The sequence below is a fragment of the Miscanthus floridulus genome, chromosome 15 (genome assembly GCF_019320115.1).
Source record: "Miscanthus floridulus cultivar M001 chromosome 15, ASM1932011v1, whole genome shotgun sequence".
Lineage (NCBI taxonomy): Eukaryota > Viridiplantae > Streptophyta > Magnoliopsida > Poales > Poaceae > Miscanthus > Miscanthus floridulus.
In genome coordinates, this window is record NC_089594.1 from 1,528,698 (window position 1) to 1,600,473 (window position 71,776).

The 71,776-nt window shown below is 46.6% G+C and overlaps 3 protein-coding genes, 1 long non-coding RNA gene and 1 pseudogene across 6 annotated transcripts; 1 reads left to right on the forward strand and 4 right to left on the reverse strand.

The window, feature by feature from the left end:
- The first annotated feature begins 13,033 nt into the window (after nt 1-13,033).
- Nucleotides 13,034-13,478, forward strand: LOC136509446 (uncharacterized mitochondrial protein AtMg00810-like). The gene is made up of 2 exons (XM_066504245.1): nt 13,034-13,238; nt 13,288-13,478. Exons 1-2 carry the CDS (start codon nt 13,034-13,036, stop codon nt 13,476-13,478), a joined length of 396 nt encoding a protein of 131 aa, XP_066360342.1.
- A 9,346-nt stretch (nt 13,479-22,824) lies between these two features.
- On the reverse strand, nt 22,825-25,258 carry LOC136509447 (uncharacterized; annotated as a pseudogene).
- Nucleotides 25,259-28,297: 3,039 nt separating this feature from the next.
- Nucleotides 28,298-32,425, reverse strand: LOC136508596 (uncharacterized). Of its 3 annotated transcripts, none has more exons than XR_010772041.1 (8): nt 32,109-32,425; nt 30,348-32,049; nt 30,067-30,259; nt 29,777-29,977; nt 29,505-29,678; nt 29,030-29,416; nt 28,694-28,942; nt 28,298-28,613 (listed from the first exon to the last, which is right to left on the reverse strand). It is a non-coding gene; the product is annotated as an uncharacterized lncRNA (long non-coding RNA). The 3 variants fall into 3 exon arrangements; XR_010772040.1 differs by having other exon boundaries at nt 30,348-31,753; nt 31,967-32,425; XR_010772039.1 differs by having other exon boundaries at nt 30,348-32,425.
- A 15,192-nt stretch (nt 32,426-47,617) lies between these two features.
- LOC136509448 (uncharacterized) lies at nt 47,618-50,565 on the reverse strand. The gene is made up of 3 exons (XM_066504246.1): nt 50,560-50,565; nt 48,731-49,333; nt 47,618-48,235 (listed from the first exon to the last, which is right to left on the reverse strand). Exons 1-3 carry the CDS (start codon nt 50,563-50,565, stop codon nt 47,975-47,977), a joined length of 870 nt encoding a protein of 289 aa, XP_066360343.1. The 3' UTR covers nt 47,618-47,974.
- LOC136508320 (E3 SUMO-protein ligase SIZ2-like) lies at nt 50,366-59,779 on the reverse strand. Its single transcript, XM_066502973.1, has 16 exons — nt 59,552-59,779; nt 59,085-59,165; nt 58,789-58,837; nt 58,653-58,716; nt 58,386-58,539; nt 57,917-58,056; nt 57,529-57,597; nt 56,117-56,204; nt 55,723-55,798; nt 54,970-55,043; nt 54,710-54,817; nt 53,888-54,049; nt 52,397-52,501; nt 52,211-52,291; nt 51,048-52,113; nt 50,366-50,785 (listed from the first exon to the last, which is right to left on the reverse strand). Exons 1-16 carry the CDS (start codon nt 59,588-59,590, stop codon nt 50,655-50,657), a joined length of 2,487 nt encoding a protein of 828 aa, XP_066359070.1. The 5' UTR covers nt 59,591-59,779; the 3' UTR covers nt 50,366-50,654.
- Between the last annotated feature and the right edge of the window lie 11,997 nt (nt 59,780-71,776).

The following is a 71,776-nucleotide window of genomic DNA, read 5'->3' on the forward strand; positions in this document are numbered from 1 at the left end:
ATATGCTGATGTGGATCAGCTAGCATGTCTGACAAGTAAACTTATTGCATACATGTTTTAGATGTCAGATCATTACACACTATTGGTTTCTAACAATATAAGTGAGGAGGACAGGAGGAGGAGAAGAAAGAGAGAGAGAGAGAGAGTCGTCGTTGCATTGGTAGTTTCAATTATGGCCTTGATTGCAAAGAGGTATCATCGAAGAAGACCTAGACACCTAGCAAATGCCAATGAGGTTTTAGAGAGAAGGGTTCAGGAGAGAAAACAGATGTTAAGAAATAGCACTTATGGGTGGTCTCTTGAACCAATAAGTCGACACTTCAATGAAGTGCTTCAAGGTGTTCCCTCTTTAAGAAATGTGGAGTCAACATCACAAAGAGCAACATTGAGTCCCGGAGCAAGACATTCGACAAGCACTACAATATTGTCAATGGCATGCTATCTACAAGTGGTTTTGGCTGGGATTGGGACAAGAACAGGCTTTCAATTGATAGTGAAGCTTCATGGGAATCCTATATTTAGGTATGCCAAATTCTTCTCTTTAGAATCTGTCTTTTTTGAACTGTCGCATACTTAATTTAGAATCTGTCATTTGGACTTCACATATGCATTGCTAGTGTGAACTAACTATGCCCTGTAGCATACTTAGTTTTGAACTGCAGCACTACCTGTTAGATAATCTACTGCTACCTTGTGTGAACACACAGCAGGGGAAGGCGGCGCCGAAAAGGCTCCCTGTTGTGGTACTGTAGCCGTTGCAGGGGCAGACGTCGAACGGCTCACCTGCCGCACTGTAGCCACAACAGGGGCAGGCGCCAGAGTCAGCCCTGCTATCACATCTAGTCACTGTAGCAGCATGGCAGCTGTACTATGACTAAATGGATAGAGTTGTATATATAGTTTGCCACTGCAACTCAGTAAAGAGAGCGAATTTAGTTTTGCCATCTCCTATACAGAGCTCCGGCCAATGCCGGTGTCTCTACTGTGTGTGTATACTCTGTTCTCCCTCTCTTCTTCTACCTCTAGCCATAGTGTGTGGTCGAACAACGCTTCTCGTGGTCGGCAAGACTAGTGAGTGGTCGACTCACCTGAGCCGGTGATCCTATGGGCCAACAAGTGGTATTGGAACCGTACAAGCGCTGTCGCCGGACTAACCGCTGGCGATGATGGACGATTTGCAGTTGGGTGACAGTAGTGGCACTACTGTGGCTGCCCAGCCACGACAGGAGGTCGTTGTTCGCACGGTGCGGGTGGTCAGCGGCACCAGTTGGCCGACGCTGACTCGCATCAACTATGGCGAGTGGTCGGTGACCATGAATTTCAAGCTCAGAGCCCGACATCTCTGGAATGTTGTTGACAAGGGCATCGAAAATAAAGAATACGACATGTCAGCGCTGGAAGCTATCCTCGCTGTTGTACCGGTGGAGTACAGGGAGCTGTTGGAGGCGAAAAGCTCTGCTAAGGAGGCGTGGGAGGCCATTGCGGCGATGCGCGTCGGTTCCGACCATGCAAAGAAGGCAACGGCCCAGCTTCTGAAGCAGGAGTACGCCAACCTCAAGTTCAAGGATGGTGAATCGGTGGAAGACGTCTCCCTTCGCCTGCAGACGCTCATCAACAAGCTGAAGAGCCGTGGAGACACCATCGACGAAGAGGAGGTGGTCTCCATGTACCTTCACTCCGTGCCGGCGAAGTACATCCAGATCGCTCTCTCCATAGAGACGATGCTGGACTTGTCCACCCTCACCATTGAGGATGTGACAGACCGTCTACGGGTGGTGGACGAGCGCCTGGAGCAGGCAACAGCAACGAAGGACAGCGGTAAGCTACTACTGACAGAGGAGGAGTGGGCTGCCCGGAGGAACTCCGGGGTAGCCTCCTCCAGCCATGGTGGCAATGGCAAGCGTCGCGGCAAGGCTTCTTCGGAGAAGAAGAAGCAGGTCGACCCCAACGCCTGCCGGTGCTGCGGGAAGACGAGCCATTGGGCAAGAGAGTGCCCAAATCGCAAGCAGGAGAAGAAGGCTGAGGCTCATCTGGCGCAAGCTGATCATGAGGATGAGGCCACTATCCTGATGGCAACGTTCTGTGCACTGCACGACGTTGTGGCCGAGGAGAAGAGAGAGGTGACGGCGGTGGGAGGGTCTGGGAAGGTCCTGAAGGCTGTCAACCTCGGCGAACCGTGTGCCCAAGTCCACCTCGGACGTGTGGGCGGCAAGCAGGAGCAGCAGTGGTATCTGGACTCTGGTGCAAACAACCACATGACGGGCTTCAAGGCAGTCTTCTCCGAGCTCGACGATGATGTTACCGGTACGGTGAAGTTTGGTGACGGCTCAAGGGTGGCTATCCTTGGGCATGGCACCATCTTCTTCAGGTGCCAGAACAGCGAGCACCGTGCGCTAATGGATGTATATTACATCCCGCAGCTGCGTTCAAGCATCATCAACATTGGCCAGCTGGATGAGCACGGTAGCGAGATACTGATCAAGGACGGCATCCTTAGGATCAGGGACCAGGAACAGCGACTTCTTGCCAAGGTAAAGAGGTCCCAGAACTGGTTGTACCTGCTCAACTTGAAGGTGGAGCAGCCGGTGTGCCTAGAGGCAAGTCACACCGAGGAGCCATGACTGTGGCATGCCCGGTTCGGATATCTCAGCTTCGATGCGCTTGGTCGGCTGGAGAAGATGGTCTGAGAGCTACCGCACATCGAGCACGTAGGCGAGCTGTGTGACAGCTGCCTTGCTGGGAAGCAGATGAGGCTATCGTTCCCAAAGGTGGCCAAGCATCGCGCGGCGGACGCTCTCGAGCTCGTCCACGATGACCTCTATGGGCCAATCATGCCAACCACGAATGGCGGTCAGCGGTACTTCCTCCTGGTGGATGATTGCAGTCGCTACATGTGGCTGCAACTCCTGACAAGCAAGGATGAAGCGACGGTGGTGATCAAGAAGTTCAAGACGCGCGCGGAGGTGGAAAGCAGCAAGAAGCTGCGCGTGCTGAGAACTGATAGCGGCGGCGAATTCACTTTGGTGGAGTTCGTTGCGTACTGCGTGGATCAGGGTGTGGTGCGACACCACACCACGCCATACTCGCCACAGCAGAATGGCGTGGTGGAGCGGCGGAACCAGATGGTGGTCGGCATGGCTCGATCTATGATGAAGGCCAATGGCATGCCGACAAGGTTCTGGGGTGAGGCGGTGACCACGGTCGTGTTCATCCTCAACCGTGCGCCCACTAAGGTGTGGCAGAACCGCCCAAAATAACCCACTTATGGGGGCGCTCGTCTTCCACCAGACACTAATCACCTCGTGAGCAAGCTACATCAGGCGGTATCCGTCGGGCACAGCCCAAGGGAGAGCCCGAAAGATCCACATTTTCCCCAATGATCCAATAATGAGAACGAGTTACAATACTTATCCATTTCATACATCAGAGGTTCTTAAAAATTACATTATTATATTACCAAATATCAGAGTGCGGAATAATAAACAGCAGAATGAAGATAAACATCGAGACAAACAACTATCGATAGTAATGCAAGGATTCCATCTATGCCCACCAGAAGAATCCTTCACACAATGTTACTCCTCATGCATTACTTGCAACAGGAGTAAATAAACCCTGAGTACACAATATACTCGCAATACTTATCCGACTAGTGGGAATAATTTCCTGACTCTAAGGAATATGCAAAGCTTTATGGTTTGTTGGTTTCCTTTTTGCAGAAAACAATACTAATAGTGAGTCCTTGTTTATGTTATTATTAACAGCCATATTAATTTATTATCTAGCCATTCTATGTAAGCACATGTTCTACTTTCAAGCAAGAGTTAAGCAATCAGTTCCATTTCATCACCTTCCATCTTTCAGTTCTTACTACGATGCTAGAGTTAACACAAGTCATATCGACTTGACGGCGATTCGTGAACCAATGTGCCCAGCTGGGTGCCCCCGAAAACACACGCCCCGCTTGTACCCCAGGCACAAGCAGGAACAACCCATCACCCTCCTATCCTAGGTGTCCAGGTCCCCATCCAAACTTGGACTCCAAGGCCCCACTCCTGAGTCCCAGACTCAATGCGGTGCAAGGACCTCCACCATCTCCGCCTCTAATCAGTCGGTCCAAAAAGAGCCGGATCCACGACAAGAGAGCAACAAGTCTTCCCTACTCCCATACCCAAGTATGTGCTCGGGACAATAGATCTGTGACTTGCCTAGCGTCCATTGCAACGACCGGTCCTTAACCGACAAAGATAGGGAAAAAGTGTAACCGAGCTATGCCCTGTTGGCCGTAGGACACAACCCCTTACACCCACCAGTACCCAAACCATATCCCTGCCCGATCACCATTTTCTTTTCCACCATTTTATCATGAGTGATCATAATTATCACCTATTGTGAGTAACGGCAGGTTACTCACGCTACCGAAATTCTGAGCATAGTAGCTACTCAACCTATACTAGTAGGACTCATAGGTAGATATATCTATGCATATAGTTTCCATAAAATACCTATAATATAAATGCACATCATATATATATTCAGTGATCATTAAAAATAGGGGTTATGCACTGGGGCTTGCCTTGGGCAGGCGATGGGTCAGCAAAGTCAGCACCAAAAGGCTCCGGGGCTCCCTCCTGCACGAGGATCTCCTCCTCGTACTCCTCAATGATCTCTTCGTAATCCTATTCGTCCACGGGCATGAACTCTACCAACTCATGATCTACATGCATGATGATGCAACACTTAATATTATGGCAACAGCAGCTCTTAAAATAAACTATATCTTATCAAGTTACTAAGCTAGTCGTACCAACTAAGGTACTAAGTTGCCTACTGTTACCACTAACAAGTACGAAGCATGACATACATTATCATAGCAACTAAAGGTATTCTTACTCCTAATATCGATTTATTCTATATATGATAAAACAAGGCTAATAGCTACTCTGTTTATCAACCTACTCTAGGGCTATAAAATTTATAGCAAGTATATAATAACATAATGAGTCTATTGTAAAAATTTCATAGATATATCTATCACAATTTATACAAATATTAATCTACATAATACTAAGCTCTCTAGTTTGGATTTATGAACCCATCACTATCACAGCTAACTGTAATCTAACTACACTAACAGATAGATGGCATTTTTGTGAACCTAACAAACTTGGTTTTACTATTTTTGGACATCTACAAGATTTACTACCATTTATCAAAGTTCAGCTCAAAACTAAATTGAATAAGCATTTTTTAATGCACTGGAAAATAGAAAACCAAACTTCAGACCGCGGCCCACTAACCGCGGCGCGACCCACAACCGCGCGACGCTCGCACCACCAGCGCGGCCCACGTAGAGGCGCGGCCTAGCCGAGCGATGCCGGCCCACGATGGGAAGGCCCGCGCGCGATGGCCGTTTTGCGCGAATGCCCCTGACCTACCGATGAACCACACTGAGGTCCATGGTACTATTTCTACAGACAGTCATCTTACGAATATAACCCTCCCCTTTTCCTTCTTTACCACGGCCAAGTCCCCCGGCACCCACACGCGCACTGGCGCCGCGGCGCTAGCACCGGGCGGCTACGCCGGCCACACCAGACCCTCACAGCCCTATCTAAGGAGCCGATGTGCACCTCGACATCAACTCAAAGCGATAGGAAGCGAGACGGTGAACGGAGACGCTGTCCCGAGCTCCCTCCACGGCGGTGGACTCCTCCCTGCGACGGCGGGCGCGTTCCCGTGAGCCAAGGCACAAACAATGTGAACAAGCTCACGAATGGGTAACAATGACTCAACCCGAACCTACCGATCATGGTGGCTTGACCGGAGACTGACCGAGCGAGCCTGGCCACACGCACACGGGCTAAGCCTCGCGACGACGGTGATGGCGTGACTTTGGCGATAGCGCTAAGCAGGCAGTAGCAGGGCGGAATAGGGTGTGGACGGGATAGAGCGGAGTGGGGTGAAGGTATAGTGCCAATGAATTGGATGGAGGTGGACTGGGTTAGGGGAATTAGATAGGCGCTGTCGTGGAGTCTTAAAGTGACCGACGACGAAGGAACTTCAAATTTGGGCTCGACACCGGGTGGCAGCTGCAGTGGAAATGTTCGGCGCGTAGCTAGGTCTCTACTCCATCCTCGGGCGCACGTAATCTCACAGATTTGGCCGACGCTGCGAGCTTGCCTCGGCGCGGCCCGGCTATAGAGGAACAGGGAAGGTAGGCAAAGTGGCTCGGCGCTGTCGTGATGGGATTGGCTGTCAACTCAAAGCACAAGCGCGCACGGGCGATGGGAAATAGCGAGGTATGCACAAGACGCTTGGCCGCAATGCCATAACCCGCAAGACGACGGTGGCCCAGTACTACGTCGTAGTGGATGGCGTCAGCCAGGGGAGGCAATAGCGCAGGGTTGATGAGCCGAAGTGATGGCAAGAGCAGGCGGCAATCCCACACGTGGCAAGGCGACGTGCGGGTAGAGCCAAGCGTGGCCACGCACGCACGGCACCGTCGGGCGAGCTCAAGGCGGCAGAGCGGCTAGTGCGTGGCACGGTGGTGCGGGTCCGTGCGGCTATGTGCGTGCGTGGCGTGCTAGGGCGCAGCAATGACGGCGCGGCCTATAGTGCGGGGCCAGCGACAGGGCCAGCCATAGCGGTGCGGGTGAGGGTGGCTAGAGGCAGGCACGGGCAGCGGTGCATGCGGCGCGTGCGTGTGTGTGCGTGGTGTGCTAGGCGCAGCAACGACGACGTGGCCTACAACGCGAGGCCAGCGGCAGGGCCAGCCACAGCGGTGCGGGTGACGGTGGCCAGAGGCTAGCCCGGGCAGCGGTGCGTGCGACACATGCGTGTGTGTGCGTGGCGTGCCAAGCATAGCAACGACAGCATGGCCTACGGCGCGGGGCCGGCGGCAGGGCTGGCCAGCGCGGTGGCGCGCGTGTGGCGCACACATTGGGCAGCAGACGCGGCGACGACGAGTGCCGACGCGGTGATCGCGCCCAGACACTGCAATTGGCCAGGAAAGTGACTTGCACGCTTTTTAAAGCTACCCAAACACCCAACTCGACGATCCAGTAGCTACACCACCTATTTTACGCTCTAGTTGGTCTATCAGGCTACTAAAAGGAACCCTAAAACCATGCCACCTCTTAACCTAATCCTCCTATAAAAATTATCGAACTTGGCTTCGTCGACCCATTTTCTGACTTATGAAAATTGACTAAGTTTCAAACGGTTTCGCGTCGAATTCCATTTCTAAGCTATTAAGTAAGCTATCTAGCGAATCCCGTTCTCGACCGCATGTATTTCATCGTCACCTACAAAGTTCATGCTACAACTTTACTAAAGTTTTGCATATGCGTCCCATAGCATTTTCATTCAATAAAAATTCATTTAGAACCCTAAGTAATACAACGTGACATGAAATGTAACATGCGTTTCGTGTTTCAAATGATCGTTTCAAGTTCCGTATATTGCTTTATATCCTATATTACACACATTCACACACAAGTATGATGCACATGTAGTGTTTTAGCAAAAAGCTGTACAGTGTAACACCGAGGGTGTTACATAAGGCCCTGAAGGGCGTGACGCCGTTTGAAGCTTGGTATGGGCGCACCTCTGCCGTCAGCTCTTTGTTGCTTGCAGTGATCCCCTCGATCTGGTCGAAGCATTTCTTCTGGTACCTTGCGGTCTTCATTAAGTCCTATGAGCAAAAAACTAAGTAAGAAAGTTTGACTACACAGCAAGATCAGGTGATGACTCAAAACATACCTAGACCTCCATCACCAGTCGTTTCGCCGCTCGTTCAACCTTCTTGGTCTCTTCGACCTCTAGGATTTCCTCATGAACAACCCATTGGTCGTTTCGCCAGCGCGACACATATACATGTTGTCGCCTGTCCTGTGGATGGCCTAGGACCTCTTCTACTTCATTCTCTTTGGCTTCTTCTTCAGGTACCGGTGCTGGTCTGGGGTTGGCAGCTTCTGCGATAACTATGGCCTTCCCACGGGCTGCAGCATCGACAAGCATGTTTTGTGCTCTCGACTCCAGCTGCTGCTCCTCGGTCTGACCTGTTATCCCTGGTGCTGAGGTGTCACCCTCCGTAGGGTTGGTGCTCGGAGCACTTATGCTTGGCTTGGCTCTACCCTCGACCACCTGCTCGTGGATTGTTGTCTGGCCGCTTATCTACTGAGGCTCCGATGGACTTTCTGCTATGGGTTCCTCAATGGCCGGCTGCTGGGCAGTCTTCTCTAACAATGACGGCGGAGCCACGCCGCTCCCTGCTAGTTGGTCCGGATTTTTGGTGGATGCCGACCTAACATGTCCGAGATAAGTTCAGAAGGCAACCGTAATCAATATAAATTGTAAGCTTACATCAAGGCCACAAATACTTACATGTTGGAAGCACGGAATGATGTGGCGAAGGCACGTCTCCTTGGCCGTGTTTGCTCCACGTGCTCTGTGGGTGGCACCTAGTCTCCCTCTAAGACCAGCACCGACGCTGGGGCTTGGTGCTCGACCCCTCCGCCGCTTGTCCTCGGTGCTGCAGTGCTATGCGATGTGAGTCTCACCAGCACGGAGGAGCCACCTTGCTCCGACGACTCCAGTTGCCTCCTCCTCTTTCGAGGAACGAGTCGAAAGATGTCTACATCCTCTGTGTCGTCATCCGACAAAGTCAAGATCGCCTGACGACGCTTGTTGGTCGTCGGCTGCTTACCAGCAGCACTGGTCGTTGCCTCCTCTCCAACTCCAAGCACGGCCCAGTCCATGTCCTCGCCCCCGATGCTGGTCTGGGTGGTCGGGTCAGCAACTTGCAGCCAATCTACACCGGGGGGTGGTGACACAAACACTATCGCTCTATCCCGACCATTAACCTGGGAAACAAATAGGCGATCACACAGTGAGTTTCTACTACAATATGAGACTACGGGTACAAGGCAAGATGAGTTACCTTTGGGGGAGGTTCGGCGAGCTTGAAAGCGTGCTCGATGGCGCTCAATCTAACATAATTTGGATCAGCTAAGTTGAATAGCTCTCCAATTCTGGCTCTAACTTTGATCTTGTCAAGCGCTTCCTGCCTCGTCCTCGTTGGATCTGTGCTACCTTGGTACTCGTAGCCAGGATGTACCCTCCTCTGGTAGGGCTGGATCCTTCGGCTGATGAAGTTCCCGACCACACTCGGACCGTCTAGTTTCTTCCATGGGATCATCCCAAGTAGTTCTGGGATCTGTTCTAGGTGCTCGGGCTTCTCCGACCAGCTGGTTTTCTTCTCCGAAATAAACCCCACGTCGCACAGTGTGATCGTGTTCGGCTCTTCGCGGATGTAGAACCATTTCTTGTACTAGTCATCAAGCGACGTGTTCCAAGGGCAGTGCAGGTACTGGGCCTTCATCCCATCACGAAGGTTAAGGTACACACCTCCAGCTATCTTCGAGCCGCCGCTTCCTTTCTTCCGCAGACAGAAAAGATGGCGAAAGAAGTTGAAATGGGGCTAGAAGCCACCATACGCTTCGCAAAGATGAATGAAGGTGGAGATAAGAAGAATCGAGTTGGGATGCAGATTGCAAATCCCAATCTCGTAATACAGACAGAGCCCCTGAAGAAAAGGGTGCACTGGAACCCCAAAACCCCGTTTGAAGAAATCTTCGAAAACCACAATCTCACCTGGTTGTGGATCGGGGTACCCCTCGCCCTCTGGCACGTGCCATTCTGCGAGTTCCTTGTTGTGGAGTACTCCCATGATGACGAGGTCTTCGATGGTCTGCTCGTTGCTTCTCGACTTCCACCACTCCTTCGCCATGACTCCGGCTTTCTTCTAGGCGTCACTTTTCGCCATGAATCCGGCCTTGCTGATGAAATCGGATACGGTGGAGGAGTGATTGGTGATGATTTTGGAGGTATTAGGGTTGGCAAGAGGAAGAAGAAGGCTGCGGCAGCGAATGGTAATGGGGTTCGGTAAAAAGTAACTTCCCAATTCTATACTATATTTAACCAAGAGTTCTGCCGTTTCGTCTGCCCGAGATTCTTGGGAGACGTGCGCACGCGCCACAGATGGTTGTTTTCACAACCTCGAGATCTATGCCAATATATGCGCCTCTTCGTTATCAGTGTATGCGCCTCTTCATTACTAGTGTGAGAGGTCCCACACTGACACACCTCCTTACAGGTGTCAAGTGACTGTTTGCTTGAAAGGACAAGAAGGTAGTATGACGTGTTATACCCGTCTACTTTTTTGACTAGACGTGTCAGATTGGACTGGACAGAGTAAGAAGATAAATAAATACACCAAATAATAGTACAAGTGGCATTTGGTTCTTCGCCGCACGTCTCGTGCTCAGGGATGATCCAGACCACTACCGTGCTCGGGGACTGCCTAGGCCACTACCGTGCTCGGGGATGGAACAGACCACTACCATGCTCGGGGACTGCCTAGACCACTACCGTGCTCGGGGACTATCCAGACCACTACCATGCTTAGGGACTGTCCAGACCACTGCCGTGCTCGGGGACTGCTTTGACTACAACCGAGCTCGGGGATTGTTTCGACCACTGCTCGGAGACCGCTCTCCTCGGCTACATGTGATTTGTGCTTACATACAGTCGAGAGGCATTTATTTGGACCTTGCTACAAGGCTTATACTTCGCCTTCCAGCAAGCTCGGGGACTGCATCGGTACGATGCACCTGCCGGTGCATCTCGTATTGGTTGTACGACGATTGGATTCTTAACTTCAGTGGAAATTCTTTTTAGACCCTGGCACCACGTGCTTACGTCACCTACTACCAGGCTCGGGGACTAAGTGGGCACACTTCACCTTGCGGTGAATGTGTTTATCTTATCGACCCCTACGCTTTGACTGATTGCCAAAATTACTATTGTCCAAGGGTCACTTACATTTCTTATTAGAAATACAAGTGGGCACACTTGATAAGGAAAGAGATCTTTTTCTTTTTTCTTTAAGAGCACCATGCATTCTTCGGACAACCGGAATCTTCGGCTATAATCGTGATCTACTACTCTCTGTTCTGACCAGAATGCTGGCACATTCGGTTGGTCAATGTTTCAATCAGTTGGAGATGACATGAAGACGGATCGCGTTAGTTGAAGGAGATCAAACGGCGTGTCGCAGCATAATACATGGTGCTCAGGGACTAGCTGTGGGGGTATTAACCCCTATACCCTTACGGCCAGGCTTGGGCTGACCCGGATCAGGGGGTTTGGTCCACTAGAAGACGACGCGTGGCCCGGCTAACCTGTTTGGAATCCCGCGCAAGGAATCAAGGCAGATTTAGAGATCAAGCAAGATCCTAGTTGGTTAGAATAGGAATCCTTATCCGGCCACCTATGGCAATTGTAACTGGCTAGGATTAGTTTCCAGATCTGTAACCCTGCCCCCCGGACTATATAAGGCGGGCAGGGGACCCCTCTAAAAAACATCTCTCATTGATATACAGCAATACAATCAGACGCAGGACGTGGATATTACGCCTTCACGACGGTCGAACCTGGATAAAACCTCATGTCTATCTTGCGTCACCGTCTTGTTTGTGACTTGCGCATCTGTCTGCCGACAATCTACTACCTTGGGTATACCCCTAGGTAGACTGCCGACCATATTTCATCGACATAAGCCGAGCGTGTCCTTCCTCCGGACATTCGGCTGCATCGGCCACGTTAGGAAGACAAAGCTGATCCTCACCAAGCTAGAGGACCGGAGCACACCAATGGTGTTCCTAGGCTATGCGGAGGGTACCAAGGCGTATCGATTCTATGACCCATGCAGAGGCAAGGTGCTTGTCTCACGTGACATCATGTTCGACGAGAAGACAGCCTAGGACTAGAACAGTCCAAGCATAGGGGAAGCTGGCGGCTTCACCAGCACCTTCGTCGTCGAGCACTCGGTCATCCACGGTGGTAGAGACGCTAGGGAAGAGGTGCCGAGCACTCTAGTGATAGAGCCGGGCACTCCTGGGAGGTGCCGGACACTCTAGGAGTAGAGCTGGGAGGTCCTGCAGTGGCATCGACCACTCCAGGATGGGTGCTGAGCACTCCCGTAGCGGAGCCAAGGGGTCTTGCAGTGGGGCCGACAACTACAAGACTGGGGCTGAGCACTCCTGCAGTGGTATTGACCACTCTAGGAGTGATGACGAGCGGTCCAGGAGTAGTGCCGAGCACTGCATCCGGGGTGCCGAGCACTCCGGCGAAACAGGGAACTTCATTAACACCAATTGAGTTCGCTTCACCTCCAAGTGACATCACTGAGTTCGTAGATGCCTTCCACAAAGGTGAGGAGGTGCGGTTCCGCAGGCTAGACGACATCGTCGGCGGCACAGGGCCCTCAGGCCTAGCGGGTAGGCTACTCAATGACCCAAAGCTACTGCTCGTCAGTGCAAAGGAACCACCCACGTTTGCGCTGGCCGAGCGCGATGCACACTGGAGACAGGCGATGTTGGAGGAGATGAAGGCGATCGAGGAAAACGAGACTTGGTAGCTCATCGATCCACCTCCAGGATGCCGTCCGATCAGCCTGAAGTGGGTGTACAAAGTTAAGCGGGACGAGCACGGTGCCATTGTCAAGCACAAGGCATGTCTCATCGCCCGAGGCTTTATCCAGCGTGAAGTCATCGACTTTGAGGAAGTCTTTGCACCAGTAGCGCGCATAGAGTCTGTCCGTTTGCTACTAGCTTTGGCAGCAGCAAAGGACTGGCACGTCCATCACCTGGACGTAAAATCAGCCTTTCTCAATGGCGAGCTGGCGGAGACGGTCTTCATCAGACAACCTCCGGGTTTCACCGTCAGGGGAGCAAAGCACAAGGTGCTCCGACTGCGCAAGGCACTCTACGGGCTATGGCAGACCCCACAAGCGTGGAACGCCAAGCTTGACGCCACACTGGACAAGCTTGGGTTCACGAGGTGTGCAACCGAGCACGCGCTCTACACGCGACAACAGGGGATGGGGGAGCTCATCGTCGGCATGTATGTGGATGACCTGATCATCACCGACGCGCGTGTGTAGGACATTGACAGCTTCAAGCGCGAGATGGCGGCTCATTTTCGAATGAGAGATCTCGGTGCGCTTTCCAACTACCTCGGCATCGAGGTGAGACAAGGGAAGGAGGCACTCACGCTCGGTCAGAACGTGTATGCCTTGAAGCTGTTGGAGAGGAGCAGCATGGCTGAGTGCAAGCTGTGCATCTCCGATGGAGGAGCGACTGAAGCTGACGAAGGCCAGTACCGCGACGAAGGTAGATGCAACACTCTATCGGAGTATCGTCGATGGTCTGCGCTACCTAGTTCACACGAGGCCGGACATTGCGTTCGTCGTGGGCTATGTCAGTCGCTTCATGGAGGACCCCAAAGAGGATCACTGGGCTGCAGTGAAGCAGCTACTGCGCTACATCAAGAGGACGGTGGATCAGGAGATCGTCTTTCCCAAGACCGGCGGAAATAGACTACAGCTCACTGTGTTCAGCGATGCAGAATGACAGGGGATATCGACGGGCGGCGGAGCACCTCTGGCGTGCTCGTCTTCCTCGGGTCGGCTCCAATCTCATGGCTGTCGCTGAAACAGAAGGTGGTGGTGCTATCTATGTGCGAGGCAGCGTACGTAGCGGCGTGCCAAGTTGTGTGGCTACGCCGGCTGCTGGACGAGCTGACCGGTGTGGAAGCTCACCCACCAGCACTGATGGTGGACAACCAGCCCGCCATCGCCCCCGTGAAGAATCTGGTTCTCCATGACCGGAGCAAGCACATCGATGTGAAGTTCTACTTCCTCAGGGACTGTGTCGATGGAGGGCAGATCGTCATTGAGTTCGTCGAAACTGGTCGGCCACTCGCGGACGTCCTCACCAAGCCGCTCGGACGTCTTCGGTTCACGGAGCCGAAGGAGATGATCGACATGGAGGGGGTTCAAGGGTTAGCAGTAGGATTAAGGGAAGAATTGTTAGATAATCTACTGCTACCTTGTGTGAACACACGGCAGGGAAAGGCGGCGCCGAAAAGGCTCCATGCTGTGGTACTCTAGCCGCTGCAGGGGCAGGCGCCGAACGGCTCACCTACCGCACTGTAGCCACAGCAGGGGCAGGCGCCAGAGTCAGCTCTGCTGTCACATCTAGTCACTGTTGCAGCATGGCAGCTGTACTAGGACTAGATGAATAGAGTTATATATATAGTTTACCACTGCAACTCAGTACAGAGAGCGAGTTCAGTTTTGCCATCACCTATACAGAGCTCCGGCCAACGCTGGTGTCTCTGCTGTGTGTGTATACTCTGTTCTCCCTCACTTCTTCTACCTCTAGCCATAGTGTGTGGTCGGACAACGCTTCTTGTGGTCGGTAAGACTGGTGAGTGGTCGACTCACCTGAGCTGGTGATCCTGTGGGCCAACACTACCTAGTGTGAATTGCATTGCTTTTTTGGTAATAGTCTCATTCTCATCTGATCTACAACTACAATAAGAAGATGAGAGACACTGTTGGATTGAGATTTTATCTTGGTTTTGCATTTTGAGCAACTTAGACCAGTTTCATTTCATATACATAGCAGCTCTTGTGACAGTGCAAAATATGTTGTTCTGCTTATTTACTTGGATATATCAATTGTGATGGAGCCTTCATGAAAGAAACATGCCTGGGTGGGTGGGGTTTTGTTATTCGAGATCATCTTGGCAATGCTATTGCAGTAGGCACTGGGCAGGCGAAGCACTTATTGAATGGCAGGCAGGTGGAAGCTTTGGTATGCCTCAAAGGGCTCGAACATGCGGCCTCACTTGGAATGGAATATGTGGTGCTGGAGACAGATGCAATCACAGTGGCGGAAGCAATACATGTTCCAGGCTATGACAGATCTCTTGTCTCACCAATTTTTTAGTGAAATTGAGGCTTTAATTTCATATGCTTTTACTGAATGTACTCTCCTACTGTCCTAGAGCATGTAACAATGTTGCTGATACTCTAGCTGCCATGGACTTTTGAGTGTTGTAATTAGCCAGATGATATGGTATGATAATGTACCTGACTTTGTAACCTCTTCGGTTTCCGGTGACTTATCCGGAAGCTGTGATTAAGGGAAGTTCAGTTTCACACGCAAAGCCAGCAAGCAGCGAAGGCCTGGTGGCACTGTGGCTAGGGATGAAAACGGATCGGATACGGATGGATATCACCGATATTACATTTGTTTTCGTATTTCTGTCCGGATTCGAATTTGAATACGGATAGTGTCAACTATGTTGGATAGTATACGATTGGATATCGACATTATAAATATGCGATTTGAGTATTCGGATACGGATACGGTATCGGATGTTGGATATCCGGACTCGGATACGGACAGATCTCAACCCCTCTAAACGGATTCGGTTTCGAATACTGTCGGAAAATATCCGTACCGTTTTCATCCCTAACTATGGCACATGCGGAGAGTCGTGCCGTACCAGCCGGGCCGAGCGTCGGGAGCTGCAGTTCCAGCACGGGTTCGACGCCACCACACGGGTCCCCGCGCGCCAGTTCGAGCGCCGCGCCGAGCTCACTCTTCTGGACCGGGCCGTGCGTGCGCATCTAAGACTGTCTCCAACAGTTTACCCAAACGGCGACGCAAATCTAAAATGGGGTATGCACGGTGTTTTTGTGGTAGAAAAAACGACTCCAACGGAACACTCAAACAGAGCATGCATTTTGGGTATGAAGTCAGCCGGGACGCTTATTTGCGTTGTCTTTCACCGAGACGCAAAGTCTCCAGGTGGGACCGCGGCGGGGCGGGGCCGGCTCGTTGAGGCGTGCTCGCCGTGGGAGCACCTCCGGAGCGTGGCAAGGCGGCCCCGACGACGACGACGGCGGCGAGGCGAGGAGGGAGGCGGGCGGCGCTCACCGGATCTCGTAGGGAGGGAGGGAGGCTGTGCAGAGGAGGGAGCTCGCCGGCGGGGAGGGAGGCGGGCGGAGCTCGGCGGGGAGGGAGGCCAGGGCGCTCAACCGGCATGGATTCGGCCGCCTGCTCGTCGATCTGGCCGCCTGCTCGTTAGATCTGCTCGCCGCGCGGAGCTTGAGGTAGAGAGGAGAGAGGGCACGCTTGACCCGCCGGAGGGAGAGAGGAGGGAGCGCCGGCCGGCCTCCTAGGGTTGCCGCGCCGCCGGGGAACGCCGAGCGCGCGGGCCTGGGCACGCCATCGCAGAAGAGGAGGAGCAACTTCGGAGCGCTGGCCACCGGACGCCGATGCGTCCGGCCGCCTGCGGGGGAAGCAGGGGGATCCGCCCGTCAGTGCGGGATGCAGGGGGCCCTCGTCGGCGTCAGTACCGGAAGGAGGGGAGGGGGCAGTGCCGCCGGTGGGGTGGGGGCAGAGCCGCCGGCGGCGTTGCAGCCGGGGAAGTCCGTAGCGTGAAGAATAGGTGCTGCCCTCAGCTGTTGGAGAAGGCTAAGTTTTGGGTCTGCGAGTCTTTTCCTGTACGTGACTCAAATCGTGAATAGGTATCGCGTTTGGGTTCCCGTTGCTGCAGACAGTCTAAGGGGGTCATCGCTGCAGAATCTGTCGAGCCCGGGTCTGGACGTCCTCGGTGGCGCATGCTGTGTGGGCCTCGTCGAGGAGTTGTTGAGGTGGCCCTCCGTAGAGCTCGACGAGATGGCGGGCGCGCTTTGCGCCACATGCATCGACGCCCGCGCCGTCGTCGTCTTCTTCAACTTCGCATCTGGCACCACCTTCAGGCCCGTGTCAGCGTCACTCCCAAGCGGCTGCAGTTCGCCAACACAAGCCCCGCCAGAGACCTTGCACGCGTCCTCACCATGTCTGGCCGTGGCCACTGAGGATGACTGCAACGATGACCAGACTGTGGCTGCGCCCCGGACTACACTGGTTGACGTTCCCAAGCTGGTCAAAGTGACTCTGCAGATCGTTTTGATGGCCGCTACAAGTCAGTCGACATCTGCTCCATTGGGTGTTCAATCTACTCCCTTTACTGGATGTTATTCTATTTGGCTGCTGCCAAATGGACTACACTACAAAGTTCCTTGGCCACCACCTGATCGGACATGGTGTGTCTACTGTCAAGTTCAGCATTGGGGCCTGGTACAGAAAATTGGGATTCATTTATGGGATAGTGGCATTGCTCTGTCATATTTTGCTGCCGATGCTCGTGAGACTCACAGTGTGTTTGAGAGCAAGGGAGATGTGCAGCAGAATCCTCCAGGGCCACCACCTATGCAGTGTATGATCATGGATGAGGAAGTACAACTAAGACCTACACCTGTAGTTCGGTTTCAGCTGTGCACTTCACATCATCACTGTCCCTGGGGTTGAATGATTCAGAGAATAAGTGCAGGGTGACGTTTGTCTATGGTGATGATGGGTTGGGTATAACACAACCATGGGAATCAGGAATTCTGTGCAATTCACTCACATTCCGACTTGACCACATCAAAATATTGTTTCTACATGATGCTGATGTATCATCACAGCAAGTGGAGAAATTCACTGACATGCAGATCTTCACTTTGATGGGGAGATCAAGAGGCATTTCCTATCAATGGTTTACAAGTTATCATAACAAGTTACAAACCTGTGCACCGACAACTTCATTTCTTTCAGCATCTGTGTTGGTGATGGAGATCTCATTCGAGAACATATTGAACTTGTCGGATAGTTACTTGATGCTAAATATATGTGCAGTTCACAATAAGCGCTGCTGGTTTCTTAGTGATGCATTGCTTACCCCAACATTGATTGGTCTGACAATGGTTCATACAGTGACTGGGTGCAGCAGGAAGCAGTACATTTTCATTTTTGAGCTCCACATAATTCCTTGGCCAGTTGCAAAAGAAGCCACGTTTGGCTGAGCAGTTGTCAAGTGGTTTGGGACAGCAATATGTGGGTCTGTTTCAACTTGTTGTCAATATTGTTATCACTCATTCAGATTTCATGGAGTTGCTTAGTGTGAATGGGCTCAACGCAAATGAGGCAGTTCTTCTGTTTCAGTTTTACCAGGGTGCTACTTTATTGGACTTCAAAGTCTCCAACCTGTATGGCATCCACAATCATAGTGTTCTGATGGTAGAAACAACACGCGTGTCTTCATCGACCTCGGTGGACGCTGAATTGGTATGTGATGGCTTGCGGATCAGAAATTTCAGAGATTAGCCGAGTTGAGTTCAGTGAGGTTGTGGCCATTTATTATTCATTGCCAAGGATTATTCATTTATGGATTGGGGCATGATGTGGAACCGAGGTCCCCATGGCCTCCACCTGGCTCCCTATCTATACAGTTTGAAATTCAGAATAGAAGAGGCATGACGGGATTTGTACAGTGCAATGAGGGTTGGGGATCATTGCAGGAGATTTGCTCTAACAGTTCCGTAATGGTAATTCTCTACATCTTCAGAAACCATGAGTGCCTGTAACCTTTTGTGATAGTTGAGGCTGTTACTTTCTGTGAAGTTGATTACAACAACAACCACTTGGATGGGTGTAAGACAGACAAGTTTCTCAGAATCATGTTGTCTTCCAGGTCCCTGTGCTTCTCAACAGTCTCATCAACCATGATCTGGGCTAATATATTGTCTGACACCATGATGTTTCCAACACAACTTTTCTTTGAGGGAATGCTTGAGAAAGAAAGAGCTCTAGTTCAGATTATGCATAACAAATGCTGGCGGGTGGTTTGACTCGGCAAAATGATAACTTTCAGCTTGATGTCCAGATTCAGTTTGCACAGCCAAGGTGCAACACTACTTTTGAGCGTCAGTTCCAAATTTGATCCATCGGCTTGGGGGCAAGCCGAATTTCAAGCGGAGGGGAGTGTCATGTACCACTGGGCCAATGGGCTGAATGTTGAGTGGGCTGCCAAGGCCCATTGCGGAGCAGTATAATGAGGCCAGCTCCACCAGACGAGGCATCGAACAGAATACGAAGTCGTCGTCTACCTCCGTCTAGGACTCTGCTCCCTTGCTGTTCTTGCTCTCCTACCTCTAGTTCTTGCCTTCCCCATCTAATTCCCTCCAAATACTACCCTGTTGTACCTTGGATTGAGTAAATTTTGATACTACTGTTGAGTAATTCTTTTTTGGGACATCAAGGTCCATAACACTATTCTTTTTCTAAGCAAAGGTTACATCTTCACCAGTTTTGATTTCGAAAAAAAATTCAAGCTTCGCTTGGCTCTGCCTGCCATGATAACTAGTTGAACATGCCAAATTATAGCTGCTGGGTGCCTGAGTTTCACTCACACTACAGGCTAAACAACTTCGCACCTGAGCTTTGAGCCTCCGGTGAGAGCACGTTCTACACTACGTGCTAACAAAGAGACAATGTAGTTTCTAGTACAAGATGTGTGCAGGTTATATATTCGTTAGTCCGTGGCCTTCACCAGTCACAAGCGTTTGTCAGTCACCGGCCTTCGTCAGTCAGCAGCCTTCGCCGATCGTTGGCATTCATCAGTCAGCGGCGCGGCCTTCATCACTCATTGACCTTGGATAGTCAGTGGCCTTCGTTAGTCAATAGTCTTCATCGGTCAGTGGCCTTCATCAGTCAATGGTTTTCATTAGTCAATGGCCTTCATTAGTCATCGACCTTTGTTAGTCAGCAGCCTCCATCAACAATCGACCTTTGGCAGCCACCAAACCTTTAAACCTGCTAACACTAACATTTTTTCTCTTTTTTGCAGATTGTATTATTCATTTTTTCCTTTTTAGATTTTTATAATATGCATCAACCCAATGTCATTTGAGCTAACCTTCGCAAGAAACTAACCATGCAAGTTCCTAAATGGCAGCCTTCACTAGCCATCTGAAACTATAACCCTCTCATTCAAGGGCATTATTCCTTGTGTGCAGAGCTTATCTTTTGTTCAAACATAACTATCATTTTGCAGGGTGCATAATATGTTTACCCCTTCTAATATTTTCGTGCAAATGCATTCATTTTCATCATACGTAGGTACGTACATACATACATATATGTACGTACGTACACACATAAGTGCATTGCACCGCATGGCCCTGGCCACCAGGAAGAAATTCCAAAAAATACACGGCATCAGGACTATGCATCAAAACCTTGGAAGGAGTCCCAAAAATACATGGACACCGACACCCGAACCTACATGAGCACCAGGTCGTGAAGCTAAGACTTTCATGCTACCCTCATATATTATATGAAATAACTAATCATCTTTTGCAGCGAGTAGAAAGCTAGTGTATTTTTTAGTGTCGAAAACTTGGTAGCAAGTTGATATTCGACGAAGCTACAACGCTCAACCTAAATCCCTAAAAAATGCACCCCCATCAACTAAGGTGCATTTTCACACGACTTCTCCATCCTTCGGCAAGAAGGAACTTCACCGACACCTTTGGCGTCTACACGAACACTGCCTACGCGGACACCTTCACCACGACAGGCTTCGCCAGTGGTGATGGTATATGGGGATCACGACTTGTGGTTAAAGATGTACGACCTCTGCAGAGTGTAAAACTGTTATACAGACGTGCTCATGGACAAGAGCGGCCTAGGCTCCTTACTGAATAGATAATGAACACTGATGATACTAATGATATAAATGTTCACTTATGAATATTGTTTCTGCTATACATTATTCTTGTTCACGTGGTCATGTGGTTATTTGGGGCTATTGCTAAACTTGTTGCTACTCAATGGTTAAAAGATAACTTACTAAAAGCTAATCGCAGTAAACCAGTGTGAGCCTTTTGAGCTTCATAACCCCATGTTATATTGCTGAGTACGATATGTACTTACGCTTGTTTTACTTTTCAATTCTTTGGAAAAATCCCGGATGGGTACCAGATGGCTAGAGTCTGGAGGAGTTAGGCTTCTAATCAACCAGTCAGTTGTCCTTGTGGAGTTAGTGTTCACCTGAAGATCAGAGTTGTCTTTCCGTTGTCTATACTCTGGGGTTGTATTCTTTGTACTAATAAGTTATGTAATATGCATTGTCTTTTAATATTACCTTTATTTGTGGTTATATGTGAGATTTGACTTTCTGGGCTCACATATGGTGTGTATCTGATTTTGTCTTTAAAACCGGGTGCTACACAACAGCAGTTGGAAACACCTCAAAATCAAAACTGAAGATCAGATCAAAGTTGTACTAGTGCTGCATGGATCAGATAATGCTAATCATATTTGGACACTCAATAAGATTATGTCGATAAGTTGACAAAAAGATCATCATGATAAATCAGGGATACTCAATAAGATTATGTTGCATGGTCCAAAAGAATTGAGAAATAACACCTGACCTGGCTATTCTTTGTAGGAATTGTAGTGTTCCTATTGATCAACATAGTGAAGATGCCACCAAGAGTCTCAAGACCAATTGATAGGGGAGTAACATGAAGGAAAAGAAGCTCCTTAACATCTCCACAGATAATTCCACCTTTAATGGCAATTTTGAGGTCCTTAACTCAAATATTTTGCGTGCCAAAAGATAACAAAAATAATGTCATCCAATGTTACATTGTAGCAATTCATGTGTTTATATAACAAGTTCCACAAATTTTGGTGCTCTAGAGTTGTTTTGTAGGATATGCAAAAAGAGCATAAAAAGATAATATATAGTACATATACAGCTTGGTGGAAATTGGTCGTGAAAAGATATTCAAATATTTGTCATTGCAAAACAGTCTCAAATGAATATTTGGAGCACACTATTGCGAAGTGGTTGTCGAAATGATCAAGATGGATATTTTGGCCATGTTCGCTTCTCTTATAATCCGTACTTTTCAGCTTGTTTTTTCAGTCGGAACAGTGTTTTTCTCTCACAATAAATCATCAGGTTTCGGCTTGTTTTTTTAGCAAAGCGAACGGGGTCTTTATATGCTATTTTTAGATCCTGATGCTGAGCCTTGGGGGGATCAGCTGATCCCCAAGGAGCCCAAGTGGGCCCAAATTTTGAGGGCTTGCTATCCACTGCCCCAGGACGCATCCAAGATGGTGAAACCCATGAATATAGTGGTTCAATGTCAGTTTAGGGGTGGAGAATAAGGAAACAAATAATGGAGGAAGAATATTCCTTGGAATGTGCTCCACCAGCTCAAGGCACCTCCACCTATAAATAGAGGGGCACCCCCTCTCATTCAATAGACAAGACAAGAGTAGATCTTCATTCCAAAGGCATAGTCCTACTTGTAGTACTAGTACGGGGAGAGATGTGAGGAAGAGTTCTGGAGGAGTGGTTGATGACAGTTCAAGCTTCACGAAGCCTCTGCAAAGCCAATCTATCCTTCAATAGGTCAATGCCCTCAGTTAGATTGAAATCACTCACTAGGAACTCTAAAAGTGTATTATCAAAGTCTTCACACAACAAACATTCCTTTTTACTATGAGACCACCTAAAGACATTAATTCTAGTGGTTGATCACTCTCATCTCAAGAAATCCTCATTATGCATTATGCATGAGACCCCCTGTAAGCGACACCTAGACCTTTGTGCATTGAAACAATCTACAACTATTTAGGAGAATAGAGTGCCGCTTCCAGCAATGAAAAATCGTTATGCTGTAGAACAACACTAATTTTATAGCATAGTCGTAATTAGCAGAACTAAAATAATCTAAGAATTTACAAGCACCAATCCATCCATCCTTTTCGCATCGAAACCGTGAGCACATGAGAAAAATCAAAGGCCAAAGGGTCACCATTCAATTCCAGTTCCAGCCATAGCCACTGCCATACCCCCAATTTCAATTTAAATTAAACTCTAGTACTCCTACCATCATGAACACACCCAACTGAAGATTTTATTAGTAGCAAGACCTCAGACAGTATCACAATGTAATCACAAACAGATGGTCAGCTAATCATGAATGCAATGTAATCGCAAACAGCAGCAATGAAGCTAGTAACCAGGTCTAGTAACCGACTGGCATGATTGGAGCCGCGCAGCAGTGGAGAGGCGCGCGCAGCCAAGGAACTGGTGGTGTGCGAAGGCGGGGTCGTCCAAGCTCTCATGTGGGTAAAGGCTGACGGAGACGAGGTGCAGAGCGGTGGCCAGCACCTTGGTCACCAGAGCGACCTCCGCACCACCAGCTCTATAGCCGTTCAGACGCAGGTGCCGGAGGGAGTGCCCGAAGCAGGCCGGCACTGGCTGCAGCTCCACCTCCTCGTCGCCACAGCAGTTGTCCTCCCTCTGTAACCAAGGCACAACAGCAGATTGATTTAATTAATATGTAATGTGACAACAGAAAAAACCCCAACCAAGAAACAGAAAGAGAAAGAGTGCTACTTACTGTCAGATCTAGGCACCGGAGCACAAGTAGCTGGGCGGCCACATCCAGCAACCGTGTCCATTGGTGCGACACCCGCATCTGCAGTGCCGTGCACCTTGGACAGCGGGCAACACGAAGAGACTCAGCCTGCATCAACTTGATCCGCAGCGGCGGGGTGGCCTTCTCCATCCTCGGCCACCTCACCCTCCGATTCTTCACCTCGGGCGAGACCACCCAGCGACTGAGCATGGCGCAGAGTGAGAACAGAAGCTTTGGACCCCATTAACTCTAACGGTGATAGTGACTCGGAGACAATCTCAAGAGCTCCGTCTCCGGCGCGATCGGCGCCAGCACCCGCAACGGCAAGATCAACTCCAAATATCTTGAGGGTCTTGAGCTTCCCAAGCTTCTCCACCGCGTCGGACACATCTCTCGCAGAACAGCTGCAGAATACCAAGCAAAGCTCCTCTAGCTCCGAAAACCCAGAACAGCTACCTAAGGTGACCCGGACGAATCCCAGCGCAAGTGTAGTGAGGGCTAGGCTCTGGCAGCGGCGGATGGGGTAGCGACGTCCAGCATCACCAACTCCCTGACACCCTTCAGGGAGAACAAGTCCATCCACCGACCCAGCACCTCCGACGGCGGGAAGAGTGACAAATCCACGCGGAGGCAGTTGACGGGCCCGGGGTGGTTCTTTAGGATCTTGGTTCGTCAGGAGCGGTGGCCAACACCTTGGTCACCAGAGCGACCTCCGCACCACCGGCTCTATAGCTGTTCAGACGCAGGTGCCGGAGGGAGTGCCCGAAGCAGGCCGGCACTGGCTGCAGCTCCAGCTCCTCGTCGCCACAGCAGTCGTCCTCGCTCTGTAACCAAGGCACAACAGCAGATTGATTTAATTAATATGTAATGTGACAACAGAAAAAACCCCAACCAAGAAACAGAAAGAGAAAGAGTGCTACTTACTGTCAGATCTAGGCACCGGAGCACAAGTAGCTGGGCGGCCACATCCAGCAACCGTGTCCATTGGTGCGACACCCGCATCTGCAGTGCCGTGCACCTTGGACAGCGGGCAACACGAAGAGACTCAGCTTGCATCAACTTGATCCGCAGCGGCGGGATGGCCTTCTCCATCCTCGGCCACCTCACCCTCCGATTCTTCACCTCGGGCGAGACCACCCAGCGACTGAGCATGGCGCAGAGTGAGAACAGAAGCTTTGGACCCCATTAACTCTAACGGTGATAGTGACTCGGAGACAATCTCAAGAGCTCCGTCTCCGGCGCGATCGGCGCCAGCACCCGCAACGGCAAGATCAACTCCAAATATCTTGAGGGTCTTGAGCTTCCCAAGCTTCTCCACCGCGTCGGACACATCTCTCGCAGAACAGCTGCAGAATACCAAGCAAAGCTCCTCTAGCTCCGAAAACCTAGAACAGCTGCCTAAGGTGACCCGGACGAATCCCAGCGCAAGTGTAGTGAGGGCTGGGCTCTGGCGGCGGCGGATGGGGTAGCGACGTCCAGCATCACCAGCTCCCTGACACCCTTCAGGGAGAGCAAGTCCATCCACCAACCCAGCACCTCCGGCGGCGGGAAGAGTGACGAATCCACGCGGAGGCAGTTGACGGGCCCGGGGTGGTTCGTCAGGATCTTGGTTAAGTTCTCGATATGGTCATACGGCTCCGACTCCAGATAGGGTGGGAAGGGGAACACGTGGACCAGATCGACTTCATGGAGGACGAGGGAGGTGTTCCGCCACGCCTTGTCCCATGCGCTGGTGACCACGCGTCTGAAGCAGAAAAGCTCCTCATACTGGTCGAAGCGCCTGATACAGGGATCGAAGTACCGTGGCAGGCGGTCGCGGTCCAAGTCCTCCCGCTCCGCCTCGGTCTCCGTCAACGCGAGCGTGGCGTCGCATCGCGGCGAAAGCGCGTGGAAGAGCCGATCAGCGACCGCATCCACCAAGCCCCGTCTCGTCGTCGGCTTCTTTGTGGGAGGTGGGAGCGCCGTCTCCAGCGCGCGGCGGAGCAGCGTCGCCGTGGTGCGCTGCTGTACCGTCGTCGTCAGCATACGGGTGGGCGGGGATCGATGCGCGGCGAGCGGGCGGGGATCGGTGCGCTGCGGGCGGGCGGCGATTGGCGAGTATTTGGGGGAAGAAAACGAATTGAATGAGTTGCCGTTGCGCCTTTGCAGTTGGCTTTTGGCACTGGATTGGTGTGCAAATTGATGAAGAAGATGTTGCTGCTCTTTGGCGCGTTCAACCACCGTCCACACCATCCCTGCTGCCCACTTCAATGCCTTTCTTCTACTTTGTTGTTGGCGTCTCTGGAAGCACAGGCACGATGTTGTGTTCCGTTCCCTGCCTCCTTGCTACACTCGCCTCTTCGCGGGGTGTCGTGAAGATGCCGAGCTTTGGGCATGTAGGTTGCCCCATCAGATAGACATGTTGCCCATGCTTGGGCTTTGTTGTTCTCCTCCCCACCCCATGCAAATTTTCATGTAACAAACTGCTCATGTATGCTCCTTTTATGAAATGAAAAGGTGGGGATGTCCCCCCCCCCCCCCCCCACAACTTCTCAAAAAAAAAAAGGGCGGCGGGCAGTTTATATTGCTAAATCCAAAAAAAAAACCTCCCGTTGGACCTCGGCAATGGTCGGTTGGGTGCGCTAGCTATCCGGCTGGGCTGGGGCGTGCGCGGCGAGGTTGCTGCTGAGGGGCGGTTTCGTGGTCGAGGGGTTTGGGGGGGAAATTGAACGGGGGAATTCGAATTGAGGATGAACGGGGGAGGGGGAGGGGGATGGGGATGCCGGATGGGCGGTTATATTGCGGGTGCGGCCGGCCGGCGGGGGCTCGAACGGAACCCCGTGGGCTCAACCCGTCCGTGCAGTCAGGTCGCGGCGCTCAGGGTTCAGTTGAGTTCAGCAGCGACATCTTGTTCAGGTCGTCGGGTTTCCGGTGGTACGGCGGCGCCGCCCTGGTGCGTCGGCCACCACGGCAAGCTCTGCGGCTGGGCTTGCAGTGCTGTCCGAGTCCGATCCTGGATGTCGTGGACGAAGGACGCCGCGCGACACGGCCACGGACAGGGCTGGAGCTGGTCCTCGCCATCGTGGGGGCGGTCGCGGCATGAGAAGCTAGCAGCTGCTCCGATCCTTCCACTTGCACCCCCCTCCCACCATTGTTGGTGCAGCTTGGGCCCCACAACCCAGCGCCTGTGAGCTCCCCGTGTGTTGCCATGTCGTGAGAAGTGAGGCAGTACCATCGCAAGCCAGATACTACTACTACTACTACTCGGCAGCCATTGAGGCCGTGATGAAGATGACGTGGCATAGATAGATACATATAATAAACTGTATCAGTGGTATCCCGCATTGGCCTTGGTGGCACGTACCACTGATATGTCAACATCTTGTTGGTGCCACTGTCACGTGCCTGTTGTTCAATCAACGTAACGCCAAAATCCCTACTAGCTGAGTCCTTGGACATTTTATTTTGAATGCATGGTTGACCTCACTTTGTCAAACCATGCACTTGCTCCTCGGTCCCAAAATGATCGTCACTATGATCGTTCCGGTCAAACTTTTTTTTTAAGTTTGATTAGGTTTATAGAAAAAATATTAGCAACAATGGGTATCTCCAAACTTATAGTCGGCCCAAAATTTTGAAATACATATTTCTAGATTTCTAAACTTGCTAAACGGTGTACCACCACAACGGTCACCAAGGCGCTCTAGGGAGCCCATGGCGCATCTAGTGTACGATTTGCCTCGGCGCAGACTAGGTTGGCACGGGACAGGGAGATGGTGGCGTGCGTGAGGCCAAGTCAGGCAAGGCAGGGCGACGATGGCAATGGCACATGGCGTGGAGACGGCTACACGAGCGAGGCCAGGGCAGTCAAGATTGGTGGCGGCGGGAAGGGGCTAAGGCTGGGGTGGCGACGTCGCGTGAAGCGACACCACGCGGTCACGCGGATGTGTAACGGCGAGATTTCTACGAGCGTCCGTTCATCCCGCTGGGATAAGGTAGAGAGAGAAGTGAATATATGAAGAAAAAGGAAAAAAAAAAGTAGGGTATTATAGACATTTTATCATATTGAGTAACGATGAGAAGGCGTTCTACCAAACGTTTTTCTGATTAGAGAAGTTAGAGCTAAATAGAGGTATTGCATCCAAGAAGTTACTCCGTCCACAAAAAGAATGTAATTCTTGTTTTTCGAGAAGTCAAACAATTTGAACTTTGACTAAATTTATATAGAAATATACAAACATTTATGATACGAAGTAAGTATCATTGGGTTAATTATAGAATGTATTTTCATAGTGAATTTATTTGAAACCATAAATGCTAATACTATATACTATAAACTTGGTTAAAGTTGGATTTATTTGATCGACATGGATCCCACGATTGCATTCTTCTACGGAGGGAGAGAATACAGCTAAATATTTTTTAATTGGAGGCGGAGCTTAAAAAAAACTTGACCTCTGCAACCACAACTGTAGACGCCCTCTTTGCCGAGTGCTGGGGGCACTCGGCAAAGCCAGCCAAGCACTCGGCAAAGGCTTTGTCGAGTGCCGCACTCGGCAAAGGTCTCTCGGCAAAGATTTTATCAGCAAAAATTTCTTTGCCGAGTGCCAAAAATCGACACTCGGCAAAGTCTTTGCCGAGTGCCAAGCCCGCACTCGGCAAAAAAAATAACTGCCGTCAACATTTGACGCCGGCTTTGCCGAGTGCCTAGGGACTGGCACTCGGTAAAATTTGAATTTTTGCCGAGAGCCAGGGCTCAGCACTCGGCAAAGAAACCATTTTTAAAAAAAAAATCTTTTTAAAAATAGTCTTTGCCGAGTGGTACCATCTGGCACTCGGCAAAATTGACCTCTTTGCCGAGTGCTAGGCTGTGGCACTCGGCAAAACTGGGGAAGTAGCTATTTTTGCAGCATTTTTTTCCAGCTTTGCCGAGTGCCACACCCCTAGCACTCGGCAAAGACTTCTTTGCCCAGTGTTGGCACTCGGCAAAGCTGGGAAATTTGCAATTATTTTTTTGTTTGTTGCTTTCCTTCGAAAGCAAACACGCAAAACTCATATATAATACATGAGACAGCACACAGGCATTTAGCATCACATAAAACGCATACATAATCCATCACATACATCCAACATCCATCACAAGCACATCCAACATCCATCACAAGCACATCCTCCTGCATAATCTATCACACGCACATCCAATGTGCAAATCCATGACAACATTTAAGAAGTCTTCATCCAACACAAGTCCTAGATCAAGAAAAGTCAATGAAACATGAAGGGGCACCACCTACTGCCATGGATCCCAATGGGAGCCTGAAGGGGCACCTCCGTGCGGTGGTGGACCTGTCCAGCCGGGGTGTGTGTGCTGAGGCGAAGGAGTCGGGTTCGAACCCGACGACTGTTGCACAAAGGAGAATTGAATTCATTAGTATCTACACAAGCTAAAGGACTTGATCAACCATATATATATATACTCACCGAAGTGCCTAGAGCCAGAGGAGTAGGAGGCACAACTGGAGCGAGCAGTGACTGGGGCACCACCACACCCGGGAGAGTGGTGCCGAGGCTCGACATGAACGAGAACATGTCCTGCATCCTCTACGCCTCGGCCGCCCTCTGGGCCCTCAGGACCTCCTACTCGGCCCTCTCGGCCTCCCTCTGGGCCCTCTCCCTCTCCCTCTCGACCCTCTAGGCCTCCCTCTCGGCCTCCATCCTCTCCACAGTGGCCTGCAATATTCAATCACCAACGTTTAAATAATGCAAATGCAAGGTACATGTGTAAAAGTAATGAACGGCGAATGAAATAGAACTAACCTGGAGTGCCGCCATCTGCTGCAGTGTGCTCGCCTGCCGAGGTCGAATGGGGACGGAGGAGCTCGTGCTCTGTGCTCAGATCTAGGCGAGGTTGGGCACAGAGGTCGAGTCGACCATGTTGGAGGCCATCCAGTACCGGCCGTGCTGCTTCCCTCCTCCGAGCCTCATCACGAGGTCGGTATCAAGGGGCTAGGTGGCAGGGTCGAAGTCCTCCCCATGTCGCTCACGGGCCGATGAGGCGTAGTCGGTGAGCTTGCTGTGGACGCTCGTGTTGCTGTACGCCTCGGGCCCATCCTCCGGGTTGTAGACGGTGTCCGGGGCTGTCGCCTTGCCCTTGTGTGCCATGGTGTACGCCATGAACTCGTTGCATTCCTGGCTATCATGCGACTGGGATTGCGAGGAAAACACAAAGACGATTAGAAGTAATGAGAATTGAGCGTTAGAACAAATAAATAAATAAGTGCGTAGCGTGTACCCAGGCCTAGGCGTACGAACTGAGGGGCCGATTGCCTTGGTGGTGCGCTGGCCCACCCATCTGTAGGCGGCACTCCCGACAGAGGGCATGCCTCTCCCTCCACTCAACGGAGACCCACTTGTCCACGATGGCCGCCCAACAGTCTCTGTGGGTGGCGCACCAAGAAGGACACATCTGCATGCCATCAAGTATTGTATTAGAAATGTTAGAATATAAAATGAAGGCTACCTATTCTTCATGGAATGAGTCAGTAACAATGTTTTATAACTTACTGTGAGGTACTGCTCCCTGGTGAGTGTCATGGTCCTGGCCTCGCTCTTCCTCGGGTACCGACCAAGGACGTCGCACGAGTGGTTGATGTGGCACTGTAGCCTCGCCTCGTAGTACAGGCCCGTGACTCGGCCCCTGCATGCCCTATCCTGCACCTTCGTCACCCAGGCAGGGTCATGCCCCTCCTCCAACGTGAAGAAGTCCTGCATACAGACATCATGTGTCCTTTCATTATTTCAAGAACGTCTAATGATTTCATAGTATTGAGCAATGTAGTGTGATGTAGACTCACCCAGAACTCACGCCTGATCCGCCCCTGTACGGTGTCGTACACGGCGTCCACGGCGGAGTTGAAGTGGTCCCATGTCCAGGGAGGCGACTCAACCTGGGCGTGGGTGACCAAACCAGGGTAGTGCAGGCGGATCAGGCCGCCGAGGATCCCATTGCACTACCGATGATCGCCCCCGGACACAAGTTCCTAGTTCCTATAGGAGTCAGTTAGAAGAATTGTTAGTCCGCAGTTCGGTTTTCAGCATATGAACAAGAAGTGATGCAAAATGAACGGATACTTACTTGTCGCCCTTGGGACAAATCACCAGGGAAGAGATACATATCACATGTGATGATGTCCTGGTTTGTGAACACCATACGTGATGACGTCCTCCAAACATTTTCAAATTTTTACCACCGCATATGCATGTGATATCACGATATCTTGCCAAGTTTCATGATTTTCGGGATTCGTTTGAATTTTATAGAATTAAATAACCACTCGCACGCAAGTTCACGACGTTGCCCCGTGAGCACGTTGATCGAAATTTGGAGACAGTTCCTAGATTTAGCATAAAGTGACACTAACAAACAAGAATAACATTTTTGGAATGGATCAAAACTATTATTCGATGCACCTGCAGTTCAAACCTACATTTTCCAGAAAATTGCAAGAAAACGAAATAAAGTGAAGAAATATAACAAACAGCAATGAAATTGTGCCAAATTTGAACATGTTGTTCATGGTACAAATACAAATCTAAGAAAAAAAGTTGGTGGCAAAAAACAAAAAAAAATTATTTTGCCGAGTGCCAAGGTTTGGCACTCGGCAAAGTGAATATTTTACCAAGTGCTAGCCCTAGGCACTCGGCAAAGCCAATATTTTGCCGAGTGCCAAATAGAAGGCACTCGGCAAAGAGGACGACGTTGGGTACCGTTATCCCCGGGCGCCTCTTTGCCGAGTGCCCAACTTTGCCAATTGTCTGGCACTGGGCAAAGTTTGGCTTTGCCGAGTGCCTTATTTTGCCGAGTGCCAGACACTCGGCAAAGCCCTATTTGCCGAGTGCCAAGTTTCGTCGAGTGCGGCACTCGGCAAAGGTTGCCGAGTGCCCGATATTTGGCACTCGGCAAAGATTTGAGCACTGGACAAAATCCCGGTTTCATGTAGTGAACAGACGAGGTGGATCACTGTGACATGCATGGTAGTGGTACAGTTCAATCTCAGCTCCGTTCAGTTTTCGTCTTCCATTCATTCATTCGTTATGTAACAGTACTTACTACCTGTGTCACATTCTCATCTTTGAGGCCCTACGTACATGGGCTACTTAGCGGGGACGTGACTGGTGAAAAGAAGATGGATGGAAGACAAGCAGCACTGCAACACGCCACGCCATGCATGGTGAGCGGTGAGCGGTGAGCCATGACAGTTGACACGGACACCGTCTCCCAGTGCATGGCCACGGACAAGACAAACCTCGATCGTGTAACTTTACTGTAGGTTGGGGTGCCCTCGACGTGTCCCGTCTCCAAGCCCACCGTGGACGTCTGGCCGTGGGCCCATGGGTAAAATCTCAACACCATAGCATGCACCTCAGGCAACCACTAATATAAGTATGTTTTAGAATACGTATTAGTACTCATTTCTTAATTACTCCCTCCGTTTCACGTGGAAGACTGCACTTCTGGTTTTTCGAGGGGTAAAAAAAACCCTGAATGTAACGAAAGTTATACAAAAATATATTAACATTTATGATAGAAAATAAGTATCATTAGATTAATTATGAAATATATTCTCGTAGTAAACTATATCAAAGACATAAATGTTAGTACTATTTATTATAAATTTGGTCAAACTTAAACTAGTTTGGTCGACACAAACCCTGTAGTTACGTTCTTTTGTGGACGGAGGGCATAGTTCTTACCTTGAACTGTTTCTGGCTTGCCTTACTACGGGTGCGTCTCCTCTCGGAGCCGATTCACGCGCGACGAATCTCCTGAAATCACGCTAAGAGAGACCGGTTGTTATTGGAGGAGCCGAAAAATCAAGCTTTGACCTGCACCTACGTTCGACTGGACGCCGGTGCCCCTAGGCCAACATGTGTTATCATCCACCTCCCTCGCTCATGCGCTGGAGGTTGAAGATGAAGTGTTGCCGCCATCCAGCCTCGCGCACAGGAGCGACAGTCGGACTAGCATCTGAGCCGTTGGAGGTTGCGGCACGCCGAGAGAGGAGAGGCGACGGTCGGAGGCTGGCCGAGAGAGAAATAGGGAGGCGGGGCTGTAGTGGAGGAGCAAGAGGTCCGAGGCTGGCCGCCGGGCTACGACGAGCTGGGAGGGAATGGATGGCGCTCGGATGCGGGCTGAGTAAGAGGAGCGGCTTGTGCGGGTGGTGGTGTACTGGATAAGAATGGGAGAAAATGAGGAAAGAAAATAAAGAAAGAAATGGGGAAAAGGAAAAAAAAGAAGAAAAATGGTGGTATACTCCATCCCAAAGTAAAAAAAAATCAAGTTTTAGTAGGTTTGTAGTAAATATATAGCAGCATCTGTGTCTCCAAATAAGTTTGTTATAAAAATAGATATATTTAGAATGGTACATAAAAAAAAGTCATAATTTGACATGAATGCAAAGGGGAGTAACAAAAAAAAGTCGTTTACGTTTAGTGTGAGAGAAAAATACTGTTTCCGACTAAAAATTTATATCGTTTACGAGCAAACCAGGAGCGACGACTAGGCTCGTCTGGCCTACAATGGGCGAGCAGAACCACCTATCAGGCTCGACTGGCCCAAACCAGCGCAGATTGGGAACGGAGGACAGTGGTATGCAGGAGAAGGTCACGAGCGATGGCACATTTTCATTTTTAAGCAGCGTGAACGAAGTCAGATTTCCCGATCTGGTACTAAACTAAGGGCGCGCGACAAGGGATGTTAGCGGAGCGCTAGCGCGGCCGTGCTAGTGTTGATGTGCCAGCCGCCCCATTTGCAATTCGGAAGCCCGCTACTAGTGACGTCAATGGAAAAAAAAGAGAGAGAGAGAGAACAGTACAGTTTCACAGGTAGAGTACGTCAACCAAGCCGCACAAAAGGTTGACCCCGGCCGTCCCGCCTCCGGGCATGCACCTCAGGAATTTACTACTAGTATACGTTTTAGAATACGTATCACATGCCGAATATGGCTACTCATTTCTTAATTACTTATCCCGTTCACGCAATATAATTATCATTTCCAAAGTGTATGGATGGCCAACGGGCCAGCCCGACACGACATGGCACGGGCCCGTGAAAGCAGGGTCCGATGGGGGTCGGGCCCACACCGGGCCTCCCGGGCCGTGTGCCTCTTAGGGCCACGGGCCTGGCCTGTGGCCCAGGCACGGCACTATGGGTCATTTTCCATGCCGTGCCGGCCCGTTAAGCACGATCAGAATTACGGGCCGTGCCAGCCCACGGTCCGTTACCCTTGCAATCACAGAATCAATGTCGAAATGTCCAATACATTCACAGTTTCATACTTTCATTTCATTCACAGAATCATACAGATACAGAATCAAAGTCCAAATGTCTGATACATTCATAGTCCAACAGAGATATCAAACTCCAAACTCCAAAGCCAACAGATAATAGAAATAACCAAAATGAGCTGTTTAGTGCAATGTTGCATCATTAAAAATCTTTCTAGGTAAAATTCACCCTTGTGAGAAACCCTAAAAAAAGTGCAGCCAATTCTTAATTAAGTCTTACAAACCATTGTTCAAATGATAGACAAGTCTTTCATAGTCACACTCGCTCTTTCACAGTCACAGATCACACTCACACTCTCAAGAGTCAAGTCTCAACCTCACTAAGTAACAGGAGCACCACCAACAGCTTTATCTTCATCAAGGTACAAGTTCTGGAATGAGTCTTCCAGCTCTTGGTTGTCAACATCATGGCGTTCCTTTTTTTCTCCTAACTCCCAGTCCTTTATGCAGGTCAGCATCTCCACAGTCTCTGATGACAAGCACCACCGCCATTCCTCAATTATCCTGTCTGTCAAGCTGAAACAAGACTCCGAGGAGACAGTAGATACAGGAACTGATATGATATCTTTAACCATTATAGACAAGATTGAAAAGGTTAGCTTGTGGTCACGCCACCACATAAGTAGGTCAAAATCATCCTCATAAGAAGTGACATTGTCACTATCTAAGTAAGCTGAGAGCTCACAAACAGCAGAAGTAGATAAAGATGAAGTGGCAAGGAGAGGAAAAGGACCAACAACACCTGATCCACGGCCAAAGATTCTTCCCCATGCTTGCTTTTTCTTACCTATATGATGTGACGGTTGTGCAACCCTTTAAGACTTAGCTGCACCAAACTTGCTCTCATATTTGTTAAACAGTTTATACAATTCAGTTTTGACATCAGCATAGTATGAACTGTACTCAGAACCAGTGTATTCACCAAGTAATTGCAGCACATTAAAGAAACCTCTCATCTTAGCTCTAGGATCAAGAATGAATGCATATGAATATAACAGAGGTATGTCCTGCCAATATTTAAGGAATTTAAGCTTCATAGGATATAAAATAGCTCTCATATTTTGATCTTTTTTACATACATGCAAATAAGAAGCAATCTCTAGGATATGGTACAGAACAAGTGACTTGTAGGATAATAAACACCAGACAGAACAACAGTGGAGTCATAGAAGAGTTCTAGGAACTCCAATAACTTCTCAGCAAAATACCAATGATTTGTAGTCAACAATTGTGAACCACAATGGAAATTAATGAACACAGAAAAGACATTATTGTATGGAAGCAAGTGTTTAAGCATCAGGTAAGTAGAATTCCATCTAACATCTATATCCAAGCCAAACTTTCTAGGTCTAACACCCTTAGCATTATAGTATTCCTTGAACAATATAATTATTTGATTAGAGGAATTTAGGAAGTTAATTATAGTTCTAAAATCTTCTGTGTAAGGTTTCAACCTCTTTAATCTAGATTTTACAATGATATTAATGATATGACAAGTACAACATTGATGTACAAGACTATACTGACGGCTACTAGGATGTAAAGGATCAAGTGAAGGATCAGGACCCAAGTAACTAGCAAATAGATGTGTCAAAGTGTTCATAGCCTTAGCATTAGAAGAAGCATTGTCTAGAATAACAGAAAATCTTGTCAATCAGACAATACTCCTCAACCATAGTAGCAATTCTTTTAGCAATATTTTCACCAGAATGTTTAACCCCAATCAGCCTAAGACCAATAACATTTTTCTGTAACTTCCAATCAGCATTCACATAGTGAGCAACAACACTAATATAGTCCTCCTTAGCATTACCAGACCAAATGTCTAAAGTCAAAGCAACAGAAGAAGTAGCAGGCAACACAAAATTCTTAAGCATATCACGACTTTCAGTAAACAGCTTACCAAGATCTCTAGTGGTGGTCTGTCTAGAAACCTTGGCAAACCTAGGGTTATGAGTAAGAACAATGTAATCCTCCCAGGCCTATGTCTCGCTTATACCTAATGGAAGGTCAAGTCTAGCAATCAACTGGCACAACTTAGATTGAGCAATAGCAGGATTATAGTCCCAGTTATGCACAGATCCATCAGGATTGAAAGAAAGCCTAGACTGAACCCTAGTAGCGTGATCAACCTTTTTTCCTACAAGATTTCTGGTGTCTAATCAAATGGCCAGTGCCAGCAAAAGATCTAGCAGACAATTTACTCTTACACATTTTACAGATAGCAGCAGTTCGAATCTTTGAACCATTCACAGTATCATAGATCTCATCAAAACAACCCAGACACCAGATTTACGCTTACCAAGAGATGAGATACCATCTGTGCTATTGGAGCCGACTGGCGTCCCTGTCGCCGTCGCCGACGACGCCAGCGCCGCCCCTCCACCACCATTGCCACCGTCCAGATCGATCAGAGTAGAGCCGCTACCAACATCGATACCCAACAACATAGCAGCGTCGTCACGGATATCGTCGTGGTCCTCGGGGACCAGCCCTGCCGCAATCAGGTCATCGTTGCCAGTGAGTGCATAGACGACATCGTCGTCATCCTCCATGGCGACCTTGACCGTGGACGGCTGATCTCCAACACCGTTCCTCAACGGTGCGCGTGGCCATCGTGCCCGGTCTATGCCACAGGAAGAGGACGAGGCATCGGCAACCGACCTATGCGGAGGAGAAAAACAGAGAGTCAGAGAGATAGAGATCCAGATCTTGGGTCAGTCACTCGGTCTCAGAGACACAAGAAGATAGATCTAGGGTTAGGGTTAGGGTTAGGGTTCGTGGACTACCTACGCAACCAGAGCCTGGTGCCGGAGATGACGAGGGCCACCTAGAGGAGAGACATCGATTAGAAACAACGATGAACGGTGGAGGAGGGATGGACGGGAACATGGTCACAAACTCACATAGTTCACCGAGAGCGAGAGGTCAAGAGGAGATAGGGAGAAGGGAGGAGAGTGGAGACAGGGTCAGATAGGCAGATCGAGGTCACCGGAGTCAGGGACGACGGACGAGATCACGAGAGAGAGCTCAGATTCGCTAGATCGTGGATGCGGCCGATGCGGGCGAGAGAGAGCAGAGATTGCACCGCGACGAGCGAGTGGGGATTAGGGTTAGGGTTGAGAGCGGACTGTGGAGTGGGTGACTGGGCGAGCGCGGAGCGGCTCAGCCGATGCTCCCCGCTTATATATACGGGGGCGCGGGGAGGGGGCCGGTCGGTGGTAGGCCGAGCTGCCAGCGGGCCTTCGGTTGAGGAGCGGGCCATGCCGTGTCGGCTCACCTGCTCCTCCGGGCCATGCCAGCCCGGGCTCGCTCGCCGCTGGGCCGGGCCAAAAAAAATGGGCCTTGGGCCGGGCCGACGGGCTCGGGCTGCATGGCCATATATACCGAAGGGTCAAAAAATTTGAACTTTGACTACAGTTTATAAAATTGTACTAACATTTATGATACAAAATAAGTACCACTAATATGTTTTACAATACGTATCACCAGTGCCGGTCCTAGGAATGTTTAGACCTAGAGCAAAACTAAATTTCTGGGTTTTTAATATAAACACCATAACAATATTTTTATAAACACATGTATAAACAGAACATTACCAATAAGCATTCAAAGAGTATCTAAAAATATATTCATAACAAATAAATAATTAATAAATTGCCTTAAAATTCTTTGTAATGTTCTTCGATGCAAACTGTCGTCAATTCGTTCGAAATTCATGAAGTGCTTGTATAAATTAAAGAGTTAACGGAAACGATCTAACCCGAGCGTCCGACCCTCCCAACAATATCTGAGAGACTCTCCAGACTCATGTGTCTCATAGACAACCACCCATTCCCTAATTAATTCCTATCCACTCATTTCTCAGCCTCCATCGACACCACCTCCTACTCTGTCTCTTTTTCAAACTCCTCGTTGCGCTGTTGATGGCCTCCTCTCTCTCTCTCTCATCTAGACAGACTGCGCCAGAGTGCTGCTTGTTGGCTACCGCACCTCAGCAGGTAGGCCATGGGCACCGGCGATGCCATGTTTTAAGTGTTTTAGACGTATATTTCAAGTGTTTTATCTGAATGTAACGTATGTTGCAATGGTTATATACGCGTGTTGCGAGCGTATGTTTCATGTTGCAAGTATATGTTTCAAGTGTCTCAGGTGTTTTAGATGTATGTTTCAAGCGTTTCATCCGGATGTTGCACAAGTATATCTGTATGTTGCATAACATGCATGTTGTATAATATAGCTTCTATGCTAATATTCATGCAGGAGTGGAGATAGTTGCAGCTCGACGAGAGCACAACATAGTGATATACATTCAAGTGTAATGTGGAATGTTGGTATTCAATCCAACATAATAAATAACAACAACATGCAAAGCTACAAGCTTGCAATTAGTGCAATGTAGAGAAAGTTAACTCGGCCGAAAGGGCCGCGGCTAGAACTTCAAGTCCTTATACATGCACTTAAAGATAGATTTAGGAAGGCTATGCCTATAAAATATTAATTACCCACAATTTCTCATGCCTTTACCCAAGTTCCTCCTCCTTTTCGTGCCATAACTACTTCAAGTAGTAATATGCTTCATGCATCATCTATGAATAATCATTTCTAATGTTCCATAGAATCCAATCATACTTCTCTAGTATTCATTAGTTCTGACATGAAATTCACATATCAAGCGTACTATTCATGTACAACAACATATTCAGAGTAGGACATAGACTTCTAGCTTTTGGGCTATTAAAACTTAGTTTTAGGATTATATTATTTCTTGGTAAAATTGATCCTTCCAAGATTAGCTAATATGCCAATATAGTCTAATTATTCATGTACTTCTAGGAAATCTAGATTCCGTTCTACCTACATGGTAGTACCCCACAAAGAACTATAACCTTCATGGTTAATTGAGGCTTGTTAGTGGATAAAATCATTGCAAAAATAATTTAGATAGGCAAAAATAGGCAATTATTTATATGTGAAACATATAAATCTATAATTCATTCCATGCAAGATTAACACATATTACTGCAAGTAAGAATTACTGCTAAGAATATGGAATCCTTCATATTAGCCTTCAAGCTGATAAATTAACCATTAACTCTTCTTTGAGTAAGAACAACTTAATTCAACGGGAACTAAAACTTAAAGCACCACCACCACTACCAATACTTCACAATATAGTAGTTTTAAAGACAAAACAAATCTTTAAACACATGATTTAAGTTCTTCTAGAGAAACCTTAAAAATTCTTATCCATTCCTACATGTCTTAGCTTCTATGCTTGACATTTAGCAGCTTCGCATGCATGCTTTATTTTATAGTGGTGATATGTAATCATGATCCTTCTAGGAGTGCAACATATGCAAGTCATATATCCTGGTTCATAGAGTTGTCTAAAAATTCTAACTCAACTTCTATTTGAGTAATTTCTGACCACAAATTTAAATACTTCATGTATTACATTGCTCTTTGATATGCTATATATAAGTGACATTTCTTCGAGAATATTCATCGATAAAATCTTATTTACAATCTTATCTTCTATGACATTTAATACAAAGCTTCAGGCCATTGTGTTTGTTTATAGAGCAGCGTATATATCTTATATGGTCATGTAAGCTTGAAAATTCAATTTTCAATAATATGAGATATCTTCTAAAATTTCTCATGTAGTGAGTCCCATAAGACCTTTGAGATTTATTGTGGACACATACTCATTCTTGAGAGTAATGCCAGGAACTATAGTGCCTGAGTCTACTCCGCTTCAGTGGTAGTAGAATATCCTACTAGGATTTAATAATGACCATGCTATATAATTCTATCATTCATGACAAATCCAGGATATTCCTTTTTCATGAAGGTATGCATATATTATTATTACTGGAATAATCATGCGCGTATGAGTTTACTACACGTAAACAAGTGGCAAAGTGCAAAAAGATAGTGGATGGTTATGCAAAATACTGTTAGAAGCATCCTAACATTTTTCAGGATTATGGTATATGCAAATTTTCAGAATTAATATCAAATATCCATTCATCCCAAAAATTCATTATGCTAGGGAAAACAAATATAAGTCTCTCAAATGCGATAAGTCTAAGGTTTTGCAGGATTTAGAGAGCTCATATACCATTTTTGTAGTGTAATTGTTCAAAACTTATTCTTACAATTACATGGTATATAAAATTCATAACAGGCTTGCACTAGCATTTCTTAGAATCGAAATTAAATCCAAAGCGTAGAAAAATTTCAGAATTAAATCTACTCTTAATTTCAAAAAAAAATAAAGCTAGGCAAAATAATAATTAAACTACAGATTTAATGTTGCATACAAAACTCTTATACATGCGGTATAAGAAATATGCATAAACAGCTATGAAAACTGAAATTCTCGAGGGGTTATATTCAGAAACACCCAGAATCTGTATTTTTCAGAAAGTATAGGCGCTATTCTACAAGAATATCAAATCTATACTTAATTTCTGCAAGAAATCAAGACCTTTTGTAAAATTTTTGGATTAATAGAAACAGATCCTTTTATTTTAGATTTTTATATTCCCTCCATGATCTATCCAGTCTTCGAGACTTTTCCCTTAATAAATATAAATATAATCTTCCCCTCAGCTCCTAAACCGCTAAAGCCTTCATACAGGATTAGGGCTGTCGGCAAGGATTTCAAAACCTAGTCGCTTCCTAAGCCAATCGCTTCGAGCGGGCTGGTACCACGGCCGCGAGTGCCAAGCTTCGCGTGCGGGCGGAGATCCAAGAGAGTACGTGCATTGGCGACTATGGTGGGTGCATAGGAGCATAGGGATGACGAGTTGGGGCTGTGGTGGGTGCAAAGAAACAAAATAGTGTAGCACTTTCAACCGCTGAAGTGGAGTACATTTCGGCCGGTAGTTGTTGTGCTCAATTACTTTGGATGAAGGCTACCTTGAGTGACTTTGGAATCAAGTTCAAGCAAGTGTCATTGCTATGTGACAATGAAAGTGCCGTAAAGCTCACCAACAACCTGGTTCAACACTCAAGAACAAAGCATACAGATGTCCATCATCACTTCATAAGAGATCACCAACAAAAAGGGGACATTTGCATAGAGAGTGTGGGCACCGAAGATCAACTTACCGACATATTCACCAAGCCACTTGATGAGAAGAGGTTTTGCAAGCTAAGGAATGAATTGAACATACTTGACTTCTCCAATATGTGTTGATGCACCCTCATTATATGACATGCCTCTCCTTCGAATAATCCAATGTAAAAGTTGAGTGGCATGGCATACATCCTTGCTAAGGACATGATTAGTGCATTTAGACATATTTCACATTTGAATAGGCTCATTCATGAAAATCAATGAATTGGATGCTTGTATGGTACCACTATTGCTTGTATGTTTGAAATGATCTAGTGGTAGCATATGACATGTTTATGGGCTTGCAAACCTAGTGTTTGATTTAGAAAATGAGCTATAAGTGTTTAACTCAACATGGTACAAGATAACCCTTATTTGGAGGTGTGAAGAAGCTTGTCCTTGGATCAAACCGAGTTAAATAACTTTTGCAAGTAATCTAGATTGAACCAAATTGGAAAATGATCCTCATTTCACATGGTTTCACCTCAACATATCTATAATTTAAGGCCACCTTTTGTGCAAATTGTTGACATTAATAATCCTACCCTATCTATACTTTAAGCCTTTGTGGTCATTGATGACAAAGGGGGAGAAATAGTGTACAAAGATAGTGAAACAAAGGGGGAGAGATAATATATGATAAAAGAAGGATTTAAATAGTGTACAAAGATAGTGAAACAAAGGGGGAGAGATAATATATGACAAAAGAAGGGGATCAATTAAAAAAATTGAGCATACAAATAGGGGGAGCAAGCTCATAAAATTGTATGGTGCATTTGAATGAGCATTACATATGTTTGCTTGCATGGCATAAGTTTTAATTTCAAATATCCATGCTTGTGTGGTGTATGCTAGTTGTAGGTTTGAATGTTGAAATGAAAAACTAGCATGCATAGGCTAAGTAACTAGACTTATGTTCATTCTATGGAAACTAGACTCTTGCATGTAAGGTTGATCTCACGGGGTATTCAAGTTCTTGTATATGTCTAGTTACTAATGGTGCTAAGGATGGTATATTGGTGCACTCCGTTTGGTATCACGCTTCAAAGGTCCATCTCTTATACCTTAGCATCATTTGGTAGAAATTGACTCCTATATTTCCTATCTAATCATATGTGCAAAGCTTCAATCTAAACTCTTAGCACATATGTAGGGGGAGCAATTGCTATCATATGGAGTTCATGAAACCTGCCCATATCCTTTACACATGGTAAATATGCTTGGGCAAGCAACATGGATTCAAATGAACTTTAATTCATATCTTTGTATAAGGGTTGTCATTAATTACCAAAAAGGGGGAGATTGAAAGCTCTAGTTTGGTTTTGATTAATTGATGAAACCCTAAGTGCTAACCTAGTTTATCAAGATGATTATGAAGATAGGTAGCACTACTCCAAGTGATGAAGCAATGGTGAAGATCATGACAATGGTGATGGCATGGTGATGGTCAAATGCTTAAACTTGGAAAAGAAGAAAGAGAAAAACAAAAGGCTCAAGGCAAACGTATAAAATGCAGGAGCCATTTTGTTTTAGTGATCAAGACACTTAGTGAGTGTGATCACATTTAGGATAGATAGCCGTACTATTAAGAGGAGTGAGACTCGTATCAAAATGCGGTTATCAAAGTGCTACTAGATGCTCTAATTCATTGCATATGCATTTAGGATCTAGTGAAGTACTAACACCCTTGAAAATGTTTGTGAAAATATGCTAACACATGTGCACAAGGTGATTCACTTGGTGGTTAGCACATTTGAGCAAGGGTGAAGAAGACAGAGGTGATGCCAGCGTCGATCAAGTGACCGGACGCTGGATCCGAATGCACCAGACGCTGACTGCCTACGTCTGATCGCGCTGACCTGGCGGTACAGTAGCTAGGGTATACCACCAGACGCTGGGCTATGTCCGGTCGAGGAAAAATGGATTTGGACCCTTACTGTACTCGACCGGACGCTGAGGCTCTAGCGTTCGGTCAGTAATACCAGAGCGTCCGGTCGGCACTTAGCCGTTGTGATCTGACGGTTCAGTTTTAACTCAGAATGACATGTGGCATAAATTAGTGGACTGGACACTGAGTCTAGGGTTCGGTCAGTCTGACCAGAGCATCCGGTCAGAGCACGTTTTGCCCAGTGAAGGGGTACAACGGCTCTATTTCGTGGGGGCTTCTATTTAAGCCCCATGACCGGCTCAAGCTCACTCTCTTGCACATTTTCATTGACATAGCAACCTTATGAGCTTAGCCAAAGGCCTCCCACTCATCTCCATCATTGATTCATCATCTTTGTGAGATTGGGAGAGAATCCAAGTGCATTGCTTGAGTGATTGCATCTAGAGGCACTTGGTATTCGTGTTGCGCTGCGGATTTCGCTTGTTACTCTTGGTGGTTGCCACCACCTAGACGGTTGGAGCAGCGGTGGAGGATTGGCACGAGTTGGTGATTGTTCGTGACCATCTCCAGTGATTGTGAGGGGAGTTGTACCTTCCTCGGCGGAGCGCCGAAAGGTAACTCTAGTAAATTGCTCGTGTCATTGAGTTACCTCACTTGTGGGTTGGTTCTTGCGGTGTCCTATCGTGTGGACAAGGTTTGTGAAACACCTCTTAGCCGCTAAACCACCAAGTGTTGGTCGACACAATGGGGACGTAGCGTGTTGGCAAGCACGTGAACCTAGGGAGAAAATCGATTGTCTCTTGTCTTTGGCATTCTCCCGGTGATTGACTATATATTCATCTTGTGATTGGTTCATCCCCTACACATCGGTATAATCACTCTATTCACTTATTTACATTCTTGCAAACTAGTTGATACAAGCTCTTTAGTGTAATTAGAATTGAGAGCTTGCTTTATTATTTACATTCATCTAGTTGAGCTCTTTAGAGTAGCAAGGTTGAGAGCTCTTACTGAGTAATTACATAGCAAGTTTGTGTGCCTAAGTAATCATTGCAACTAGAATTGTTGGATAGGTGGCTTGCAACCCTTGTAGAGCTAGAGCAAGTTTGCATTACGCCATTTGTCATACTAATCAAATTGCTCTAGTTGATTTGTAGATTTTTAAATAGGCTATTCACCCCTCCCTCTAGCCATATTAGGACCTTTCACAGGGAACCATTCCGGTTTCGGTGATCCATCGGGTTTGGTGGTGGTGGTGGATTATCACCCGAATCGGTTTTCAGTTTGAGTTTGGGCTTAGAGTTCAGGTCCACAAAGACCCCACCCATCCTGAATCCACCCCATTGCCATCCCTAGTTGGGGAAGCCCACGAAGAATATGGGGCAGACCTCCCCTTGGAAGAGACACAAATAGGTGATAATGTAATGTAATGTAAAATCCAAACCCTACCAAGGGGTCACTTGTAAATAACCATTTCCAATATAAGTTCCCAAGGCATGAGGGGCTCTCCCACCCACTCTCATTTGCTTGCTCTTAAACCGTAGCTCTCACCTCTCCTTATACTACCTAACTTTTTTTTGAAACTTCTGGCAAACTTTGTTAATTTACATAGATGGTTCCATCGTTTATAAGAAATTGTAAGATAGATGAAGGGGGATCATCTACCCAAACCTGATAACTCTTATGTAATAAAGCTTGCCTAGCTAATTCATGGGTTGTTACAAGATCTATTACAAATAACTAATAGTTATGTCACCAAATTCCTTCCATAGTTGGACGACTTCTTTGTAGATTGTGACTGTAGCCGTGCCCGATAACTTTCTCCTCTATAACTTGTTCGAAACCGTAGTTCTAACAATCTAATTTTTTCAAAACAACAAATTCAATTTGATAATTGTCAGTTAAAACGTGGACAACTCGATCAGTGAGCACATCCAAGCCCCGAGTCGTCATCCGATTCTTGCTAGGAGGCAGGAGCGCCACCTCCAGCGCGAGGCGGAGGAGCCTCGCCGTGGTGCACTGCTGCACGGTCACATGCGGGCGGGCAGGGATTGATGTGGTGTGGGTGGGCGGCGGTGGTGGGCGAAAGTTCGCAGTGCACTGTTGCACGGTCACATGCGGGCGGGCGGCGATTGATGTGGCACGGGTGGGCGGCGGCGGTGGGCGAAAGTTTGGGGGCTGCTCCTCTTTGCTGCTCCCTGCTCTCTACCGAAATGAATTGAATTGTGCCATACAGATCTGCACAAAAATCCATACAAAACTTCACACGATCAAGCGATTTATAAAAAAAATAAAGTACAATTAGAAAACTGAAATTAAAAATTGATCAAAATACCTACATAATAAGATCTTTTCCGCGACTTGTCGCCACAACTAACGAGCTAGCCTTTCATAGAATCTCCTCAAGATGTAATTGTAATTAGCAATATAATTGTTAATCTGGTTATGACCAATCTGAACCCAGGTGAAAGTGGGTACTGCAAGTTTCAAATGCAAAGAAACAGTTGGAAGTATTTTGTCAAAAAGATTCAAACTGAAAAGATTTAATGATTACATTATGTTCCAGGAAATAGGAATTGGGATGCGCTAGATGGGTCAAGGAGCCGGATGGTACAGCTCTCGGCAACACAACTGTTTGAGCTAATTGTGGCGGGGTTTAGATATGAGCTTGACCTTCAACTGCTTCAATTTTAGATAAGAGATCTATGGCCATTTGAACCTTCTTCACAAACGACCGCGCAAAACCTTGAGTGACAAGCGATGAATTAAAATGGATTTAGCTATCAAATAAGTGCATTTGATAAATCAAGTAATTTTATCATATATTCTCTCTTACCATTCACAGCATCATTCATTTGTCGGCGTTGGAACACATCACAAATGTCAACATTAGTATTATAGGCCCTTGTATAGTAAGAGTGGTCATTCATTATACGGCCAATATCTCCATAGACGTCAAGAAGATATTTGTTCAGTATACAAAGACGTGCATTTTGTCCAGGATTAAAACCTGGTGGATATGAATACTACAAAAAAAGACGACGTGGTAGCTTCAGAAACAAAAGACAATGGTGCTGCAAACAAGATGACATTGCTTCATCAGAAACAAAAGATAGTAGAAGGCATGGTATCTTCAGAAACAAGATACAGCACACAGCCCAAAATCCCCTGCATAGAAGAACGATGAAATCCAATAACCAATACATAGCAGAACACTGACCCTGACCATTAGATGGACAACTTGTTTGCCAACATCACAAACTTTGCCATCCCAAATCAACATCAGAAATATAACATTAGACTAGGTATTGCCATCCAAATCAACAATAGAAATATAACATCAGACTAGGGCCTTGTTTAGTTGGTGAAATTTTTTTAAAAATGGTACTATAGCACTTTCGTTGTTATTTGGCAATTAGTGTCCAATCATAGTCTAATTAGGCTTAAAAGATCCGTCTCGTGAATTTCGTCTAAACTGTGTAATTAATTTTATTTTTTATTTATATTTAATGCTTCATGCATGCGTCCAAAGATTCAATGTGACGGGGAATCTTGAAAAATTTTGCAAAATTTTGGGAACTAAACACTACCTAGGTATTGCTATCCAAATCAACATCAGAAATATAACATCAGACTAGGTATTGCCATCCAAATCAACATCATATCAAAACACGGTACAAATTCATCGTTACCTCTTCAGGTACTTCGAGCGTCCGGGTCACACAGATCGGCACTAGTCGTGGAGGAGGGGTCACGCGGCGCAGCACTGGTGGATCACAGATGGGGCGGATGTCATTCCCATTTTTGTAGCGCCAATGGCCCATCTCACGAACGCGAGAAACAAACAGCATATCTGAGGAGAGGAAGAAGAAAAATCACGAATGTGAAAAAGGAAAAGGAACAACAGATCTAAGGAGAGGAAGAATAAAAATCACGAACGAGGAATAGCAGATCTGAAAGAGAGGAGAAAGGAAGAGTAGGGCATTCACCTAGATTGAAACGCAACGATGTGAGGTGGGGGCGGGGGCGGCGTAGGCGGTGCCGGGTGGGGACACGAGGCGAAGAAGGTGGAGGAGGAAGGTGGGTGTAGATGGCGCGGTGGAGGCGGGGGCGACGTAGGCGGTGACCGGTGAGGACGAGGAAGGTGGAGGCTGTAGATGGTCGTAGATGGAGTGGTGTAGGCGGAGAGATTTGATTATTTAGGACTTAAAACATTGGCCTTTGATCATGTTGACACTGGACCCACATTCATAGACACAGATAGACCCATTTGTCATTCACCTGAGTGTCAACGTAATCAAGAATTCAATCTTTTTGAGTCCTAAATATGTAATTAATTCAGTGTAGGCGGGGGCGGCGCAGCGGTGGTGTCGATCGCGTGGAGGAAATGCTCCAAGGTGGAAGAATGCGGACGGGATTGTGGCGCACGGACGGGAGTCGGTGCCGCGGTGTTGGGGAGGGCGGGAGGGCGGGAGGGAGACGCTTGTGCTCTCTGTGCCTGGGCCGGTGGAGAGTGCAGAGAATTTGGCCTAATATCTAGTGGCACTTCCGACTAAAAATCAAAGATACTATAAGAGGGTATTTTGGGCCACGGCCCTAGTGGCCCAGGGCCCATATCCGCCCTTTTCAATGGAATTGGAGCTAGCAAATGCTGACTGTGCCAGGCATCATCTGCGTCTGGGTCTAAAAAAAAGGGGCTCTTGCGTTTGTACCCTTGTTTTGTATCGAAATTGTGATTTTGCCCCTATTTTTTTGACTTTGTGAATTTACCCCTACTGTGCCATTGACGAAGCACCAGTTTGCCCCTGCTCCGTCATCCACCCCTAACGGTGTTAATCTTTGTACAAAAGGACATAAATGCCCATGCGATTTTGCCCCTGTTTGTTATGCATAATTGTGATTTTACCCTGATTTGGAATTAGACTTTTTTATTGTATGCTGACAATTGATTAAATTTTGTCAAACATATTTGACACAACTTGCAATTATTTGAACTCAGATTTAATATTGATAAATATTCAAAATTTTGAGACCAAAAGGTTCATAATGATGACAGATGGAAAAAAGAATGACATAAATCAGCTGTTGCTGTTGCATCCTTAATAAAGAAAGGAGCCGGGCTGAAACACACTCTGGAACCTCTGGCTGTGTTCGTCCGAGTGGAAAGAGAAATCTAGCGTGTCTGGGCTCTCCTTGGATGGCCGAACCACATAGATGAGGCAGGCGCCAGCAGGAAGAGCACTAGCTGACACTAGAGCTCTGCCCAGTCCACCAGGTAGGCGCCGCATTTGATCCCTTCCAGAGGGACAGGAAATCCCCCAAACTCGACTGCTCCAATCCGACGCGCCATCCGCCGATCAGAGCCCCTCAGCCGCCTCCGCCTCCTCCTCCTGTGGCATCAGACAATAAGCAGATCAGGCTTTAATTTGTAGAACCAAGAAATCCAAATGAATATTATATAAAATAAAGGGATAACGATTACCAACAAACTGGGGCTAGAAAGGTCCAGGGTCAGCTTTTTGATACCAGAACACAGCCTGAGAACATGGAATAAGCTGGCCCCAAAGGCATGTTCGTTTGCAATTATACTCACATCCAAAACCATAATGTCTGGGAGCATTGCCATTTCTTCCATCAAGTATAGATTGTCATCAATATTCTGTTCATCCAGAGGAAGTCACCATAGAAATAAGGGATCATATATCAGTTTGGAAATAGACTGAGAATGCCCAGAAATGTCGCAGGGACATGAGCAAAGCTAAAAAAGGGAAATCTTCATGGCAGAATTTCTCACAAACCATGATCATCGATACAATTGTGTATACACCACATGTTGAATTGGACAAAAAGGTCTAATCACAAATCCTATTTTTTCATTATAGTGCACTTGTCTCAATTTCAGAGCAAAGCTAATCTGTTCTCCAGATATAAAGTCTCATAAATAGTGTACTTCATCGCAATTTCTTAATTCTGTCAGTTCTGTCTAGATTAGGAAATTATGTGAATGTTTATTGATCTAACTAGTATGGGTGTCAGCGTCCAGCTCTCAAATCTGTGCCAACCTAGATAAAGTGATCAATAAACATAGTAGAAAAGAAAATTACCATGACAACAGAACAATTTCCAAATAACAGAGGAAAGCAAGTGAACTCACCGGCATATAGGCTAGTGTGAGGCAGAGACATTGGATGGTCTTAAAACACCGCAAGAGCTCTAGACAGTCTTGATTGTCTATGGCCGGAGATCCATACACAAGAAGTATCATGGGGCACACACTCTCCAGATGCTTCATCGTACCAAGGTGAACAGAGCTCGGATCAAACAGATCCCCCCACCTGAGCACCTTCAGTGCAGGCGCTGAGATGTCAGCAACTGGCTGAACCCAATCAGAGATGAAGCAGGCAAGTAAGCTCAGGTACTCAAGCGCCGGCGAAGCCACGGCAAGCCGCTCCAGGCCGCGCACCTTGTCCAGCGTCATCTCCCGGAGAGAATCCGAGCGGATCGTGAGGTTGTCCAGGCCCCGGGCGCCGCGGACCGTGAGCTTGAGCAGGCAGGGGCACCGCGGGGACGAGACGGCGTCGCCGAGCGCGCACGGGCCGCGGAACGGGCCGCGGGTCAGGGAGATGTCGGTGAGCCGAGCGAAGACGCCGGCGGCCGGGACGGCGAGGCCGAGGCCGCACCCGAGGTCGAGGGTCACGCCGGTGGTGCTCGCCAGCCAGGGCAGCTCAAGGGAGCCCCTTTCCTCACCGCCGCGCAGCTAGCCACCCGCTGCCGGCCGCCCAACGTGGCGCCGCCCCGCAGCGGCCCGCCGGCCTCCGAGATTTGGAAGGACGAGGACCGGATGAGAGCCGCCGCCTGCCACCGTACGCCGGCCACAGCACGTCCGCGCCCGAGCGCCACACGCCCGAAGCCCCTGCACCGCGCGTCGCATGCCAAGCCCCACGGCCCTCGCGCCCCCCGCACCGCGCGCCGTGCGCTACCAACGCCGCCGCCGCCGGATGCCCCCGACGCCCCGGTCGATGCAGCCGGCCCGTGAGAAAGGCACAGTTTCCTTGATGCTGAATACAAGGATGAGGGGTAATCTAGTCTTTTTGCCTTTGTTTTTTTCAGATTTTGAATTTTTTTAATTCATTTATTCCATGACCATCTGACGGCATCCAAACCAGGGGCAAACGGATGATTCAATTCAAAATAGCAAGGGCAAAATCACAAAGTTGAAAAAACAAGGGCAAAATCACAATTGGACTCCTGCATAAGGGCAAGAACACCATTTTCCAAAAAAAAAAAAAAAAAGGCATCATCCATCGTGAGCGTCTAATTTTGGATGACCGGAGCCTGGCCTGCCCTCTATCGTCGTCTCGTCTCCAACCATGCATGACATATATGTGCATGCACCCAACTGCTCACATAATAATTAATAATAACCTCGTACTATATTTCTTGAGGGAGCGACAATGAGTAGTAGCTAGAGCAGTCGGAGCATCATCTATCAGCACTCGTTTCAGCCAAATCCAATGAAAATGATATACTTCCTTCCCTTGCCCTGACGATGATGACAACAAAAGGGGAAATTCACTGGCTCAACAACCTTTTCATTTCCACCTCTCTAGCTCTGTGACCTACCTTGGCTGGTAGCCCGTTTTCATCATATCATCATAAAATTAAAAAAAAAAACGGATAAATAACCAGGCCGGGCTAAGCGTGCATCCTCCCCTCCCCTTTCAGCCCACAAGACCATACATAATAGTAATAATAGAAAGAAAGAAAAAAACAGAGAGGCATATTTACATCAACGAACTGCCAACTCGGTTCATGACATATATATGGTACAAAATTGCCTACTATTCAGCTCTATGTCACTCTATATATTGCTCCTGTCATCACATTCTACCACCTAACAGAGATGGGATCTCCAAATACAGGAGAGGCTTCTGCCTCTCACTGCTTGCCAGCTCGCTGACCTAATGCGTTAGACACCATTACATCCATCCACACTCTATCCCTTCCTTTTCTCCAAGCCACACAGGTAGGAGACCACTACATATCCTATAACGGGCATCAGCCAACACAAATGTATGCTAATCAGAATCTGAGCCAATGTCTAGTATTATCACTCTCGGTCGAACTGAACGTCGCTGCTGCAGTGGTGAGAAAGGACCACATCTCTCTCTGGTGCGCTCATCTTTGTTTGCGCTTCCCACAAGTGAACCTGCACAAAAGGAATCAAATGTTACATCTTCTTCTAGGGACAAAAGCAGAGGCATGGTTACTGAATAAATTAGCGACTCAAAGTGCCACAAGCCACAGATTCCGATACGTTTCGCAGTGGCACAGTGATGGTGATAAAATTTTAGCAACAACGTTGCAATTCAAATCATCTAAGCGCGAGCATATCAAGGAAAAACATTGTAATGAACAGATAATAACAAGAAATCACACAAAACCAAAAGGGGTGAAGACTTCTTCCATACCATCTAAAGCTGTTATTCTGTCTCCAGGATTGCTCCTTTTCCTAGATGCAATTTTGGCAGTAGTTAAATCTTCATCAGAGCCACTAATGCTGACATCTGTCCATTTGTCAGAATGGGCATCAACACATGTTTGAATGTCCGCTCTCAGGGTGGTGCTATCTCTTTCACTTAATGAACAAGGTTGCAATGCGCTATCATTCCCATCTTCTACAGGGTTTGCTGCTACCCCCAAATCAGCCCCAGAAACCAGCCCTTGCTTAGATTGATCATTGCCAGGGTAGTTTTCCAGTTCACCTGAATTATCTGTCGTCTTTGTACTGGTCTCAAGTATCTGGGAAGTAGGATCATCTCGGGGACTCCCAGGACATTCCCAAAAGGACAATCCCAGGTCACCAAAACCTTCTCTTAATGCAACAAATGAGCTTTCTTTTGGGCATCCACCAGTTTGTTCGCTACACACTCCTAAATTTTCAGGTGTGTTGAGTGGAAACAGATTTCCAGTGTCATGCGTCGAGCCACAGTTCACAGCACCAGGAGACAACACCATGACATCATCATCATCTGAGTCACTCAAAACTATTATATCCTGCCCTGTTGATGCTGGAGGGCCATTTTCATCTGAGGATGAAGAATCAAGATCATGGACATGGGACATAGGATCACCATTTGTTGCTGGCTCTAAATTAAAACCTTCATTTGCAATGTTTGTATCACCAATGTTGCTTGAGAGAGTGATGCAGTTTTTGTTTTCATTGTATCTTGAATGGTCATTACCAAAAGACGGCACCAGATCAGCATCCCCTATCTTGCTAATTTCCCACTGGCCGTTGTTTTTTTTCCTAAGTCCCAACTTAAGACATCCCACCTCTTCAGACAGTGGCTCTTCTTTAACCTCATGCTTTACAATGCAAATTTCAGGTTTGGCTGCTGTATCTGTGGCCACAGAGAGAGTACCATCTGGTTGATGCCACTGTATAAGGTCCTTCAGTTCAGCTCTGCCCTTAACTCTCCAGGAACCATCAGGCTTGACATCAATTTCAGAAGTATCATCTCCGCAGCATTTGATCTGTATCACCAATAAACAATAAATCAGCAATGATGCACACCTGAAAATGTAGACATGAAAAGTTGAAAACATTATTTCATCGCCACTATAAACTCACCAAAGAAGTGATGCGATTGAAGTAAGGATCAATTATTATGTTCTCTAGAGAGTAATTCTTCAGGCAAATTGGACATTGCCACTGCAAGCAAGGAAACGAAGTTTGATTTAGATAAAGATGAAACAAGATTCAATCAATATGGTCAAGAAGATGAGGTAAAGTTGTATTGAGTCCAAATAGTCAAACCTTCCGGGAACGTTGGTTTATTTCAATAAAAGCTTCTAAATCAAAACAACCCATGTGAGCACAGGGCTTGAACCTACCAGCAATCTGGATCCTTGAAGCAGTCATCTGTCACAAGATTAAAAAAACAGATTAAAAGAAAAAAAAAATTGGGTGACTTTCTGTGAAGGAATGCAAAGAAAACTATGGCCCTGCTTGGCACAAGCTTAAACTCATGCACAAGTTGGTTTATGGAAAAAGCTATGAGAAGCAACTGCTGGGGAAAAAACTAAATGTTTGGCAACCTTTTCACTGATACTTTCCTATGGGACCCACATATTGACTTTAGTAGAAGGGGAGAGCTCATCCTCATCGCCGTTCTTGTCCGTACCCTCTCGCTCAACCTTGGCCTCCGCAGTGCACAGCTGCCCTGACACAGCGTGCCCTATGGTGGCCAGCAGCGAACAGGCATGCCTCAGCTCAGCTTCTTCATGTTGTTCTCCATCGACCAAACCAGATCAAGACCACCAGCCTCTGCATCTCCGTTTCTTTCCCATAGATTCAAGCAGCAACTCCTCCACCACCTCATCTCTTTCTCACCCAGATAGGCAAAGTACCAGGGTGAGCTGCACCCAAATCAAGTCCGACTCCACTCCCAGTCTCATACAAGCTCTATCCTTCCAATCTTTGCTCCTTTCTTCTTCCTAATCTGCAGATCGACACCACAAACACCAACCCACAACTTGAGCACAACCACCTCTCAATTTTTCCTCCCTCCGATCCAAGCTTCAGCCTCAGGCACCAGCTCCTGGACCTGGACCACAGCAGCCAGAGTTCCAAGGTGCCCCCTTCTAGCCACTGAGCCACTTTATGGCTGGGACGCGCCTCCATGTCCTCTGTTTTGAATGCATCCCCTGCTTCTCTCCTCTGATTTGAATGCCTGTGATTCTGTGAATGTGAATGGATGAGTTGATCTGATTTTGCCTGCTGTGAATGCCCATTGTCTAAATGTAGGATGTCTACAACAGAGGGTGCACTAAGTTATGGCTATATTGCCAAAACGCCTAGGAACGCCTAGGCGCGATTAATCCCGAGTAGGCTCTAGGCTGAGGGTCGGCGCCTAGATTCCGCCCAGCGCCTAGCGAAACTTTGGTGGCAAATACTAATAATTGAACAAAATTTTGGCTTGAACAATATTACAATGTGTTAGACAGGCAGATGGACCTAGAGCCCAGTATACACGGGCTTGTGCTGCCGTGGACCCTGAGTCCAGCGCACACCTATAGGTTGAGTCGAAACAGGCAATGATATTGGTGATTGGTTCAGATCCTATATAAGCCAACCCTAGTTATCCTTGCCTATATGAACATGAATCATGTTCTCCCATACCTACTAATTCCATCAATCTCACTTTCATTTTTGTCAGGTTTAATAGACATATCAGAGCAATTGGCCATTTTTATAAGCAGTCCATCAAGGATCTAAAGCATCCACAGTAATAGCCAGACTGCTTACAGGGCACCGAAGATTCAGAGAGACAGAATCAGCCACAACTTCGATATCACTATCACTGTCTGCATTATTTGCCTCAGCTCCACCACCAACACAGCGACGCACACGAGCAAGGGCATCATCAAAATTTTCACCATCTTGTTCCTTTGGCACCAAATTTAGGACCTGCCCACTATCAAAGTTTCAAAAACTAGAAACAATAAAAATGAAACAGGATTCAAGATTCAGGTGTTCATCACTTTCTAGGTACCAGCTTGTGGCATTAGTACTGTAGCAGTAGTACAGCCAGCCAGTTTATAATATTTTCCTGTTTTTTTTTTTTTGGGGGGGGGGGGGGGGGGGGGGCATGGGTAGGTGATCATTCTCTGATTAGTTTTTTCACTACAAAATACAGATCCTAACAAATGGCAACAGGGAATTGGAATTTTGCTATAACACCAAACGTACAAGTTCCACATATAATCTTTCTGGGCATATAAAACAGCTATCCTCCAAAGGTGGCAAGGCCTTACAATGGAATTCACTTGGAAGCTAATCAAAAGTCTAAGACTCCAAACATGGTAAGAATAAAAAAAGAACAGAAAGAAAAGCATCTCAATATTTGTGGTCGACAGAGGAGGGTAAAACTTCTAATATATTTAAAAGCACTGGACATGCCTAAGAACAATAAAAGCCATCTGAAAGTGTTTGCCGATGCCTATCCACTTTCTTAAAAAGGCGCACATGAAGCACGGCTGATTCACATATCCTTGCCCAGTAAAATATGTGTGTCTTGAATCTTGAGAGTGTAGTGCTTAACAATGGACTATATACTACAAATCCCACCTGTCCTAGAGATCTCCTCTTGGCAATTCTGATACCCAAACAGAAAGTACGAGAGTCATTTCTCGATAGAGAAATCTTGTTAGGTCCCTCCTTCAGGTAATCTGTTAACTGGGAACATAGAAATGTTCAGGGTCAAAAGGAGATATAATATACAAGAGAAAACTGTAGCTGATGAATGCAGGAAGATGATGTAAAAAAGACGTCCAGTGCCTTAGCAAAAAATAAACAGAATAGCAAGCTTCAAAACAAAAAAGACTTACTAGTGGACCATCGTCTCTACCATTGGCCCCTAACTTTTGTTGGGGTTGCCTGTTAACCACCCTAACATAAATACCTGACAAAGTAAGAATTACCAACAGGAATAGTTCAGATATAGTATAATTGAACTTACTGTCAGAATAGCTTTTTTTTTGGAAACTTACTGTCAGAATAGCTACCAGAGCCTATATGATAACTACAGCTAGAAGGATGTAAAATACTATTTTTGCTAAACTGCAGGCATAAGTACAACTACAAGCACAAGTCATAAACCATAGACTGAGGAACATATACAAATCAACCCATAACAAGCCCCCCAAGAAAAGGAGAAAAGCATCACTGACTGTGCAACAAAAGATGATCAGCTGTTATTTGGACTTAATCTGATTCAGACTGGGGTGTTTGGTTCTGCCTTTTCCTTTTGTTATACAGAAAATAGCACTTGGCATCCAACAAAGCAACACAGCTGCCAGAAGCATAGGTTCAGGCTCAAACGTCCAAGTAGTGGCAACAACAACAACAAAGCCAGTGCATAATAAAACCAACAAGGTGTTATACAAGTATTCAACAATTTACACAACATATCAACTCATAAAGAAGAACAAAAAAATAAAGGGTATCTTCCATTCTTTCCTTGTACACATTGTGAAAAAACAAACAGGTGGCACTTAACTAAGTTTTTTAACTCAATAAACATGTACCCAAATCCAATTAGAAAATATGACTCACTATACATAATAAGCCACTGCATATACCATTAACTTGCATGTCAGAGTGTAAAGGCCAGTGCATCCTAAAAGGTACTTTGTCCCTGAGAAGGATACACCAAACCTGCATAAGAAAAAATCGATTTGAAGTCTAAGTAAATAACTGATACGTATAGGTTGAACATAGTGGCTGCACATGCACCAGGTTTTTTTTTTTTTTTTTTTTTGCCATTCAATGCCTTATTTTCACCATATGTTTCAATAAAGTTGTGTAAGTTACTTAAGCAGTGCACCAGGGTTCATTTGTCTGTAGCTTCGCCACTGTGCACATGAAACCCAAGGTAGGAAATCAATACACACAGGTAATGGTGATTATTCCATGATGATCCTAAACAAACGTAATGGTCCAAGGAGAATGAAAAGAAAAAGAGGTGGAATTAACCTGAATATCGCATTCAGCCTGCTGTAGCATTTCTCTATTAGCTCTTGAAAGCTGAAAGCTTTTTGCAGTATACTGTACAGTATATGACCTGGACATAAGCAAGAATCACAAAAGGCTATGTATATTCCTACTTAACTTTTATAACAAAATGAAGCAATTTGTTCAACCATTTTGTTGCTCGGGACTCATATATCAACATTGTTATCCAAAGTACAATTATCTCACGTTTCTTCCTATAAATAACATAAGGAGTAAAGATGACTGCACAAATCATGTAAGCTACAGCAGCAACACATAATGGAGGAGGCTGTTCATTTTATGTCATCCAGCAAACAAAAGTAAAGCTCACATCATTCACATGTATTCATGCAATTAACAGATGTAAGAGCATCTCCAGCAGTTCCCCAATCTCATCCCTCATCCACATAAAACTGCCATATTGGGGGAGATGTGGTTGATTTGTTGCTCCAGCAGCTCCCCAATATGGCCCCCTTTTTTGGTGGTTAGCAATAAACTCCTCTTCTTCCCTCAAATAACGGGGGAGTTGGATCTCCCCCAATACAGTGGGGCCCACAATAACTGCCACTTCTTCAGTTCTTCCTCTCTGCACAGCCATGGCGATCGAGAAATCCGGCCGGGGGCAGGGCTGGGGGTGGCGCGGCTGGGCGGCGCGGTGGCAGGGGCCAGGGCTATCGCTTGCCGCGGCGGTGGCCGTGGTCAGTGAGCGCCTCTACGTAAGAGCAGGAAGGAGTTCGACCACGCGAGCGCCTCTACGCATGCAGGAAGAAGACGACGCGAGGGAGGAAATGAAAGAAAAAAAATTGTAATATGACATGTGGGTCCCATATATTGGGGGAGATTATTGGTGATCTGCTGGAGCATCTTCCCAATAGTCTGAAAAAACAGTATTGGTGATCACCAATACCATCCTATTGGGGATGAATGGTGAGCTGCTGGAGATGCTCTAAAGCAACACGTGTAAGGCTTGTTGGGGAAAGAGTACTCAGAGCAAAGAATATTGTCATCACACAAACAGAAGATAAAGCAAATGATTAACAGATAAGATCTGATGACGACTTCATAAAAAATGTTTTCTAAAAGTATTCAATGATTTTCTTAGCATTACCATCCTGATTACAATATGGATATCCATTTCTAAAATTCTTAAAAGAATTAAGTTGCAATTATAGCAAAAATGCCCAACCATGATACAATACCTTTTTCATGCTGTATCAAAGTAAATTTATCAAAGGAAGTTATTTTACTTATTAGAAAATTAGACAACATGGGGGTCTAACAGTAACGATCAAAAAGGTTTTAACAGATAATCCAGAGGACGCAAGACAGAACTGATTTGTACCATCCAAAAACATCAATAAGTGTGCATTGTGATGAAAGAATGGATAGCTCACCCGTCTGCTGCTACGGTAGAGGGTCCTATTAAGACAGGGAGTAACAGATGGTTCACGGTGACCCAAAAACTGCATGTTACAGTAGGAAACTATGTCAGAAATAATAGGTCACCTAATATTAGGACTAAGAAAATAATGCTTGTTACCTAAACAAGTAGAACAAGGAAGCACACAAAAAGGTCGAAGAAGAACGTTGCAAAGGATACAGATTGCTCAGATTTAATTTCTAGGCAAGGAGATTTTCGTAAATCGTAAGTGATTGATGCCACAGAATAACCAGCGCAGACAAATGGCATAAGGTCACAAACTAAAAGCAGTTAATCACATGATGTGTGTGTGACTCGGTCTCTTTGAGTTCAGGACAATATTGAAGTTTAAAACAACTTACGGATCAGCCCTGCTAAGTCGGCACAGTTCACAATAAAAGCAGGAAGGTAATTCTGGAGAAATGTTGTCCACAGACTTCTCAGTATCGGGTATGATAACGCAGCCAACATGTTGCCATACGTTGCATTGTGGATCAATACACTACAAGGAGCAAACAAATGATCAACGAAACAGAAATATGTAGTGTAGCACATCTCATCAAGCACAAGAGCTACAAATTACAAAAGTTTCCGAACAAAGCAAGTAATGCTACATTTCACAATAAAAGCTACAGGCTTCCAGTATAAAAGTGAAAGACTGAGAGTGAGCTAGACCATCAAATTGCTTTGAAGTTTCAGAATATGAACAGTGAGATGCTTTGGTGATTCTGAATGGACCAACAACAAATATCTGAAACCTTTATGGTTTGGCTGCAGGACATCAAATACTGTAGAAGAGTTAGAAAGGCATATTTATCATGAGAATTTTACCTTAATCATGGAATCATTTGGCTTGGAGTCACCACAAGGGCAACGAACCTTAACTTTCTGAGCAGAATCACCTGGTTTCTTTTTAGGCTTAACACTGTGTCCTGATTCGTGGCTCTTTGAGGCTGCAACAGTATTTGTAGGGTCTTGCATTTTTCTTGAAACAGGAAGCAAAAAGCGATAGTTTGCCAAGGTTTCATTAGAGCCAATCAGGTAATCTATAGTTGTACAGACAAGTCAATGTGAAAAAAAAAAGAAATATGGACTCACCTAAAAGTGTCCTCCACTATTTTCACCACCATTTTTGCCTTTGGTAAACCATTCGTTTCTGAGGCTACAAGAATAAAGATAAATTATTTCTCATGCTTGAAAAATAGTAATGCAAAACAATAAGAATGGAATGTACCTTGATCTTGCTGACTCAACAATACCGTCATAACCCTGTCCACTAGATCCTGCAAACCAAACCGGAAACAGCAAGACCACCTGGGTCATAAGTAATAACATCCAAATCCCCCATGAAAGAATACTAAAAGGCACATAGATGATTGTGTTGGTGAATTTCTGCATATGCTTAAGCTATTAAAGATAGCGGCCTTAAGAAACCGATGCCATTCCGGCGTTTTTAACACAATAACAGAGTACTGGGCAATGGCTGTTCATTGTGAATACAGTATGTAGAGGAGCTTGCAGTGGGCAAACCTGCTTCTTTCCTTGCTTTGAAAGTCCAAGCTTATCCAGGACATCCTTGAGCTCTTTTATTCTGAAGTGGCTCAATTTGTGCTACAATGAAGCATTAGTAGAGCAAATGTTAGCAGGGTACATTATCTCAGGATCAAGGAATAGCAACGTATTGGAATCAACCAAACCCTATCCGGCCAGCAAGCAATTTGGAGATAGCTAGATACCAGCAGTTGATTAGGACGAAACAAAACATGGCAACCGTAAATGACATGGTGAAACAGTTTGGCGGGGACACTAAGCAGCTAGTACATACATTACTAGATTCTGGGCAAAACAGTGAGGCAGTGTTGAGGGGACTGAATTTGGGGAGAGGTATAGAGAATGAGCAGGCGAGTGGCACTAGGGTATGGGAGGGAACGAATCAAGTCGATCGAGGGCTCTAGGTAGCTCGAAAAGAGCGAAAGGAGATGGGAGGGAGTCCGTACCTTGCAAGCGGCGAGCACGGGGTCGTCCGGCGACGCCATGTTGGCAAGGAAGCAAGGCCTTGTTCCTCCAGGTCCGGCGGGCGGGCGGGCGGCGGAGTGGAATCGGGTCTCGGAGAGAAGCAGTGGCGGGCCGCCCTACCTACCTCGGCAACAAAGGAGCCATGGTGGCGGCGTGTTTTTTCTGTCACACAAACGCTGGCGGTGGCGGTGTTCTCAGTGCGTGCGTGCGTCGAGTGGAGGAGGAAGACGAAGGCCGAAGCTGTGTGGCCAACAACAGGTGGAGCGGTACGCGTTCTTGGGCTGCCTAAGTGCTTTGGCCCAAACTAGCTTAGTCTGAACCAACCCCCAAGCAGGCCTTGGTGTGATAGCCCCATCACGTTCGTCTTCTGTTCGAGCGCCTTGGGCCTTGGGCCTTGGGCCTTGGACCCTGGCGATTGTTCAGTTCTCCATCTAAAAAAAAAGCTAACCATGGATTTTCCTATATAAAAAGAAACAAAAAGAAAAAGAAAAAAGAAAGCTAACCATATGGATGCATGCAATTCACCACACCATCTTCAATAATTCTTCATTCTTCCATGCGGAGTTTATGCATGCATAATATATGATTCGGTTCTTTTGATGCACGTGGCAGGTACCCCTCTCCTTCTACTTGCATTGTTGCCTATAATAATAATAATAATTGTATATAGATAGTGCTGCGGTCAACCACCATTCAGATCATTATTCTTTCCACTCATCGTATTATTATTATTATTACAATCACCGTGTTATTCCTTTTTCACTCGTTTTTTCTTTTATTTCCACTGTTAGTAAAAAGCTTGAAAGTGGTGGTGGCGGCAGCACAGCACAAGGGTTAAGTGTTGGTGGGTGATTGGTCGATTTGTAAAAAGTTACAATAAGTGGTGCATAGGAGTGAATCATAGAGATAAATAAATGATACGCATCATATGGGCCATCATCACCACCTTGATGACAATCTCATTCTCATCTCTTGTGTATGCTCGCTCATCTGTATTGACTTGGTTCCCTATTCAGCCTGTTGGTTTCACCCAAGGTTTATTAGTCATGATACAGTATTTTTCTCTCACAATAAACTAGCATCGACTGGGTTTATCAGCCTAGAAACCAACCAACAAATAGGCTGATAATCTATACATAATAATAAAGAGGTAAAATTTTTTATCACTTTAGATTTTCGTCCAACCTATAATCACAAAGTGACTCGGTCTCGGCCATCAGCTAAAAAATAGAAAAAAATTCCCCATCTGTTCGGCCTTTTTCGATTCTTTTTCCTTTTTTCCGTTTCCGCTTCCCGCCTGAGGTATGTACGTGACTTTTTCTTTCTCTCTTTTCTCCCATTTTTCTTACAAATCTATAGCTAGGTAAAATTTCTAGCCACTTTAGATTTTCGTCCAACCTATAATCATAAAGTGACTCGGTCTCGGCCATCAGCTAAAAAAAAATTTAAAAAAATTCCCCATCTGTTTTTTATTAACGAAAGACGTTGCCCCGTCGGCCTTTTCTGATTCTTTTTCCTTTTTTCCGTTTCCACTTCCCCCCTGAGGTATGTACGTGACTTTTTCTTTCTCTTTGTTCTCCCATTTTTCTTACAAATAAAAATAACAAATAACAAATATAGTACTATAAATCTTTGAACTCTTTATCCTTCTATATTCTAATAAATAATCCATGACTTACATAATTTATCATCCCTAATACTAAAGAGGCAAAATTTCTGGCACAAATTTTTTTCATCCCACCTAATCATGAGTGACTCCGTTTTCCCCACTGTTTTTTTGTTTCCGTTCCATCTCCGACAGTAACACGGCGTTGTTTCAGAATTCTCTTTGTTCTTTCCATGCCATGCCCTACTTGCACTGTTCTGCAGCCCTTTCCTTTCCGTGTCCCACTTCTGTTTTCCGTGGATACTTTTTTTTGTTTTGATGTTTCCCTTTTTTCCCGATGCTATAATTGGAATTGGAATTGGAAGTGGAAGTGAAAACGTGCGCGCGCCTGGCCCTTCGCGCTATGGCATAGATGCAATTGATTACCTAAGTAGAAGAAAATATATTGAGTCAAAAATTATTTATATATATGTTTTTTAGCATAATGTCGAGTGCAATAAAAATATGACCATGTAAATGAAAAACTATAGCTTTTCAAGACAAAAAGACACAAGATGTCAAAAATTTGGATGATGTTATACCTCTCTCGTTGCAACATACGGGCATTTTGCTAGTATACATTAATTGTGCATGTAGGAGTAAGTTGTTCAGAGTTCCTTTCTTCAATGGAATATATAATACACTATCGGAGGCGGCTTCTTTACCGAGTGCCTGAGGCACTCGGCAAAGACCGATATACACTCGGTAAAGCCTTTGTCGAGTGTTACATTCAGCAAAGGGCGCTCGGTAAATAGTTTATCGGCAAAGACCTCTTTGTCGATTGCACTTTATCGGGCACTTGGCAAAGAAAAGTGGCCGTGACGGCGATCGCCACCGTGATGGCGAGCGCCACTGTGACGGCGGCTTTGCCAAGTGTCAAGGTCAAGCACTCGGCAAAGGTACCCACTTTGCCGAGCGCCATTGACTTAGACACTCGGCAAAGGTGGTCGCTTTGCCGAGTGCCGCCGACAAGACATTCGGCAAAGTGGCGACCTTTGCCGAGTGCAATGGCCATTGCACTCGACAAAGAATGTTCTCAGGTAGTCACTTTGCTGAGGGTAATGACCATTGCACTCGGCAAAGTAACTGAAAACAGCCTTTTTTATTTGTTTTTTTACATCCCATCCAAACAAACAGAAGATATATATAACAAACATCACATATATATCATCAACAGCACATATATATCACCAACACCACATATATATCATAAACGTCACATATATATCACAAACGTCACATGTCTCACAATATATCACAAATAAGTTCACAAGCAATCCAAGTGCTCCATCATCGTCAACCACAATTACAAATAGAAGTACCATTAACAACCACAAGTATCATCACTGATTTGGTGAAGGATTCGCTGAAGCATGAGGATCGCTCGATGCCGCCGATTGATTCTGCGTAAAGAAGAAGAGATTGCATGTGTGAGACAAGATAAATATATACCATACATGAATAAAACTTTCATACTCCACTAGATTTGACCGTAAGCATGAACATACAAACTAAAACATTTATACTCACAAGAGTAGAATAGTGAGGAGGTGGAGGTGGAGGTGGAGCGAATAGCAAAGGTGGCGGAACTACACCCGTAGTGGCGCCAAGACTTTGCATGTACTGAAGAATCTCCGCCATCCTCCGCTGCTCAGCCTCCCGCTCGGCCTCCACCCTCTCCATCTTTGCCTGCATCTGCTCCCGTATCATCCTCTCTTGTTCCAGTTGGGCCTACATTATATTCACTCCAATGTTACAATAATGCAAAGAAAATGTATGAAAAACCCAATGAACGACGAATAAACCAGGAATAACCTCGAGTGCCTCCACCCGGTGGTGTGAAGTGTCCTGCTGAGGTCGTATGGCCGGGCTCCTGCTCGTGCTGCTTGCTCGAATCTAGGAGAGACTGGGAGTAGTGGCCGAGTCGATTGCATCATCGCCAATCCAGTACCGCCCATGCTTCTTGCCTCCTCCCACCCTCATGACGACTTCTCCATCAAGGTCCTCGGTGCTCGAATCGTACTATGGCCCATGGACCTCCCTTGCCATCGATGTGTACTCACTGAGACGGTTGTGGACGGTCGCATTGCTGTATGCCTCGGGCCCGTCCTCTGGGTTGTAGTCGACGTTGGACATCGCCTTGCCCTTGTGGGCCATAGCAAATGCCTTGAAGATGGAGCAAGGCTGGCCACCATGTGATGCCAACTGCGAGAAAATAGCAAGATGATTAGAAATCATGCAGAATTGAGCGTTAGAATAAATAAATGAATTCGCGTACCCATATTTCTGCGTATCCGCTAAGGCTGTGGCTGCCTTGATGGTGTGCTACACCTGGCATCATCAAACGCTGCTCCTGGCACAAGTTGTGTATCTCCTCCCACTCACATGAGCACCGCTTGTCCACCATCTGTTCCTAGCACTGGGGATGCATGGCGCACCAATAAGGACTCATCTACAGGCTATCAAGTACATGACATATCAGAAGATGAAATTAAGCCTACTTAATCTCAAAAGGAATCAGTATTAATATTCTGTATTTACCTACAGGTACTGGTCCCGAGTCAGCATCATGCTCCTTGCGTCCCTTTTAGTGACCTTCGTTCCAAGGACGGTCCCGTGGTAAGTTATGATGGCCTAGATGAACGCCTCGTAATACATGTCCACGATGAGTTTTTTGCAGCATTTGGTAGCCACCGCATTCGCCCTGGCCTCATGTTCGTCCTGTCATCTAAAGAAATCCTGCATACAAACATAATATATCCAATCATTATTTCAAGAATGTCCAATGAATGCGATGTATTGAGCAATGTAGTGCGAGGAGGACTTACCCACTGCTCTTGCTTCACTCGCTCTGCCTTGTTGTTGAATACCCTATGGGCCCGATCTGCAACATCGGGGGCGGCGGCGTAGTGGTCAAACGAGTAGGCCAGCCCTATCACTCCGGCGTACTCAACCAGGCCAGGGAAGTGCTCCTTGCACAGAAGACCGAGGATACCATTGACTTGGCGTGTGTGAGCACCTCTACTCACCACAATCATCTAGTTCCTGCCCAAGTGATTAAGAAAAATTATTAGTTTCTATTTTGATTTTCAACATATCATATGAAGTAGTGATAACATCTAAAGTTACTTACTTTTCCCCCTCGGGTCGAATCAGCGGGCGTCTCTCATGAGGTATCGGTCGCTAAGGAAGGCTCACGGGACCTCGCAAGTAGACGCTCGACGAACTAGAGGAAGCGGAACCCCCTGCTATCGCCTCCTCCTCGTCCTCATGCGCATCCTCCTGCGCCTCCTCAGCATCCTCCTGGGGCACCTGCTCCTCCTGCTCCTCCTCACGCAACGAGGCGGTAGGCGACGGCTCCCTCCTACGGCTGCTCCTCCTCCTACTCTTCCCTGGTGCAGCTGTGCTTGTCCTTCGGTACAAGGATGTTAGCTTCCTCATCCCACCACCCACCATCTTTGTTCAATCACCTACAATTAAAAAGAGTAAACCAATAAGTACAGATAAACAAGAAGTACTTAGAAAGAGATGCAAAATAAACAAAACATAATTACAAAATAAAATAGTATTACATGTATTAGAAATAATCTTCATGATCGGGATTAGCTGTATCATAAGTCTCATCATCACTATCAATCATGTCGAAATAATCAACACTATCCGAATGAGCAATGTTGCCATTGTCATTGTCTAAATATAATCACTCAACCATTTGTAAGTCCTTCACATTTTGCACCTCATCTCTAGCGTCCTCTTCAATAACCGTTTCATTGTCTACTTCCATTCCGATCGCTTCGGTTAAGTCTATCTCAAACCTCCCTTCTAGTCCCTCTTCTTGAAAGAACTCTCTGTCATATGTGTTTGGGTCTAAGTTGTAATCTTCATCGTTTGGGACATGCACTTTACCGTGTGGCGATACCCTGTGCACAATATCCCAACCCTTAAGATGTCTTTTGGTTTGACACGCATATGGGAGATAATAAACTTGTGTGGCATGTTGGGCCACAATATAGACATCATCTCTTGGTAAGACGGAATCCTATCGAATTTCGACTAGACCAATATTACAATATGTCCGTCTCGTTGCTTCAGGATCAAACCAATGGCATTTGAATATGACAGGATTAAAAGGTTTGGAACCATGAAACTTGAGTTCGTATATTTCTTCAATTCTTCCATAATACTCAACCTCATCAGTGCCGGGTGTAAAAACTCCAGAACTTGTGGTTCTTTGATTGGGCTGACTCTGCTCGTAGCTTATTGTGCGAAAGCGATATCCATTCATGTCATAATCAGAAAATAACCTGACACTATAGGCAAAGCCATCGGCAACCTATCTCAACTCAGCATGCATAAATGCATCCCTCTGGCCCTGCAAGCTCAAGCAGGATACATCGTTATATTATTCGCACGTACGAGTAACTTCGAATGTCAAACTAAGTACGAGCTAAATTTGAAGGTACCTTCTGTTTGAACCAAGAAATGAAATCGGGCATTCCATTTCCCGTGCCCTATCTAAGAAGGGTATCTAGCTGCTGCGCAGTAGGATCCCTTGATTGATGCCAGAATTCATGAAGAAATTCCATGTGCCTCGTGATAGTCATTTAACATGCCTGCTACCCCCGCATCAGCATCATAATCATAATCCTCGACGTGTGGTCTCACCACCTCCTCTCTCATACGATTGGCTTCACCATGGTAGACCCACCGGGTATAGTCTGCCGTAAATCCATTCTTCCAAAGATGTTCCCCCATGACCTTCTTCGTTTGTCTTTTCATGTTTACACATTTGCAGTAGGGACAACAAATTTTACTCGCTCCTTTAGCAGCCACGCCAAATGCCTGTTCCAAGAAAGCATTGGTCTTATCGATCCATTTATTGGTGACCTAACCCTGACTTGCACAGCCCATGTACATCCACTCACGGTCCTCTATCCTCTAACATATATAGCGATGAGTAATATAAACATCAATTGCATCTACACGATGTTCCTACTATCTAATAGGTGAGGATAGGTCCTAATCCCACACGAGGATCCGTAGATAAGGTTAGTTTCCATGCTCTACTCCTATCCAAGACAGAATTTCGGCAGCACCTCCCCGCTGTTCTCCAAATACACGCCTGCTAGGGAGAGTGTGTATCCAGAGAACAAAAGGGAGATGATGCCAAAACTCTATCTCGGATCAGAGCAGACCATGGAAACTAACCCCACCTATGCATCCATAGGCTGTCCAAAAAACATGGACAATTCGAAACAGATACGGTTTTAGATATGGAAATATCCGTATATTTCCAACCGTATCTCTTTCGAACGGGAGACGCCTAACTAGGTTACGTGATCTATGACCATGATATGGAAAGAAGGGTTATACCTAGGGTGGCGGTGGAGTCAGGCTAGCGGGGCCGTGGTGGGTCAGTGCAGTGGCGAGGCGACGCGGTGCAGGCAGACCCGCAGCGGCGAGGAAGTGAAAGGTCCTTGTGTGGTTTTGGTAATTGAGTGACAACCTAGGTGGACTAATTGTGTTTATATGAGATACACAGGTGATTAGTCCACAGGTACATATGTGTGAGCAATATATGCCATGAAGGTGAAAATGGCTTGGAGATGTTGCAAAGCTCACACATGTGATAATAAAGGAGCTCATTACACATGAGACATGACATTGAGTCATGTGATCAAGGTGGAGAAGATCAAGACAAGACTTGGCTTAATGGACCGGTTGCAAGCGTGAAGGGCAAGTCAGAGGCTTTGGAGAGATAGACCACGTGGCGGTGAAGCTTAAGCAAGACTTGGCACCGATGGATGAAGGCAATGGTGAAAAGCAAGTGAAGTCAAGATCGATGAACCAATATGATCATGTGATGATATGAAGTGGATCATATCATTATTGATTGTGTTGGTGCATGTGTTGCATCGATATTGGAGGAGATGGAATGGAATGCGCAAGGCAAAGGTATAACCTAGGGCATTTCATTTCATCGGTCATAGGTGTGTAGAGAAGTTTATGACCGGGTTTAGGATAGATGGCCGTACTATTAAGAGGGGCAAACTTGTTTGCATATCGGTCATCTAGTGCCATTTGAGTGATCTAACTTTGCATCGTTGCTAGGATTGAGTGGCATGGCAAGTTGAGTGGCTAATCCTTTGGAAAATGATTGTGAAAATGCTAACACACATACACATGGTAGTGTACACTTGGTGGTGTTGGCACATTTGCAAAGGAGAAGAAGTTGGAGTTGATGTGGATCAACTCGGCGATGAAACAGAGGCAAGAAGGGTTAGGAACTCCACTAGTGGAGTGTCCGCCCGTAGAGTGCGGACAGTCCAACGGTGCCACCGACGCCCTATATAAAAAAGATAGGGTCCCACAGAGTGGACCGGACTCTGGTCACACAGTGACCGGACGCTGGGTTCCAGCGTCCGGTCAGTGATGGCAGACAGCGTGCAGGCGTTGGTCATCGACCGGATGCTGGCGCTGGAAGTGACCGGACGCTGACTGTGTGCGTCCGGTTAGGGTGATGTGTGATGACGTAGGTAGAGCAGAGAAGCTAGAAGTGACCGGACGCTGGTGCTGCGTCCGATCGCGACCGACCAGACATGTCCGGTCATGTCTGGTACCTTACTGGAAACGACCGGACATTGGGGTTGCTGCGTCCGGTCAGTTCAAGCTGCTGCGTCCGGCCGACAGATGACCATTGGGATCGGGCGAACAGTATTTGAAGAAGGAGACACGTGGCGTGCATCGCACGACCGGACGCTGAGGTCCAGCGTCCGGTCGATCGGACCAGTGCGTCCGGTCGTCCTGACTTTTACCCAGTGAAGGGGTAACGGCTCTATTTGTTCGTGGGGTTATAAATAGAAGCCATGGTCGGCCTTGGGCCAAAAGCTGAGCACACTAGTGCCTTGATGGCTTGTGTAGTAGTGCTTGGGAGCCCTCCATCTCACATACACTTGATAGTGATCATTCGATTGTGTGAGAGAGCGAATCTAGTGCGATTGCATCGTGAGGTTGTATCGAGTGGCACTAGGTGATCGAGTTGCAAGCCGGTGGTGCTTGTTACTCTTGGAGGTTGCCACCTCCTAGACGGCTTAGTGGTGGTCTCCGTCGAAGCCCGCAAGAAGCTTATGCGGTGCTCCAGAGAAGAGCTTTGTAAGGGGCATTGTGCTCGCCCCGCGAGAGCCACGAAGAGCAACTCTAGTTGAGCGTGTCATTGAGCTACCCTCACTTTCGGGGTAGGTTCTTGCGGTGTCCAACGTGCGGGCTTGGCGGGTGATGCCAATTAGCCGCCGAACCACCAAGTGAGCGGTCGACACAACGGGGACATAGCATGTTGGCAAGCACGTGAACCTCGGGAGAAAAATCATTGTGTCAACCTTGTTCTTCCTATTGGTTTACATCCTCGTTATATAAGCTTGTAATTACTTTCATATACATTATGCTTGTGCAGTTGCTCTTGTAACTAGTTAGCTTGTGTAGCTTACTAGTTACCTTTTTGCTTGTGTAGCATAGAAGTAGCTCCCTTACGTGGCTAATTAGGTTTGTGTAACCTTATTAGTCACTTTGCTTAGTTTGTGTAGCTAAGTATTTGCGCTCTCTAATTTGGCATTGGTTGCCTTGTTATTGAGCATTGCTAGTGATCTTAGTTGGCATTGTGCTTTTACTTACTAGCATGTATAGGAGCTTTCTTGTTGCTTAAAGTACTAGTGGCATAGGTTTGTGTGACCTTGCTCCTAGAATTGGTTAGGTGAGCTCTAGCTAGCCTGGCACCTTTGTTGCTTAATTAGTATCTTTGGAAGGTGCTAGAGACAATAGATAAAGGGGTGTAGTCTTGGCTAGACCGATAGCTCTAATTCCGCACTTGTTTCGGTTAGCCGACGCGATTAATTTTAGAAAGAACTATTCACCCTCCCTCTAGTCCGCCATCTCGACCCTATAGGAAGGCAATCGGGGTCGTCAAGGTACTCCGACTCCGCTCCGACGAGCTCTTCTCTGCAAAAAAAGAAACATAAACTGTTAATACAAAATTTCGGCAGCACCTCCCCTGCACGGTGAGGTTTCTAAAACCTGCAAGAAAACCAACGGCACGATGACCGACATGCACATATATATGAACGGCACGATGGCCAATATGCACACGAAGGCACCCTAACCAGGACATCTTAATCTATTCATGCATTCACATCCATCAGGCGAAGACGACATAGGGGCTCACCACTGTAGAATGGCGACCGAGATGACCGGATGCGAAGGCGCCGTCGCTTCAGTGGCCTCCTTCTCTTCGTCCTTCTTCCTCCTCTCCTCTCCTCTCCTCCTCCTCCTCTCTTTCTCCTCCTCCTCCAGCGGCGCTGACACGGGCGCGGGCGCGCGGCGGCACTGGCACGTGCGTGTGTGCGTGTGTGCTGTGTGTGTGGGCTGGCCTAGCCGTCGGGGTTAAATTCTTCCTTTGTCGAGTGCCCCCGATCTGACACTCGACAAAGGGTTTTTTTAATTTTTTAATCCTTTATCGAGTGTCTCCGATCTGGCACTCGACAAAGGTTTTTTTAATTTTTTTTAATTCTTTGCCGAGTGCCACCTGGCCTGACACTCGACAAAGAGGGATTTTTTTTAAAAATTTTAAAAAATCTTTTGTCGAGTGCCAGCCGTCCTGACACTCGGCAAAAAGGATCCTTTACCGAGTGTCATTTTTTGACACTCGGAAAACTATATATTTTTTACTTTTGACCTTGAAACTTTTTCTGCAGTCCTCATACAATACCTGGTACTCCATGTTCCAATGTGGCACATTTCTCAGACTTTTCTATATTTCTTTAATTTATTTCATTTAATTAAATTTTATTGGATAATTCAAAATATAACTGCTAATAATTCGAATAATGAAAAAAATGAATGGAAAAATAATATTCATGTTATTTAGTATAATGTGAGGCCGTATCCAGGAACAGACCACCAATTTCGAATATCTTGTTTACGAAACATGACCACGAACTTGCGGTCGAGTTGTTTTTAAATTCTATAAAAAACAAACGAAATCCGAAAATCATGAAACTTGTCAAGATGTCAAGATATCATATGTGGAGGCTGTGATAAAAAATTAAGGAGGTTTCACGCAAGTTTGTCACGTACGATGCTTACCACCTCGCCGCTCTCTTCACGAAATCATGAAACTTCTTCGCAGATTCTTCGGTTTGCAAGCATTGTACGTGATAATTTGCGCAAAACCTTTGTAATTTTTTATCACAGCCTCCACATATGATATCATGATATGTTGACAAGTTTCATGATTTTCGGACTTCGTTTGCTTTTTATAGAATTTAAAAACAACTCGACGCAAGTTCGTGGTCATGTTTCGTGAACAAGATGTTCGAAACTGATGGTCTGTTCCTGAATACGGCCTCACATTATACGAAATAATATGAATATCATTTTTTCATTCATTTTTTTTCATTATTCGAATGACTAGCAGTTATAATTTGAATTATCCAAGAAAATTAAATTAAATGAAATAAATTAAAGAAATATAGAAAAAGTCTGAGAAATGTGCCACATTGGAACATGGAGTACCAGGTATTGTATGAGGACTGTAGAAAAAGTTTGGAGATCAAAAGTGAAAAAAAATATGGTTTACCGAGTGTAAAAAAATGATACTCGGCAAAGGAGCCTCTTTGCCGAGTGTTATTGTTTGTCGAGTTTTCGGTACTCGGCAAACCACCTCTTTGCCGAGTGCTTTCTCGCTAGCACTCGGCAAACAGCCTCTTTACCGAGTGCTTGATAAAACATACTCGACAAAGTCTAATATACTCGGCAAAGAAGCCGTCTCCGGTAGTGTCCTGATGCCAGATATTGATTACTTTATTATCATCTTTAATTTGTCACTGATAAAAATCTAGACGATCCGATGACCCTTCTTCATCAGAAAAAGAGGATCACATGGCGTGTCAGTTAGAGTTTGGCATCCTCGATCTTGGACGTGCACTTTCTGTCATATTCATCATCATACTACGTGCATACGTACATGGGATCCATTCTCGCCTTCAATTATTTTGATACAAAGATATGCGCTGTCTACCTGACCGTATGTACGTGATGTAGCTAGGTGTCCTACTATACCAATGCAAATAGGAATTGAAAATTCATCAGTTTTAGGGCTAGGGCCAGGGCCAGACCGGCCGGGTACATGGAAAATTCTTAGAAGCATCTTCATCTACATCTACACCGAAAATGGCAGTGTGCCAGGCTAGTGGGCGCACTGCCGCACTACACCCTCCTCCCTCGCTCTCTTGTGCTGTGTAGGTATATGCATACATTCTTAGAGCTACTAGAGGAGGTTGACTTGACGAAGAGGTTCCATTCATCCGTTCGTTTGTGCTTATTTGACTGATAAGTCATGGCTAAAAGTACGGTTGGCTGATTTGATGTGAGAGAAAAATATTATTCGTTGACTGAAAAAGTACGGCTTATAAGCCAAACAAACCCAAATGAATGGACTCCTTTTGTCAGCTAGGAGTAGGTTGTACGAGTATATAGAGAGAGAAATAATTTCGCCTGCCATGCTAATAAT

Excerpts from the sequence above, each read along its gene's own strand:
- LOC136509446 (XM_066504245.1), top strand. The coding sequence starts at position 13,034 with ATGGCGGCTCATTTTCGAATGAGAGATCTCGGTGCGCTTTCCAACTAC. Across the intron at positions 13,239-13,287 it reads AGGCCAGTACCGCGACGAAG|TTCACACGAGGCCGGACATT; the intron begins GTAGATGCAACA and ends TGCGCTACCTAG.
- LOC136509448 (XM_066504246.1), bottom strand. Across the intron at positions 48,236-48,730 it reads TCACACTAGCCTATATGCCG|AATATTGATGACAATCTATA; the intron begins GTGAGTTCACTT and ends CTGGATGAACAG.
- LOC136508320 (XM_066502973.1), bottom strand. The coding sequence starts at position 59,590 with ATGGCGTCGCCGGACGACCCCGTGCTCGCCGCTTGCAAG. Across the intron at positions 56,205-57,528 it reads TCTACCGTAGCAGCAGACGG|GTCATATACTGTACAGTATA; the intron begins GTGAGCTATCCA and ends GCTTATGTCCAG. Across the intron at positions 54,050-54,709 it reads AGAGGAGATCTCTAGGACAG|GTCCTAAATTTGGTGCCAAA; the intron begins GTGGGATTTGTA and ends GATAGTGGGCAG.